General features: G+C 40.6%; 2 protein-coding genes across 2 annotated transcripts; one reads left to right on the top strand and one right to left on the bottom strand.

Annotated features, from left to right (window-relative positions):
- Positions 1 to 36,223: 36,223 nt before the first annotated feature.
- LOC139203121 (fibronectin type III domain-containing protein 7-like) lies at positions 36,224 to 44,577 on the bottom strand. The gene is made up of 14 exons (XM_070832789.1): positions 44,524 to 44,577; positions 44,355 to 44,370; positions 43,916 to 44,176; positions 43,156 to 43,416; positions 41,989 to 42,249; positions 40,583 to 40,846; positions 39,710 to 39,964; positions 39,341 to 39,598; positions 38,419 to 38,673; positions 37,663 to 37,917; positions 37,019 to 37,276; positions 36,629 to 36,658; positions 36,468 to 36,505; positions 36,224 to 36,300 (listed from the first exon to the last, which is right to left on the bottom strand). Exons 1-13 carry the CDS (start codon positions 44,575 to 44,577, stop codon positions 36,474 to 36,476), a joined length of 2,460 nt encoding a protein of 819 aa, XP_070688890.1. The 3' UTR covers positions 36,224 to 36,300; positions 36,468 to 36,473.
- Positions 44,578 to 45,595: 1,018 nt separating this feature from the next.
- Positions 45,596 to 58,190, top strand: stxbp3 (syntaxin binding protein 3). The gene is made up of 19 exons (XM_070832399.1): positions 45,596 to 45,651; positions 47,722 to 47,771; positions 47,913 to 47,994; positions 48,485 to 48,561; positions 48,685 to 48,757; positions 48,887 to 48,987; positions 49,456 to 49,601; positions 50,003 to 50,096; positions 50,376 to 50,500; positions 50,651 to 50,743; positions 50,831 to 50,888; positions 50,998 to 51,063; positions 51,530 to 51,610; positions 52,471 to 52,606; positions 53,082 to 53,188; positions 53,414 to 53,512; positions 55,772 to 55,857; positions 56,400 to 56,548; positions 57,466 to 58,190. The coding sequence occupies exons 1-19, from the start codon at positions 45,606 to 45,608 to the stop codon at positions 57,567 to 57,569; spliced, it is 1,773 nt and encodes a 590-aa protein (XP_070688500.1). The 5' UTR covers positions 45,596 to 45,605; the 3' UTR covers positions 57,570 to 58,190.
- Positions 58,191 to 60,948: the final 2,758 nt, after the last annotated feature.

The raw sequence follows: 60,948 nt of genomic DNA on the forward strand, positions 1-60,948 counted from the left end.
AGTTTTTCATCAATCCATATTCCCAAGTATCAAAATATGTAAGAGAATCTCACAACTCTGGGATGAGATGTTGCTCAACTCACGTGTGCAGAAGGTCACATTAGAGTGTGTCTCAGTCTGGCAGTGATCGCTGATGGTTGTAAGGTGGACGCTGTACGTCTGACCACACTGCAGCTCCGTCAAATCACAGCGATCCTCAGTGGTCTCACATGTTGTCCGGTGACCACCCGTTCCTACGGCAGTCACCATGTACGAGCTCGCTCCGTTGCCCAAGCTCCAGGAGACCTCTGCTGTGTCGTTGTAGCAATCCATTTGAGCTTCCACATTTTCAGCTGCACAGGGAGCTAAAGATAGAAGACACGAAAAGACATGTATGGATGCAGTTACATTAATCACACTTTAAAGCTGCACTGATCTTCACACAGACAAGTACATAACTCCTTAGCATAGCTACTGTTTGATACATTTTATGCACACAGAAGTAATGTTACAGTACCATCTATTTTGGAAAACATGATGTCACAATGTGCATTATAGTGACATTTTCTGTGAAGACACCTTGTAAGCTCTGGTAAATAAGATGGGAAATCATGTTAAAAAAGTGTAGTCTAGTGACAGTAACAGTGCTGATAAAGGAACATTTACAGTTTGATGATTAGCTCTTTTTTAGGCCCAAAATCTAGTTCTTAGAAACTGCCAAATCTAGTGAAAAAGTGGCAACAAATGCAGGTGCAAGGTGTAGCAGAGGAAGAGGAATCAACACACCTGAGACCAACAGGATGGTAGTGGACATGCTACTGTTGAGTGTCTCTCCGATGGCGATGACGCTGGTGTAGTAGACGATTCCACAGTGGAGGCCGTCTACATTACAGAAAGTTTCGGTGGTGTAGCAGGACACTGTATGGCCGTCGCGGCCAGAGAGAATGGCCTCGTAGGCCACAGCAGTAAAACTGGCCTCCCAAGACACAGTTCCCATGTCGTTCTGACACCGTACACCGGTCTGCACGTTGCTGGGCGGGCAAGGCTCTGGGGGAAGAAAAAGAGCAAGAGCAGGTTGAAGAGTTTTGATATTATCTTCTATGCTGCAGTATAATAAAAAAGATACATTATCCACGAATATTCACATTGAATACTTTGAAACATTTTTACCTTTTTACTTTACATATTTACTTCATAAATTTGTGATAACAGGCTTAAAGTGACACATTAAATCTTGATTGTATATACTTATATATGCAACTAACTACTCTTTCCTTATGGATGAATCTGCTCATTTTTGCCTTGATTGACCGACTAATCATTTCAGCTCCAATTCACAAAGTAGTGAAAAATGCTAATTTCAATTTGCCAAGCTGACACTCTCAAAAACCTATAGATATTTAGTTTACTATCAGAGAAAATGACCATATCCTCATTAATGAGATGCTAGAATATTGAAAATTGACCTAAACAACATTTTTAGTCAGTCAATTTCTCAAGTTCTCAAATCCTATAACCCTAATCTCCTAAATACACTGCAGACAACATTAAAGAAAGACCTGAGACAGGCAACGTGTTTTCTCACCTGTCGTAACTGTTACTGTTTCTGTCGAGGTGGCTATGTCTTCGCACACGGCATTGTTCGCTGTGACGTTGACGATGTACTTCTGGCCACACTCCAAGTTGTACATGGCACAGTAGGTGTCGCTGGTGACGCAGGAGACGGTCAGGCCCTCCTCTGTTACCCCTTCAACGGTGTAGTAATCAGCACCAGCAGCCATGTCCCACTGCACCTGGCCGATCGTCAGGCCGTACTGAGCGGTGATGTGCTCGGGGACGCACGGCTCTGGAGGAGAGGAGGGAGATGAATGAATGAGACTACGTTATCTGTGAGTTTTGCGGAAGATTATAAAAAATGTAGTGTTAATGATACTCAAACAAATCACGCAATTCCCTTCCAATGAATTCCTTAAATATTCTTAAAGACAATTACAGTAACAGTAAGAGTGAATGTGCTACGGGTAAACATTTTTGAAGGGATGGATCAATAATCACGGTAAATCTGTAAGATATTTGCTTTACTAAAAAAGTGTAAACTACAGGTGTATACCCAGGAAAAAGGGGGGAAAAAAAATATCAGCAAATTACTCTCACTGAACAGTATGAGCTGAGAGTTTTTCCTCCATTTTTTCACAAGAAAAGTAATATAATTTTTGTTTCTGATTGAATTTTCTAATATACAACATACTTTCTGGTAATAAAATAGCGACACTCAATTTTACAAAATTCTAGTATATTTGTTTTGGGAACATTTTGACGTAATCTCAGTTGCTCACCAGTCACCAGCTGGTCTTCCATGTGAGCGATGCTGCTGCAGGTCTGTCCCACAGCTCGGACAGAGAGAGAGTAGCTCTTGCCACAAAGCAGCCCTTCCATTGCACATTGAGTGGTGTTGGTCTCACAGGTGGCATTGTGGCCTGACGCTGTGGTGGCTGTGACCACGTATGACAAAGCTCCATCGCTTGGCAACCAACCCACCAGGGCCAAGTGCAGGTAGCAGTCAATCAGTGCCTTGATGTGTCTCGGCGCACAGGGGACTGAAAGGACAGGCAAGACAGTTACGGCAGACAATTTTTCATTTATATTTAGGAGATATTAAGCAAGGTTAAATCTTGACTTTAGCAAGTATAAAATGTATTTATGCATTATCGATTAAGATTTTGAAAAGGGCTCACTGTACTAAAACATCACAAAAGACAAAAATAAGATACTTAATGACAGCAGGGAATTTGTAATGTATTTTAAAGCTGACTGCTGTGTAGTTTCTGTCAGTTCAATGAATTCTATCCCATTCAGTTTCCCTGTTGTTCCTTTTAAAATAGTTTTTTATTTGGATACAAGCCTCCCGATTCTAATCACTTGACTGTCTGTCCTACCTGAAGGTGTGTCCACCACAGGAGTGGGCGGGCTGTTGCAGTATCCATCAGAGGAGACCACAGAGACGTGGTATATCTGACTGCAGCCAACTCCCGTAATATTGCAGCTGCCCTCGGTCGTGGCCAGGCAGGTTGTGGTCTGACCCAGCATGTCATGCACTGTGGCCAAGTAGGAGTCGGCTCCTGAGCTCTCAGACCAGGACACAATCAGAGAATTGGCCTCACAGTCCACCTCAAAGGAGATGTTTGCAGGGGTGCATGGCACTGGTTAGAGGAGATAAAGGAGATGCTGTGTAGGGCTTCTTTTATCACCATACAACTTTTTTGATTACTGAGTATGGAATTGATTATGAAATTGAAATTTATTCTGGAGGTCATACCTGTTGTAGAATTAAAGAAATAATTGAACATTATGTGAACACACATTAATTTGTTTTCCTGCCCACATTTAGATGAGAATATTGATACCACTGTCATGTCTGTATGCGAAATATGAAGCTAGAGGCAGCAGTGACTTAGCTTAGCTTAGCATAAAGCAAATTTACCTGACAGCACAAAAAAATATAATGTTAAAAACAACAAGTACTGGATTTACAGGGATTGAACAAACAAGGTATAACAATACTTTACGTTTGCCATACAGACATGCGAGTGGTATCCATCCTGTACTATTGGCAAGACACCAGATGATCATAGTATTTCTGAATTCATGCATGCACACGTAGACAATTCAGAAAGTGTGTACATACCAGTCTTGATAGTCACATTGTCACTCGGTTTGCTCGAGCAGTCTCTCTCCTCTGCCAGCACAGTAGCTGTGTAATGCTGCCCACAGCGCAGACCTGTCAGATCACACTGGTTGTCGAATGAGCTGCACTCGTCCACATGGCCATCAGTACCCACAGCCCTCACTCTGTGAATGTGACCTACTCCCTTGCCGTTGTTCCACGACATGGAGGCCACATTGTCGCTGCAGCTCATATTGGCTCTGAGGTCCTGAGGAACGCATGGCGCTGAGGAAGAAACGTCAATGTAGATATTTGTCTCTATATTTTCTCATTTTCACTGTGTTTATTTCACAAATTCTGCACACTCTACCTGTAGTTCCATTTCTTTGCGATGTTTCTAAAATAGGAGTGTGTATGCATGTGTGTGACATGTGTTGTTAATACCACACCTGTCCTGACGACCTCCCCGTTGCTCTGGGAGCTGTTGCACGTGCGTCCCTCAGCCATGACGAGCACAATGTATATTTCCCCACATGTCAGCTCGGGGATGTCACAGCTGGTGCCCGATGTGGTGCAGCAGGTGGTGCCTTTGTTGATCTGATCCAGCGTGGCCGTGTAGGTCACTGCACCAGGAACGGCGGACCAGGAGATGCTGACCGTGCCATTGTCGCAGCCCACGGATTTCTCTATGTCCTGAGGAGGACAGGGAGCTGGGGAGGCAGAAACTCTGTGAGGTACTATTAAAATTAAACTTCCTGATTATCAACCTTGTATTCATAAACTTTGCGTCTTGTATAACAAAGCAGTGTTAGTACATAAAGGGGCCAAAGTACACGTATTAAAAAGAGGTTAAAAAAAGCATCAAATGTAGCTTCTGTTAGTGTGAAAACTCTCTAGTATAAGAACACATTTCACTTGAAAATCCTCACCTGAGCTACATCACACTGAGATAATATATAATAGATAATACATCCAAGATAATAGATTTAATTTCTAGAATTAAAGCCATTATGCAGCACCTTTCAAGTTTTTCTAATGGTGCTTGCTTTTCTTTTTCTTCTTGATAAACATTTTCTCTCAGGGTCTGGAAGGTTGGAAGCATCTTTTTTGATGCAACCACTCAAGGGCAAGTTTGAAATTCTCAAATTCTTGGTAACTTTAACTTACATCGTCGTAAAAAATGTTCTGAACTGTAATAATTTCAGGAGGTAAGAAGGAATCGTAAAAGTTATTCTGGAGAAAAATGTTCCACTCTTTATTAGTTTTATTTTCAAATATGGCATTGAGATTAAATCTGAACATCATGATTTAATTGATTAATAGACCAAATGATTAAAGAGAGCTGTATCTTAACACAGAGCAGGTTCTGCACCTCCTCTTCCCCCAGCTGTCTTGTATGTAGCTGTTCATATAATGTTTTTCATTCATAATGTTTTTTGGAAACTGAAAGCATAAATTCAGTCTGTGTTATAATAGTTATAAAAGTGACTTCCTGTTTTCTTGGTTTAAAATGCTAAATATAATTTTTCGTGGTTCCATGTATTTTTATTCATTTACCTGTCTCAGTTGTGATGCCGTTGCTGGGGGCACTGGCGCACTGCTGGTCGCGGGCCTTGAGGGTGAAGGTGAGGTTTTGGCTGCACATCAGCGGCGGCAGAGCACAAATCCCGCCTGACGTGGAGAGGCAATCAAATGACTTGACATCACCCTGGCTGTCCGTCGTCATGGCGATGTAGTCCTCAGCCCCAGCAGACTCCTCAAACATCACCCAGGCTGAGTTGGCCAGGCAGTCGATCTCCACGTTGGACAGGCGAGGTACACAGGGGACTGGAGGTAACCAGAAACGGGTCAGAAAATGAGTCATACATAATACTCATGGTCCCAGATTTTACTTGGGTGGCAGATGACCCCAATAAAACCATAGTTTGTCATTTTCACTCCACAGTTTTTGTACAGATTGAAAAAATTACATATTTCCTGTTAGTCAGTGAGCTTTAGAGATGCTGGTTGGTAGATTTTCCATCTGTAGACGGCAGCAGGCTGTTTCCCTGTTTCCTCTCTTTCTGCTAAGATAATCTAAGGGCTGCTAGCTTTACTTTCATATTTGGCACATACAGTGGTATCCAATCTCTAATCTTATGCAAATTAATGTATTTCCCAAAAAGTCAAACTATTACTTTAAGGCAAAAACCATTTGATGAGTTTTAACAGCTACTTCTACTGGAAATGGATGCTACTGTACCTGTGAAAACTTCTTTATTCAGGTAAAACACAAATATAATTGATCCTTGCCTGTTGTGATCATTTCTGTGAGGCTGTCTCTGCCCACACATCCGTTCCTTGATGGTGTGATGGTGACGTTGTACTTTGTCCCACAGTCCAGTGAGCTAAGATCACAGCCGCTGTCTGTGCCGCTGCAGTTGTGCCGGCGACCTGCGGTGTCAGACGCCGACACCGTGTACAAGACTCCCTCCACGCTGTTGTTCCAGGTTACAGATACAACGCCGGTGGCACAGTGGACAGTGGGAAGGAAAGTCGTGAGTGGGCAGGGAGCTGAGAGGAAGAGTGAAGCAGAAGTTGAGGTGAGGATGAAATATGAGACGAACTAATGTCTTATTGAAAGAAAATAGGAAAAACAAGTCATAGAAGTTAAAAAAGACCAATTTTCTATTCGGATAAACTCAAAAATGCACTTTTGTCAAGACGTTTTTTATACATAAAAAGCTGACATATAGGAGATCCAAGGTTTTCACACAGAGGCAACACTGAAATGTCACAGAGAAAAAGACAGACATACTCATCATACTTGTGTTTGTTTGTAATCAGTTGTACTGTGATGATCACCTGCAGCTTTACCTACCTGTAAGGACCTGCTTCGTGGGGCTGTAGGAGCTGTTGCAGGCCTCATCTTGGGCCACCACTGTAACTTTGTAAGTTAGACCGCACTGCATGTTACGCACGACACAGTGATGCTTATCCGTCCTGCATGTGCTGACGTGACCGCTGCTGCTCGTCACGGAGGCGCGGAACTGAAGAACGTAACCTGTCGACTGCCAGGTAACGTTGAGGACACCAGACAGACAGTCGAGGTCGTTCTGTATGTTCTGTGGCACGCACGGAGCTGGAGAGAGAGCAAAGAGTGTTTATCGACTGCTCACTACTCCCAATGTGTGCTTTAACAGTAAACAGCACTTCCAAATGACGTTGGATAAGCCAACCTACCTGTACGAATCTGTTCTACGTTACTCTTGGCTCCAATGCAGTTTTCATCAACACCAGCAACATAGACCTGGTACTGCTGTCCACAGAGCAGGCCAGATATCTGACAGGTGGTGCTGCTGGTGTTACAAGACCACCTGCGGCCCTCCGCAGTCACAGCCACGGCCATGTAGGAGACCGAGCCCTGCGAGGCCTGCCACGACACCGAGATGTTGTTTGATTCGCAGGAAGAGTCAACCCTCATCTGAGTTGGAGGGCAGGGAGCTGGAGGAGGGACAGGAGAACGGTGAGTCAGAATATTATCATAACTATGTAATTATCATTTTACATCTTGGGATACTTTTTAGAGATATTCGAATGGCAGAAGGACTGCTGGCATAAGGAAATGATGATTATATGTTTTACATAATTGTGTTTTCTTAGCTTAAATGCTATACAATAGTTACCTGATATACAAGCAATAGATACCTAGAAGTAGCGGATAGATAATTAGGTCGGAGGATAAATATGATGACTGAAATATGTAGATAAAAGTAACATTGCAGATAAACATTTAAAATAATTAGCCACAAGTCACAGATAAACAGTTGAAGCAGTAGGCCAAAAGTGATGGATAACTGTTTGAAACAAAGCTAAACAAAGCTCAAGAAACAAAAAAGCAAAAAAAAAAAAAGTATAATAATTTATCTATGACAATAATAATTTTGTGGTAAAATTAATGGATAACCTGTTGAATTAGTTGGCTAATAGTTTGCTAATTTAACAAAAGTTACAAAAAATCCTTAGTGAAAATGATGAATAAACAGTGAAAAAGTAATGGGATGAAAGTGTCAGGTACTTAATCGTAATGGATAAACAGCTGAAACAATTACCTAAAAGTAATTGAAAAACAGTTGAATTTTTCTGGTTAAAACAACAGATGAACAGGTCAAATAGTATTATCAGTAATGACTTCAGTAGTTAGCTAAAAGTAATTTACAATCTGCTGCCTAAAAGTAACAATTAATGGATAAACTCTATAAAGTGCATTAAGTTACCTGTGTCGATTCTTTGCCATTCCTCGCCAGGACTTAAGCAGTTCTGTCCCTGCCCACTGACGCTCACCCTGTAGCTCTCCCCACAGCGCAGAGAGCTGATGTTGCAGGAGGTGCCATTGGTGGAGCATGCCTGCTTGTGCACGATGTTAAAAGCCTCGGCCGTAGCGTTGTAATAGAGGATGCCACTGCCGGGCACCCAAGAAGCAACAACCGTGTTGGTGCTGCAGTCCCGGTTGGCCTTCAGGTTGCTGTGAGGACAAGGACCTGGGCAGAGAAGGACGTAGGCAGAGTGAAGTAAATACAGAGACGGGGGCTCATGTGGGTATGCATTGTGTTAAGTACAATTATAATCCCCTTTAAAATTCAAAACAGCTGTTTGGATTTTTGGAAGCATTTTCTCATGAAAAGCCTGCTTGTTAAGTGCAGTTGATTGGATTTTAAATGGGTTTTATTTATAAAATGAATGGCTCTTTAGTACCACCTAGTGGCAGCTGTAACGAACAACAACTATGGCTAATATGTGTTTCTGTACGACCCCCAGTATTTATTTATTTATTTATTGAAGGCCAATAAAACAATGAAACAGCAATAAAATGATACAGAGACAGATTTTGGGGTATTTATCATTTTTGAGCCAGTAAAATATTACTGACTGCACCTTTAAGATACAGTATAGCCCTTCAGTTTTGTACAGTTTAAGAGACCCAAAAAGTGACATCACTGTTAATCAGTTGATTTGCTCTTGATTTATCACCTGTGGTGACGGTGATGGACTCGCTCATCAGACTGACGCAGGTGTCGTGGCGAGCCATCACTGCAATGGTGTAGTCCTGCCCACACGCTAGGCTAGGGAAATCACAGTGGGTGTCAGTGGTGTTGTACTCAGCGTTGTGGCCGAGACTTCCCCAAGCGTAGACAGTATACGACGTGGCACCGTTTGATCCGTCCCATGTGACCACGGTAATGCCAGTGTTGCAGTCCACTCGTGCTGTGAGGTGGGTGGGAACACATGGAGCTGGTGGAGAGAGGCAGAGTTTGACACATGGGAGGGTCACTTTAGGGTCAGTGTTGTTTCTGTCTTCACACTTCAGAGTTTAAAATAAATGTCAAGACATACTGAGAATCTGTAAGAGACATTTCCCTCGTATCTAGCCAAACAGATACGATAACATTTCTTATTAGGACTCACAATTAAGTTAAATTAAGTTAAACAGATTTGCATAGTCAGCACAAAATAATCTGATCAATATTCAAAACTAGTCAGATTTTAAATCTATGTAAAAAATGATCTCCTTTCCCAGACTCCCTGTAAAATCTGACAGTGTGACAGTGAGCCAGCGTGCACAATACCAGGACACTGAAACTGGAGCAGCCAAATGGACTTCAGCCACCATATTTTATTATTAAGATTTGTTTTAACAGTTACCTTCTAAATTGTTCTTGACTGAATCTGGGAAATCAAAATAAAATCAATAGCCATGTGATGCTGACACTTTGTGTTCCTGTACCTGTGTTGAGCCTCGCTGCAACAGCTGGTTGACTGCTGCATGTATCTGTGCGGCCGACCACAGAAATAGCGTAGCTCTCCCCGCAGGTCAGCTGGTTGAAGGTGCAGTTAGAGCTGCTGGAGCTGCAGGTGGTGGTCACTCCGTTTTTGTCCACCGCTGACACCGTCTGGGTCTGGTCGGGCCCTGAGTTTTCCCAGGTCACCGTCGCCATGTGAGTGCTGCACTGCAGATTCACCAACACTCTTTCTGGCTTGCAGGGAGCTGAGGGTGAAGAGGTGGATAAATAAGAAAGGTAAGGTGTAAGAATAATTCAGAAATGATGAGAAAGGATGAGGAGATATGAGTTTTACATAGATCTGAGGGTCTTGTCAGTGTCTAGTTAACTGGAACTAAACTAAAAACTAAAACTAGGTGTGAAAAAGCATTTTAATTAACTGAAAAAAAAAAAAAACTGGAACCAGAAAATTGATATGATGTACTTACAAAACTAACTTAAAATAAAAATGAAAATATAGAGGAAATATCTTTAGTTTAAGTCTTTATCAGTTTAGTCAAATTTGTCAATACAACCAGCATGAGGAGGCGTAGGTGCATCATGGATGTCTTCATCACTGTGGGTGAGCTGCCTTCACAAAGTGTTGTGTTTGTATTGTGATACAGATTCTTAAATCTGCCACTGAAAATATATATAGCCCATATTATAAAAAAAAAAAAAAAAAACTACAACTAATGAGGAAACTAATAAAAACTACACTAAACCTAAACTTTTTTTAAACAATAAAAACTCTGAAATGATCAAACCCACTCTGGAAACCAACTGAATTGAAAACAAAAATGAAAAACAAAATGGAAATAAAAACTAATGAAAAATGAAGAATCTATAATAACGCTGGTCGTCATAGTAACAATTAAATTTAATATACTGTAATTCAACAAAAAAACTTTATTACGTGATTGAACGCTGTAGTCGGAGCCATTGATGGAGCCACAGTCGATCGATGCCGCCGTGACGACGATGCTGTAGGTGAGGCCACATTTTAGGCTCTGGATGTTGCAGCTTGTGGCAGTGGAGTTGCAGGTTGCACGGGTCTTGTCACTGCCAATGGCGATCGCAGTGTAGGAGCCCATGACGCCGAGGCTGTCGTTCCACTGCACGGCAAAGAAGTTGCCATCACAGTTCACGTCTACTTCCACTCTGTCGGGCAGGCAGGGAGCTGTGGAAGGAGGCAAGAGGGGAAGATGCTTGGCTGAGTCATTCATTCATTGGTTTTCAGCTTCACAACAAAAAGAAACAATGAAAGTGAAACTCAGGGAGAAGCAGGTGTCATTTACCTGAGTCAAAAATCAAGGGTGCTCCCGCGCTGCTGTTGCATGTCGCACTGGAGGCAATCACGACCGCTGAGTACTGGTGTCCACAGTCCAGCTTCACTGAGCAGGTTGTTGTGTTAGAAGAGCAGGAAACTACATGGCCGTGGGTGCCAGTCATCGTAGCCGTGTAGGAGATAGCGAGGACACTCGGCGCCCAAGTCAGCATCCCCATGTTGGTACCGCAGTCGGCACTGGCAGTCAGGTTGGTCGGAGGACACGGAGCTGCAAGGAAAGAGATTTAGGAACAAATCATGCTGTGTTCAACGGAGAAAAACACCAACTCAACTGCATTTACACACCAAGCAGGACAGGTGCGTAACCTGTTGTTATCTTAGAGTACATCCAGTCAGATGTAGACAAAAAAAGACTTTCTGTTTATTTTTTTGCCACCCTAGCTGCTGTACTGGAGAGATGGATGACCGCTGAGTGCCAGTTGTGGGAGAATTACTTTTTCTAACTGTAACAGGTCTGAACTGTCAGAGAGAAACCAGGATATATCCAGATATTAACCTGTCTCAGTTTGTATAGGCTCGCTGGGGATGCTGGTGCACTCGGTGTCCTTGGCCGCAACTGTCAGTGCGTACGACTCGCCACACTGCAGCCCGGTGAGCACATGAGACGTCTGGGGTGTGGAGTGGTTGGCACTGGCCCCGCCGTCTTCCTGAGAGTGGACAATGTAGGTAGCACCAAATTCTGGACTAATGTCCCAGCTTACTGTGATGTCATTGTTGCTGCAAGTTGTGACTCCAGTCACGCTGGTCGGTGGGCAGATGACTGAGAACAAGAGACACAACGAGAGAGAAATTTGGTAAATGAACTGCTGTAAATATAGATTTTTGCAAAATAAAATCAATATGTCAATAATAATGACAATAACATGATGAAATGTTGTTAATTACAAACCAATGACAGCACATAAACTTCCCTCTAAACCCTCTTTTTTACTTTCCTTATCTTTTTTACATTTCTTTTTTCGTAAGTATGAAAAGAAACGTGTTAATTACTGTTTCTCAGAGATGTTCCTTGGAATATCTGTGAACTTTTGAAGAGAGGCAGGGCAGCTGTTTGGAAGAAAAAGTGTAACTATTCCTTTAATATCTACATTTACATTCTCTGACCTGACTGGAAGAGAAAAGGCTGGCTTGGCTCGCTGCTGCAGCCCCTCTCTATGGTGACCACCGTGATGACGGCTGTCTCGCCACAGTGGATGTCTGTCAGCGAGCAGCCGGTTCCACTTGAGGTGCAGTTGTATGCATGTCCATCTGCTGCAGAAGTTACCGCTGTGGCCACGTAGAGGTCTGCTCTCAGGGCAGCGTTCCAGGTCACATGGCCAACGTTACCAACACACTGCAGGGCCGCACGAACGTTGGTTGGAGGGCAGGGGCCTCAAGGAAAGAAGAGAAAGGGAGGGTGATTATGAAAAGTTAATGTGCAGTGAGCATGTGGCAAAAACACATTTAATATTTAATACAACTGTGGCATGAACCAAACATGCTAAGTATTGTAAACAACCATGATAGAAGAATTAATCAGGTAATATCTAATATAATAATTCACCTCTAAGACATAAAAAGTGAAATTAGCAATCTACAGCATCTAGTGGCATCTCGAAGAACTGCATCAGCATTCAGTGTGAATAATGAAACCAACGAAAGAAAAGGAGCACAAGGGTCAAGTTGTTTTTCTTCTGTGATAGTCTTTCCCTGACAGAATGACAGTGTTAAAACGTGTATAATATTTTCATATATAATTACATTGGGTATTTTCTTGAAGACAAACCTCATACTCATGTCACATCACAGTGTGTAAAAGTGCATCTTTACGGTTCCACCTCACCTGCAACGTAGCTGTGTGGGTAGCTCTCGAAGCCCTTGCAGCGAGCCGAGAAGGGCGTGACGGTGATCACATAGGTCTGGGCGCAGTGCATGTTTTGTAGGGAACAACTTGTGACGTTGGTGGAGCAGTGTTTGATGTCACCGTTTCTGCCATTCGCCTTCACTTCGTAGGAAACTGCCCCGGGACTGTGCTGCCAGCTGACCATTGCCGTGTTGTTCTCACACACCAGGGAGGCACTGACATTGTCGGGAGAGCAGGGGGCTGATGGACAAACCAGAGGAAGGACACTATTGAGTCTTTATGTGAAAGCACAAATGTTCACTTAAACTTATTCCATTTTTCTAGGAAATGTTGCCCGTCGGGCTTTTCTTCTAGATTATCACTGATAAGGTCTCAGATTCAATTATAGATAATCAATTTGTACAAACTGTATATTATGTGTGATTTCTTACCCTGAAAACAATAAAAAGTATTAACTGTTCAGTGGATTTTCTATGATGATTAATCTGCACATACAGATTATTCATATTTCTAATCACTAATGCATTTTTTCTACTATTACTATGGCGATGTATTACGGTTATTGTAGATGAGAATAACAAATTACAAGCAGGGGAAGAGGGGTAGTATACTGAGAAAAAAACTCAAAAATTTCCAAGACTTAAGTCGTAAATTTACAAGAAAAAAAGGCAGTCAGTATGGAGCAATATGGAATATGGCAGCATCAGATAAAATTACCTGTTGTGAAACTTTAATCTTAGATAACTCTCTCACAAATGTACAACTTTATTCTCAGAGAAAAAAAGATTTTTTTCTCAGAATATCATCCTCAACAATTACCCAAAACTAAAACATGTACACTGAGTACTAAAGTACTGCTCAACAAGATATTTCAAATTAGATCTGCTGTTTAACTGTATTACCATGCAATGATAATGTAACATTGAAACACAGATAGTCTATTAATTTATTTTCAAACCATATGGAAAAAATGGAAACCAAAGGATTCCTCAAATTGTTGAAAAACACATCCAAAACTCTAAAAATTCATTGCTTGCATTCAGACAAGGTTCACTAAAATATCAAGTGTATGCAAACAGTGGTTTGCAATGGTGTAGAGGTGAGAGTAAACCCACAAAAGTTCCATTTACCCTCTTCATGTCCCATCAGCCAGCAATCACTCTCTTACCTGTCTGTATTTGTGCCACACCGGGCACACTGCTGTTGCAGTGGTCAGCCACAGTTATCACGTTCACATCGTACAGGCGACCACAGAGCAGCGAGGGCAGGGAGCAGTGCGTCTCAGTGGTGTTGCAGGACGTCATGTGGTCTCCAGAATGGACGTGAGCGTAGAAACTCTTTCTTCCCAAAGCCTCGTCCCAGGTCAGGAAGGCGATGCCAGTATCACAGATGTATGTGTAGTCCACGTTCTGTGGTGTACAGGGACCTGGGTGAGAGAGGAGTGCAGTCAGTTCCTCAACACCTCATACATGTATACCCGCTGAATGCCTCATGCAACTTCCCGACATCCGGAGGTTGACAAACAATGGTGTGCATATCATTAAACGAGTTCCTATCACACCTTACAACACACAGAACACACAGAAAGACATACTTCAAACATCAATACAAAGCAGAAAAGCCTAACATAGAATACAAACAAAACGTCTCAGTTATAAAAGAAGCTCAAGAGTTACAGTGTGCCAAAAAAGACCCATCTTGGTAAATCAGACACACAAAGATATTCTAAATATTATCATACCTGTGACAATCTCAAAAGTAGAACTGGGCGTGCTCAGACACTGGACTCCTTGTGCAACTACATGGACGGTGTAGGTGTTTCCACACTGCAGCTCATCCAGAACGCAGCTGCTGTTGGAAGAGGAACTGCAGGATGTCGAGTGTCCCAGGCTGGAGAGTGCGTTGACACTGACACTCACGGCGTCCTCGTCCTCAACCCAGGTGACCAAGGCGTGGTTGGAGACACAGTCCAGGGAGTGGTGCTGGACCACTGGAGTGCAGGGGGCTGAGCAGGGGATAGTCTCACATGACAAATGTGTCTTTTGGAGGAATCTTTTGATTCAGTGTACAAAACCACCGCTCCTGCACACTTTCTCTTGCACTACTCATTTCTCGCACAGTTATCTACCTTCTAAGCTGCCTTTCTATTTATTTGTATTTATTTTTATCTTTTAACTATTATATTTAAATGTGGGCATTCATTGCGGACACCAATGAAATAATTTCATTGTACATGGAAACCTGTTTCCTTACTGTGCATATGATACTAAACACTCACACTCCTTGAATGCTTGAATCTTTTTTTCAGGAGATCTCAGAATTATGATGAAAACACTGTTTTCTTTTACTTGCACGAGGACTTTTGTTTTTACCAAGGTCTCCAAATTAAGTACTTTGCACTTTAAATGAAATGTTTAATTTAAAGGGGCATCACAATTAAAGAGGGGATTCCTGCACACTGCTTTTGCATTCACTGTAGTTAATGAGTAGGGTTGTAGCTGCCACTGACACTACACAGAAAGTGCAATTATCATGAACGTTGAACAGAATGAACAAGTAACTGAAAAAAGTGGCACTTGTGACAATAGTATTTTTGCATAGCTTAATTCACTAATAGCTGTCACAGTGTCCAGATGAAGTCAGTGATTATACTGAGAGAGCAACCAGTAACTTCAACACAAGATAAAAAGTCATATATACTTATAATAACTTTAAATTAATCTTTAAATCAGACACTCAATATATTCCAAAAAATCAGTAGCAATTGTTGGCAAGTGAAATTAAACATGAGGGCTCTTCACTCAGCTTGTGTCTTTCCCCACCTGTCGTTACGTTGGTTTTGGCGAGCATGGAGCTGTTGCATTTGCCATCCCCTGCCAATACAGTTACAGTGTAGTCCTCCCCACACCGCAGCTGAGTCAGGTCACAGGAAGTGCCGGTGGAACCACAGGAGTCTACGTGTCCGTTGATCTCAGCAAGGACTGTAAAATTACTGTTATAATTTGCTCCAGCGCTGGGTGTCCAAACCACCGTCACTACACCGGAGGAGCAGTGCATCTCAACGTCATTAATTGTGGGGTCACAGGGGGCTGGAGGAGGGTGGAGAAAATGAGCATCATGACTATATTTGTGATACAGAAAGTATCATTAATTGTTGGCAAGTGCATTTTGACACTATTGGTCTGACTGCATTGTCAGTCATTAAAAATATAGCAAGTACGTTAAAACTTTAACATGCTACAATCTATATCCATCCAGAAATGCAGAAGTCCTGAATAGGAGAAACAAGAAAAGAGGAGTCATGATAACTTTCATGCTGTTTAATTGAAAATGGATGGATGTGCAGCGCAGTCAGATAAAATAAAACATAAATACCACAACTTATTATGTAGTGATGAAAATTAATTAAAATGACTAGAGTGAAAGTTTAATGATAAATAGATAATGAAATAGAAATGTACAAATAGGGGCATTAAGTAAACATCTACAAGAGTAAATTAGTAGAAGATCTTTTAATCATGGAGCAATATTAGTCAACGTATTTGCTACATAAAGGATATGAGTTGTGGTACTCTATATTTTGAAAACTGTTGATAACAAACATAAAAAAACTCCAACAATGTTAGTCCGTCTCTGTATATTTTAGAGCCTACTTAAGCTTTATACTTCCCTCCCCCATACCTGGTTCCTAGAGAAGATATAAATCTTTAAAACAGGTCATAATTATCTAATCTGTTTTTAAAAGTTAAGTCATATCTCAAAATAGCTGGGCTCTGTAGTCGACAGTAAACATTATTCAAACAGGAGTAATTAGTAAAATCGTTGGGGACTAGTTTCAACAGCGGATTAATACACTTCATTGTGCTACTGACAATTTGCAGCAACATTTGGTGTGTGTGGATTGACTCAAAATAAACTACAGTGCCCATGTTCACTGTAATGAAGGAGCACATCACCCAGGGTAACGGTGTGACTCATTGATGTAATTTTAACGGGTATTTGGGTAAAAACGTCTCTCTTTGGCACAGAAGAATAAACAATATAAGGCTACACACAAAATACTTGTTAAAAGGATGAATCACTGTCGGTTCTATGTTTTTTTTTTTCATAGGATTCATTGATGGTAAGAAAAATATCCATTGATGTGCTTCCATATGCCCACAGTATAAGGCTCAGATTTCCCTGAAATAAAAGTGTGTATTTACCAGTTCTCTCCGTTATGATGGCACTCTCAGAGCTGTTACACCTGTCGTTTACGGCCACCACACTGAACATGTACATCTGATCACACTGCAGATCTGGGAAGGGGCAACTTTGACCAAGTGTTTGGCAGGAAGAGGAAAAACCATTCGGTCCCTTCAGTGTGCCGATGTAGGACTCTGCGCCGGCAGCTGCATCCCAAGACGCCAGCAACGTGTTAGTGGAACACTCCACCTCGCCACTGACGTCCACAGGCACACAAGGAACTGAGAGAAGAAGGATGTTGGTGGCAAAGAGGCACATGAGGAGGAAGGAAAAGAACCATTTTACTATCATGTGTGTGTCCTTTAAATATAGCACACTGCTCTGTTGGGTCAACAAACTTACCAGAATTAACTATTTCTGGGACACTGCTGCTTCCTGCACAAGTGCTGCTGATGGCCCTGACCGTTACATTGTACTGCTGCCCACACTGTAAATCAGTCATTGTACAACTCAAATCCTCTGTCATGCAGCGAAGAGTAGTTCCATCTCTGGCCACAGCAGTGGCACTGTAGTTTACTGGCAAAGATGCCTGCGCCCAGCTGATGGTTAGTATGTTGGTGTTGCAGTTCAGGGTGTTGAGCACACTCTGGACAGCACATGGGGCTGATACAGGAGACAGAGAGTGAGAGTTTAAACACACATGTAAAAAAATGACTGATGACAAATTAAAACTGGATACATTTTTTTTTTTTGGCCACTTGTGGGCAGAAGAGCTCCATCACACTCTTGTAGGTGCACAGAACTGAAATATTGTTTATTACCTTAGAAAATAGTCATACATGTAGGTGCATCATGTAATTGCACTATGCTCAGTTAATAAAACAATACTGTCAGGTTTCCAGGTTAGTCAGTTGAGTATATTTTGCTACCTATGAGACTCCAGGAATTGTGGCTTCTCTTGTCTCTTTTAGTTTTCAAACAGCAAAGGAAACAAAAATGGACAAAGGGTGTTTTTTGGTTCATATCCTTAACCACGAAAACAGTAGTTGGCCAAACAATATTGCAGTTGTTTAGCCAGAACAGCTACTAAATAGATCTGTCCTTCATATGGCTTTGTCGTTTATTTTTTGGGTATTTTGTATAAAGGAGGAGGTAGAGGAGGAAACCAAGATGAAGAGGCACTGTTGGACACAGAAGTTAAAGGGACATGTTGAGAAAGATTATATGAGAAAAGGTTTAGGAAGGGAAACAGGATCAAAGCAGAGATGCCGCTCCCTCTCACCTGTTGTTTGGATGACCGGCTCGCTGTCGGGACTCTGGCACTCGCCATCCCAGGCTGACACAGTGAAGTTGTACTCTTTACCACACTGCAGACCAACCAACTGGCAACTGAGGTCCATCCCAGCATCACAGGTCACGGTGTGTCCGTCTGTGCTCACCGCTTTGCCAGTGTAGGACACTGCATTGGGGCTGTGGTTCCATGTTAACATGGCAGAGTTATTGGCACAGTTCAGTGAGACCTTGAGCTGAGTAGGAGGGCAGGGCGCTGCAGAGGAAGCACAGAGAACAGATGGATGGTTTGAGTCGGTGAGAGGATATACATCTTTAAGTTACAAACACTGACTGATTCCTGCTTGTGCTTACCTGTCTGTAGTATCTCCACAGAGCTCTCATTGCTGGTGCAGTTGTCGTCCATGGCAGTCACCCTAATATTGTAAACCTGGCTGCACATTAGGCCCTCCAACCTGCACGACGTGTCAGTAGAAGAGCACACAAAGTCCTGGCCATCTTTATCTGTTGCAGCGGCTCGGTAGGATAGGGCGCCGCGGCTCTCTTTCCAAGTCACTTGCGCAAAATTTTGGCCACAGTTTCTCCTCGCCACCACATCAGTGGGCACACAGGGTGCTGAAGGAAGGAAAACCTCAGATCAGCTCAGTAGATTCTAAGGAATTGTCTTCAAATCAGAGTGCTACACAGCAACCATCCACACATCTGGGAGGAGCAGTTTGTTCTCACTTTACAAATGAAGCTAAGGTGTTGTTTTCTTATAATGATGAAAAAGCATGTGCAAGGTATGAAAATGTACTTACTAGAGTACGAAAAACAAAAAAGGATAAAAACAATTTCCATTTTAATCTTGCTTACATTTCCGTAGACTGACAGTATTTTCTTTATTCTATTCTCCACACTCAAACTCAAGTTTTTAATGATTGATTTCATACAGACTGACGTATCATCTATGTTGAAAGTCTAAAAAAAAAACAGCATTACGCATCCGTCAGTGTGGTCTTACTTTGCCAGACGGGTAATATTGAGGGTCGGCTGACACAGGAGCCATGGACGGACATCACTTTCAGGGTGTAGTCAACTCCACACTCCAGTGTGCTGATTGTCATTGCAGGCTCTGTAGTGTTGTATTGTTGTATTTGCGTGCTGCTGTTTGAGATTACAGTTATGTAGCCGTCTGCGTTACTTGACTGGTTCAAGCCGAGGGTCAGTACTTGTGACCGACAGTCCAAGGCGGAATTCACCTGAGGTCCACAAGGAACTGGACACAAAGAAGAGAGAAAAGTGAGGCCTGGCATCTTAGAAAGGAATTCAATATAATTATATATTTACATTTTAAAAGTCTTCTGTACAGCTGATTAAGATGAGACCAAGATTTGATGCCAGGCTGTAATGCAGATTACATACCAGGAAACAAATAAAAGATAACATGTTCCTACCAGACTCCATTAAGATGGCGTTAGATGATAAGCTGGGGCATATGCCATCGTGGTGGCTGACGGTGACACTGTAGACACGGCCACATTTTAGATTGGGTATCCTGCAGCTGGTGTTAGTGTTGCTGCAGCTGAGAAGGCCTTGATCTTCATCTATAATGGTGGCGGTGTAGGAGTTTATTCTGGGTTGGCCACGCCACGAAATCAGTGCCTCATTGGCTGCACAGTCCAGGGAGGCACTAATCTGACCCGGTGGGCAAGCAGCTGAAATGAGGCAAAGGGACAGTAAACTAGCAGAATGAAATAAAACAGCATTGAAGTTTTAAAGCTACTGACATTTTAAACCTTAATATTGACTGAAACCCTCCCTCAGATGGAAGAATGCATGTCCTTCCTTTTCCCATTTGTTAATTTGTTACGGGCACCCAAGCAGCTTTACGGTAAAATAACCCAGAAGAAGAAAAACGAGCAGCCTCACAGTACCTGTGTCTTTGGTGACCATCGCACTCATGGAGCTGTTGCACAAGAAGTTGGAGGCAATGACGTACGTTGTGTAGTTGGTGCTGCACTTCAAGCCCTCGATCTTACAGGTTAACTGGGTGGTCTTGCAGGTGTGGATGATGCCGTTGCTGTCCATTGCCACGGCGACGTAGAAAATTGCACTGACACTGCCCCAGGTCATTGTGATGGCATCGGCTCCACAGTCCCTCTTTGCTGATACGTTATGAGGAGTGCATGGGACTAGAGGAGAAATGAAAATGAGAGGAAATTCACCTTTAAACAATTTGTCACAGTTGCAGGTGGTCAGAGTGGAGGTTACCAGCTCCTCCGGGTGTTAACACGATAACGCAATCATACCTGATCACGCCTTAAACTTTGATAATAAAACAAAGCCTGCAACCAAAGATTACTTCCAATTACTCCTTCGATTAAACTTTCACGTTGGAGAAGCCCCATGCAAACACTGGGAGAGCAGGCAATGTCTGTGATGGGCTGTTATGATACAGAAACAAACGGTATCATGTTTTTTTTTCTCTACTTCCAAACTATAAGATTATTCAGAGCATATCACTGTAGAAAACTGAATTTACTTGCTGCAGAAACCTTGTGTCCTATGGTGATGCTGTACAATTTTAGGTACTTTACTTGACTACTTGACTATTATGCCACAGAAATATTATCCTTTTACTGTCACAACATTTAATATATTTCATCAATATATTTAGTAATGTGCAAAGTAAAATTAGAAAAAATAAAAGTAACATCACAATATCTTGATTTTAAAAAAGCACGTGGTCATCGTATCAAAAAGAACACATTGCTATAGATTCAAATATCCAACAGTACATGTAATAGTTTAAATTAACTCCACCTTCAAATTGCTGCTTATATGTTTATATATATTAATATAATGCTGTTTTAGTCTTTCCTCTTTCCACGTCTGCCTGGTGGAGAGAAACTCATGTGGCTCAGGTCTTCTTCGCAAACTAAAAGGTCAGATACATCACATGTGATGTTTTCTGTCATTTTTAGTAGCTCTCATCACGCTGATGCCTGTTCATGTCTTCAGTTTGGTTCTAATGAGCCCTAAAACAAGATTGAAACGTTAGATTGGGTCTGACAGGTGTATTAGGAGCCAGAGTCTGCGCAGCTTCAGCTCCGATCACAGTTGCGCAGACTCTGGCTCCAAATGACGTCACCTGCACAAGATGGCAGTGGCCGTATCCGGGATATTTTGGCTTCATTTTTGTACAGTAGGAGGAAGCAGAGATACATTGTCCATCTTTACAGATGGCTGATGTTGTGAAATAAACTAAGAGCCTTTCCTCACCTGTCTCAGCCACAGGACCCAGAGTCCTCGGGCTGGCACATTCGTTGTCAAAAGCGGTGATGTAAATGGTCAAGTACTCTCCACAGTGGACGCCCTCTATAGCGCAGCTGTTGGACATTGAACTGCAGTTGTAGTAGCTGTTGTCTCCCTTGTTGCCATAGGCCTCCACAGTGTAGCTTAGAGCCCCCTCAGCGAGGTCCCACGTGCTGAGCAGCACATCTGAACGGCAGTCATCTGTAGTTTTCACATTCTGGGGAATACAGGGTGCTGGAGACGGATGAAATGAAAGTTATTTATCTATTAACTGAAAATCTTTTTAAGCTAAAATGCTTTAAAATAATACTGTAGTTTTTGTAATGGGACAGACATGCATGTCAGTGTCAATGGTCAACCAGATTTTAAGAGTATCCACCAGAGGGCGCTCACATGAGAGCTCAGTTCAGGCCCCACAGAGCACTGTGATGTTTTAAATTGTATACATATAAATATTGCAACGTTTCGTCATTAATTGTACACGTTCACGTTGTTTTTTTAAAATAATAATACATTTTCACGCTCAGATTGTTTTATTTGAATACTAAAAATTCTTTTAAACAAACCATAAAAAGCCACATTAGAAAAAGGGGCTACGTTTGGTGAACAAAATGGATGCGTGTGTTTATTGATGTTCATGCACTACTGCTGCTGGAGAGATAACGTAGTCATACCTGTGCGGATGCCAACAGTAGAGCTAATCTGGCTTCTGCACTCCCCTAAGATGGAGTACACCGTGAAGTTATAGTGACGTCCACACACTGTGTGTGTGAAATAACAGGAGTTGTCCTCAGTCAGACACTCCTGGACCACTCCCTGGGTACAGAGAAATCACAAGATATCTAAAATGTGCACTGATTCACAAACTCTAGTCATGACGTCTTTAAAGGTATAGTTCAACATTTAGGGAAATATGCTTATTTGCTTTCTTGCTAACAGTTGGATTACAAGATTGATACCATAAAAATATGAAGCTTAGCATAAAGACTGAAAACACCTGGCTTTTGTTCGCTCCTAAAGTGACAAAATCTGCCCACCAGAACCTCATTTTCACAAATCACATTTTATCTTCTTAACATGATGCATTTCAGATGATTAATTCATTTTTTTTATTTCCTTTCTTTGGAAAGAATTTTCTTACAAATACATTTATTTTACCCAGACAATCGTTACCTTATTGTCCACTGCTGTGGACATGTAGTGGTCTGCGTTGTTTGTGTGGTCCCAGGAAAAGATGATGACTTCGCTGAAACAATTTCGCGTCACGTTCGGGTTCTTTGGAGGACAGGGAACTGAAAGGAAAGAGATATTTATACATTTATCTGAACTGTGACAGACAGACAGATAGACAGATAGACAGATAGACAGATAGATAGATAGATAGATAGATAGATAGATAGATAGATAGATAGATAGATAGATAATTTTATAAAGGACAGAGAAAAAAAAACAAGTAAATGAGATTAAATAGCAACATCAAAGGCAAGTGTCTCAAATCCCTTTTCAGGTTAAAACGCCCTGATACTGAAGATTATGCTCCAGTGTTGCTTTTCAGTGTATGAGGTTTCAGGTTTAACACAAACACAAGCTCTTTCTTGGTAGCCTGAACACAACACAATATGATATAGACAGTGCTCCTCAATAGGAGACCCAGTTTTTAAGGTAGACGCCGTGTGAGCTGTAAACAGCTATTCCCAAATGACTCCTGACTGATATGACCTCAGTATTCATTATCCAGAGGTAAAAACATTTTAGTTTACTGAAGGTTTATTATGATAAAATTAGAGCAATTGTGATTGAAACCTGACAAAAAATGTTTTTGTGCCATATTCTGTCAATCAAAATAGGGTAAAAAGTCTTCATCAAAGGCTACATAAAATTGTTTTAAAATGATGCTGCTTCCTTTTGTGTGGGCAGGTTTAATGTCACCACACTGAGTCATTTAACGCTGCCCCCCAAATATTAAATGGCTGTATACTTGACATGCAACAATTACTTGTCATAAAATCACATTCAGCATCATCCAAGTCAAGACAGGCGCACAATGTGGCCCCAAGGGTGGAGAAAATCTCACAGAATAGAGTGATATGTGAGATGAAAGGATTAACTGCCTGCACAAAATAGATGGCAGGGTGGAGCGAAAAAAACACAGAGCCATTCAGTCAAGTGGTCACTGTTTGGTTCTCTTCGGTAAAATAGTTACCAGGGCCAGGTCCTGAGTTTGGTTTTATTGACCTACGTACTGATTTTAAGTCTTTATATATTTATTTTATTAAGTCCTTTAAGCATATTTGCATATCTCACCATTGGCATCAATCAGGTCCATTTTACAGTCACTTTGGTATATTAATTTCTTAACTGAGCAGTTTAATGACCAGACTTAACTGGTCAATAAAAAAATCAAAAGATGTGGTGGGTGTGGGTGAAGTTTCATGGTGCTCCACCAGGCTGATTGATAGGAGGAAAACGTCAGCCAGTATAAAACCTAAAGCAATTTGGTGGATATCCTTCACATGATTATTCAACTGTTATCAGTCCTTCCTAATGACGCTGCGTAGTGAGCATGACGCACCACAAGTCAAAGTTGAATTATCCTCAACTTTCTGCTCTCCAATGATACAGTGGAGCATCAGCCAGTCACGTGTGTTTGTTTCCTATTACAGGAGTAAAAGGTATGTATGTAACATTTCAAAGGCTGTGGTGTGTTATTTAGCTAGTGCACAAAGGCATGAAATAGGGTGGTCACCAAAAAGGTGATGTAAAAATAGGGCATTGGTCGAAAGCATTTTAGCACTAATATGGTCCACAAGCCCGTAGTGATATACCCACTTTCACTGAGCATTTGAGAAACCCTTCAACAGTGACTTGGCATCAATGTAGCTTTATTGCTCACAGAATGAACACAGCATGAGAAATATCTCAGTTTGGGATTTGAAATGACAAATTTATAACAAAAAGCCTCTGTCTGCTGAATAGAAACTGTAGGATTTCATTTTAGAGCTTTTAAGATAGCTGTTGCTTCTTTGAATTCAACCAGTCTTTTAATGTACTTGTCACAAGTTTCTCAACTTTATGGAAGTGCAATACTTGGTTGCTGAAGTTCCCCTTTAAGGGAGCATCATCCAGAGGGTTAGAAGTGTTCTGAACAGTAGCTCCTTTAAGGGCGTTGGCTTAATTAAAAAAGAAACAGAAGTTGGTACACACTTCTCAATCTTTTACCTGATGCCACTACTGTACATACAGTACTTTGGACATGTGATTTGGTGGAATAATATCTGGCAGGATATTTCTGAAGTCCTAAACAAGCAGTTCTGAGTCCATCTTGGCCTCAACCACTGAACATCAGGGCTCTGACTTCTGCTTGTTTGAAAGGAGTTGGATCATTTTGTCTTTTACAATAGCTAAACAGCTACTGCTGAGTCACTGGCAGAAAAACTATCCACTCCCATATGAATAACTGGCTACAACAATGGCCCAGGTGGGTGAGTATGAGGAGTAACACACTCACAAAATGGACTTTGGAGAACATATCAGTGCGTGTGTGTGTGTGTGTAAATATATATATATATATATATACATACACTACTCACAAAAAGTCAGGGATATTCGGCTTTCAGGTGAAATTTCAGGATGAACCTAAAATGCATTCTAACCTTTCCAGGTGAGCTTAATGTGACCTTCTCTAAACCTTTGAATGCACATGTCCAACTGTTCAGTGTTTCAGTACTTTTTGCACAAGTTGCTGTTCTCTAACAAGAAGCTTAACAGCAACATTCACAACAGGTTTGATCCATGAATCCACCAATACATTTCCTGCTTCAGTTAGAATTGGTATTTAAACAGTCCTCCTCATCCTGCTGTTCACATTCTGACATCATGAGACCAAGACGACACCTAACAGTTGATCAGCAGCACCTCAACACTGGAGGCTTCAAACAGGAAGTCCTCAGACGGAGGTGTTCACTGAGCTTAGAGGGTCACAGAGTGTCATCAGGAGGTTGGAACAGTGATACAGAGACTGGAAGAGTCACAGAAAGGAGAGGAGTGGACGTCCTTTGGTCACATCCCAATTTATTGAGACACTGAAAATGTTTTGTTGTGGTATACCCACCACTGTTGTTCGATTTTCTTCAAATAAATTGTTTAAAATGAAGAAATTACCAGTGCATGCTTCTACTTAAATGCCCTACTTTCATGATATAATATCACTGTAGCATTCACTTTTTACATTTTCCATATATTTCACCTGAAAGTCGAATATCCCTAACTTTTTGTGAGTAGTGTATATATATATAAGTGTTTTTATCCAATAGGTCGATTAATAACTCAAGGGATCCTTATTTTTGTCTTTGTGATAACTGTGTCTCACCAGTTTGAAAAGTGGCCCAGGTGGTGGTCGGTATTTTCGTGCAGCTGTCTAACATGGGTGTTACATGCACCCTGTAGGTCTGGTCGCAGCTCAGTCCAGTGAGCTGACAGCTGGTGCTCTGGCTTGTGCATGTCACGTTCATGCCATTTCGATCGATCGCCGTCACCCTGTAGAGCTCGGCCCCAAACACAGTCGACCAGTGCACCATGGCAGTGTGACTGGGGCAGGTGTAGTCCACGGACACTGATGAAACTGGTTTCAGCTCTGCAAGTAATACATTAGGGTATTATTTTTGTTTTATTGTACATGAGACAGCACCTTGGCAAGTAGGAAGTAGTAGACTGTAACTATTTTAAATAAGACACTGTTTTGCCATCATTCATCATTTTTGCCAGTTGATCTATTCAAAACTATCCCATTATCTCTGATAGGTGCAAACTATGCTGTTAAAATCCCAATTTTAATATACTGTAAAAAAGAACATATATAATCACCTTACATTTCTGTTTTTTCTTAGGTTTACGTTTACGTGACCAACAAGTAGGTTGTCAGGGCATCTGAATCCCTTTTTTCCCTAAGGATCATATTCTGCATATCTGAAAGGGACGCCTCAGTGAGAATAGTTGACCTAGATTCTAATCAACAAGTTATTGATGCTGTGTCGACTCACTGTTGGTGGTGTAATTGGAGTTTCTGGGCTCGCTCGGCACCAAGAATTTGCTGAATGAGGACACTGATATCTGATAGGTGGAACATGGGAGGATGCCATGAAAATCCAGCTTGGTGTCGGTGACGTTGAACACAGACGGCAGGATGGTAGGTTCATCAATGTCCCGAATGACGACTCTGTATGCCAGAACGTCCTCCACTGGCATCCACGTTATCCTCGCTGTACCCCGGCCGGTCTGTGTTACTGTGATATTCACTGGAGGCTCCACCACTACAGACAGATGTAACAACTTAATCAATTTCTGATAATGTGTGTAACTTAATTATTCTATTGGACTAGTTTATGATCTCAAGAACCAAAAAGAGTCACTGTCGTCATTAAGTTTATGAATTCATACAGTGCTATTATAGACAATGACAAGTTCACCAACAGTAGAGGGTCAGTTCATATAAATCACCAAAATATATTCTAAATTACTCAAAGCTGTATTGAAACTGAAAGTTTCTGTTGAGGTTTTAAGATATCTGCTTCTGAAACTTGGGTTGTCCCTGAATACAATGGAGTTGAATGGAATTATTATATTGCTTATGCATCTCAAAGAATTCACAAATGAAAAACTCAAAAGCACCTTCCCAGAAGCCCCCTTCACTAATAATCCACATATTACTGTTTATGTAGAAATTATTTCTTCTATGGACATTATTTCCAATGGGAGCTGTCTACTGTGAGGTTTGGATCATCTAAAATAGATTATCTAGAATACAGTCTCTGGATAAGTCAGAGACATTGGATGCATTGGATATGTTGCTGTTGAGCTTGAGATGAAGGCAAAGGTCCCAGAAACGTATCAAACCTTGGACAAAGAAACCCAAAATGAACTGCGTGGCTATATATTGTTCAGTTCACAGGAAAAGACAAATAGCATTTGGCGACTTGGGTGAATTGGCCCTTTAATTAACATGAATTATGTTTACTGGAGTCAGAAACAGAAGCTGAAACCAATCTGGGGCTCATGTTAGAACCAAGAGTGATTGGGACTGACCTGAGGATCTATGGACACAAGATGTTTGATGTGCAAACCATGAAAGCTCTTTGAGGCAAACTTGTGAAGTTGGGATATATTCATGAACTTGAACCACATTTTCAGGAACACTTAAGTAACTTCAGTTTTGCTGTAGTTACTAACCACAGAACACAGTAAAGCATGATACCATGCCTCTACCTGATCTACAGTAGTTGCATGACTACAAGTTGCTTTTCAAGCCATAAAACTTAATGTAATAAAGAAAAACAAACATGGGCACTGAGGATTAATAACACTAAATCATCTGTACAATACATTTTCAAATCTTGGCCATGATCTTCTCTTGGTCTTCAATCATCCACAAATTTTTATGACATGTCTTCAGATGAACTTCTTTAAAAACTTTTCTATGCTCCAGATGGACTGAAATCGATCACTTACTGGTCGTGATGGTCCTCACTTTGCTTCTGATTCCATGGCCGGCCTGGTTAGCTGTGACCACGTAAAAGTCGTAGATGGTGGAGGGATCCAGGTTTTTCACCACTGCGGAGGTTTTGGTGTAGGTGATGTTGAACGTTTCTCCGGTAGTCTGAGATATCACCAGCAGGTAGTAGAAGTCCGTCGAGGGTACTTCAGTCCATTCTAGCTTGACTGAAGAACTCGACATTGGCTGACCAACTACTATCTGCGATGTATCGGGAACTGGGAAGACAGAGCATGGCAAAGAGCATGGTTTAGAGTCCCAAATAACTGCGCTACATCTGTGCGTAATGGCGCAGTCTCACTTGATTTACTATGACTATGATTTACTACAGCTCATGCTATGAGTAATTTTATGTTAAATAACTCTTTAAGAGTTTGTTTTGTTTCCAGGCTATTATTTGCAATATCATATATTCTTGAGAATATGTCGCCTTCACCTGATATGCTGTATAATAATATATGTATGTCATAATTTGGCATGGCGATGCTGCCCAAACAAGAACAAGAATTATTTCACTCACTACCACATTTTAAGAGATGTTACACCTATTCTATGTAGATGTCGCATTAACTGTTTTTTTACTTTACCTGTGGACGCCTCGGATGTGTTCACACACACCATATAGTAGAAATGAAAGACTTTGAGAGTCACACTATAATCAGTTCCTGGTCTTAGACCTTTGACATCCTTCTCTGTCAGGGCCGCTGGCAGGGACACCACAACAGGTGCATACTCTGTAGTGTTTCTCACCCGAAGGTCCAAAAAATAGTTTGTTGCCCCCACATATTTTCTCCATTTCACCAGTATAGATGATGGGCCTGAGGGCTCTGCTGACAAGATTTTGCAGTCTGTAAGAGATGGAAATACATGGCACTGAGAACATGAGCTTGGTTTTTAAAATACACTCACGTTATTGGAGGTTACTGAGCAGTGTGGGTTATAAAATATTGATGATATAATACTTATTTCTGTAGAAAGAGAAAGTTATGCTAACACACAAGGGCTCTGAAACATTTATACAATATTTCTTGGTTTACTAACCTGCTGCACTACAAGGTATCTGTAAATGACAAAAATAATTAAATCAATGACATTCAATCATATTTCATCCTAAAGCATATCTATATTATTGTATTTTACAGCTCTCCACATAAAAAATTGATATTTACCTGCGTTAGAGATACCAATGCTAAAGAAAAGCCTATGGCTCCCAACAATCCCATCTTTGACGTTGAGTGCGGGATTACAATTAGTTTAGTATACAAGAGAGTCAAATACAAAAGGTGTTCTGGATTCTTTTGAGCTTTAGCACAGTGTGGGTGGGAACCAATCAGTATTCCCCAAATGGGGACAGGCTGTCCCACCAACAGCCCCAGGCAATGAGGAGGGAGGGATGGAGGGCAGGAAGGATGGATGAGAGTTTGGTGAATTTACCTAAAGTCATGAATGAAAAGAAGGTCCCTTTTTTCTCTCTCCCTCACACACGCACTGATTCTCACGCATCTGTCTGTTTGCATAACCTCCATCAATGCAATTTGGTCTCATAACTGATCAATCAATGTTGCATTGTGGTAGTAAGTTTCCAGCACCACCGAGGTGTTCCTGTGTTACTCTTATTAATGAAAATGAAATTTTATTTGTAAAAAAAACAAAAAGTGCTTAACTTATTTTCACACTATTCTCAAACAGATCATACTTTAAAATACTTTAGAATACATTTACTTAAGTCCTCAGTAAGTTGTTCACCATTATCTGCTTTACCATAATGTTTTGAGGTCCTGCATCCTTTTTAATGGTTATAAAAACACATGTATTATTGTTTTATCAGCTTGATACTTGAAGATCTTCCCTAGTTTTACAAGAATTTCTCATAAACTAAAGACATGTTTATGGATTTACTTAATGTGATGGGTGTTTATTCAGTACCATCAGTTCAAAATTCAAATAACAAAACGCACATGTCCATATATGTATTTGCATATTTGTATATTAATTATTGTCACTTGTGTTTGTTTTGTTATCTACCTATGCACTCCGGGTATAAATTGCTAACTGGTATAAATACGTCATGTATTTTATACTGATGTTCATTAACATTAATGTGTCAGTCACCTATTTTTGATTAACTGTTATTGGAGTTTTATAACAGTTTGTTCCTGGGAGGTCTAGCTTCCTGTTGGACTCCATTTGACAGCAAACATAAATAATAATGATAGCATAGAATTCATTGGCTCTGAATACTGTTTTGGCAAATAATCAGAATATATATTTGTTCACACATAGCCCAAAATAACACGTATCCCTAAATATTAGTGTGTCGTTTCGCTTCAGATTTCAACAACTAAGGTCATATTATCACTCAGGCAACCAACCAATTTCAGTATGTATGGTATAAAATATACCATTTTCAACAAACTTTGATGAGTTCCACTGATCAATAATGTAACACTTCTGACAACAACAAGAGGGACTCAAGGGAAAAATATGTGGTGTTCCCATTTAGGGAGTCGGTTCAAACTGACCAACATTGATCTTATCGCAGCAATGTCATAACTTCTGTATTCACAGGCAACAGTTTACATGCAGCTTGAACTCACCTACTAACACAGCTCACCCCCCCCCCATAATGGAAACAAGCTATCACTCATAGTGTCAACCCAAGACAGAGCATTTCCTATGTCGTCCTTTGCTTTCGCTTCATCTCTCTGCGTTATTGATTTCTCTCTTTCAGCTCAGAGATGCTTATTTGGTATCTTTCTCTCTTCATCCTCCCCCCATCCGAGTTACTGTATATCTGAAGGGCATACGGCAACCTCACACATGGCCATATTTCTGTGTTAACTGATTTTTTCCATCGCTGTGACAATGCATGAGAACACAGTGAATGACCTGAACCGAAGATATAAAGGCTTGGGAGGGGCCGCCTGAGCAAAGGAGACAAGTGCCACTGAAACCAAAGTCAGAAATGGTGACTTGAATGCACTTGAAAAACACCAAAACTCAAACTGTGACTAAGGTGGATCTTACTTAAATTTTGGCTTCTGGGGGTTTGGTAATGGATTGGGATAAAAACAAAAATCTTAAATGGACTAATCCCTAAACTGGCTTTTATGTAGGCTACATGCTGGGCTGAAAAGGATCTTTTATCACAGGAGAATAAAGGGCTATCACCTCCTAGTTCCTCATAGAGTATTAGAAAAAAAGGAAGCCAACATGAAAGCAGATACGGGCCATAAACCTGCAGGAAACTTAAGCTGCCCCGCTTAAACAATAAAGCAATTTTGAAGCACGGTGAATAAGGGCAAGTGATGTGAACACCTTGATATTTCATTGTATTTTTCATGTGGCTGTGATATTGTCCTGAAGTAGACACTGTTACAGGTCACAGGTGTTGAGCATCTTATGGTGCAACTTCCCACAAATTTCTCAAGTGCTGTCTGAACCTTCTTTTAAAAATGGTATTAAGACAATAAGGTTTGGTTGTTATTTTTTCTCTTGCTGGCTCATTTGAGGCACTACTTGAAGAAAAATCTGAAAACCTGAGAGCCCTAGGGGACCTCCTGAAGGGGATCCAGGGAGTCCCCCAGAAAAATAGGGAATTTTTTCACTATTTCATTAACTAGAAGTTTGCTGATTAAGATAATGTATGCCTATGGATGTCCTTAGGTTTCACAATGCAAATGTACAGTATAGACAGCTTTGGGATACCTTAATCTTATTAGTCAGGGATCCCTTAGAGACTACATCTTATCAAATACAGGTACGGAGCCTAATTTTCAGCCTGAATTTGGGAGTCTCTGACGCCAAAAAGTTTGAGAACTGTGGAGGAAGGTATGCAGTCTGCACCAATTTGGTGTTCTGTACATCGAAGGACATCTAGATGTCTTTGTTAAAAGTGGGTTAAATTTGCTTTACAGCCGAGTAATGCATACATCGGTAGTTGGGGCTTAACCACACATTGAAGTGAGATGTCTGGAAGTCTTTTGATCTGCAAATCACCAAACTGGTTTCCAGTATAGTTACTTCATAAATACTGTGATGGACCCATCAACATTTGGCACCATGTAATAATGCTCCCCTTTTTTAAATAATCACAACACAATTTTTGGTTTAAGAATGTTTATTTTTCCTTTGATTTACATTATGATATTGTTCTCCAATTTGAGTGCACGCATTTTGGCTAACATTTGGTTCTAAGTTTATCGAGCTAGTTTTGAGTTAATACATTTTACCTTCTCTTTGGTTCTCCACATGCTGCTGAGTTCCTGGCAAAAGGGGGAGAAGGAGTTTAAAGCACCATTTTATGCTGGAACGCAGGAAGTGGAAGGTCTCAACTCCCAGTGCTGGGCAGGGGTGCTCTGAGTTGCAGAATTTTCCAGAAAGTAACATGTTGTTGTATTGTATTATGTAGTGTGGATGTTTCTTTGGGTTTTGGGTAGTTTTAGCATATATTTGGTATTATTTGTGTTATATCATTAAATGGCAGTTGGGTTTATTTTGGGGTGTTTAATGGTAAGGAGTGGGAACCCCCCCTCGTTTGCCTGTAGGCTAGCCGATGTGTATATATACACCTCTTTGTGTCATTCACCAGGTCAGGTTTGTTCAGTTTAGATTTCTGTTGCAACATGGGTTTGTTGACCTCGGTTTATTTAAAGGGCCCATAGGTAGACTTTATTGATACTTTTCTATGCTTATGTATTTTAATTGTTTGCAACCTTGATTTTCCTGTTTGATTGTTTAATTTGGCTAAATAAAGCCTTAATGTCTGAAAATGTACTCTTGTGTCCCTGCTTTTACTGCTTGGTCCCTGACAAATACTGTAAATATTTGAAATGATTTGTTATGCAATATGCATGGGAACACGTTGTCTTTCTAAGGTCATACATTTGGTATTGTCTCAGACATACTCAGTGTTTTTGAACATTGCATACAACTAGACTGACTTAGTTTCCAGAGTTCAGGTAAATTAGCTGGAATGGGAGGTGCCATCTGATAAACCTTTTAACTTCCAAGCCCTACCTGAAACCCTACTCGCTTGAGATGAAAGTGTTTGAACTAAAAGTTGAAAATGCAATCCTTTCTAAAGTAATATTCTTAAGAAACACACCAACATTTTCATTCCACTTTGTTGGGAAACTTTGATAAAACATCATTCACATCTCACCATGATGGTTTGAGATCAGATCAGATACTTTCCATAACCCTTCAGGAGACAGTCACTTGTCACAACCATGTTTAAAAAAAAAAAGATTAGAAAAATGGGGCGTTGTCAATGAGAGTACCAAAGTTTGGTTTGAATTGCATCTTTTTCTTTTAATCCAAAACCATTTTATGTTATTTTTAAAAGATTGCTTTCTGAAAAGAAAGGGCATTCATGTGTACATAGGACACCATAGATGTCTGCAGTAGTGGTAAGAAACCTTATATAAACAATCTCACTTAGTAGTTTTTTTCCTGTACTGGGATGTTATGTAAGCTGCTTAGAGATTTGAGTGGGCAGATCTGTGTCTCAAAGAAATGCCACCACTTTGGCTGAGTCATGTTCAGTGTTTCAGCTGTGAATAGCAACTGTTTCCCACCGAGAGCCACCACAGTATCATTTTTGATAACTCACATTGTTCACAGTGTACTGGAGATAATACCAGAACTGTTCCTTTTGTGTTATGAGTGACTTAAGCCAGCTGAAACGTGTTGTGAAAAGGGAGCAGGGCGGCACATGTTTCTGGGATGGGTGCCTTGTGAAGCAGATGGCTGGGTCTATTTCAAAGAGAATTCCACTGAAACAGCTATATTGACGTGACATTTACTGTTAGACATGCAAGTTAGTTAATTTTAAAGGCAAGTACGGTGTTACAGAATTGTGATGGTGATACCGGAAACCAATCTGAACACCAAATCAGAATTTAGAGAGCTCATAGCTTTTCTTGTCACTAGCAAGTAAAATTCAAACGATCTTTGTCTGGATCAAAATATTGCATCAAAGATTGGAGATGTGCCTGAAAAAACAACACAAAGAAACAGTTAGATAAGGCTGGCGAATAAGTAAACAAGATTACTGTCTTTAACAAGCTTTTATTCTAGATTCTTCAAATCATTTTAATTATCTAATCACATATTTGTTTATGATTTATAGTTGACGGTTGCAGACATCAGTACATCTAGTCATTGGGAAGTTTTTTACAGTGTTCCCTCCAGGTTGGCAGGCTTAACTCATTCGCCACAGTAATGAAACTAGGACACAACTTAACAACGAGGTGTCTGAGCATACAGACAAGTTATAAAAGGCTGAAGCACACAGGTAGATCAGAAAGGGTCTTCAGGCCTGTTTTTCTTTATTGCAGAAGAAAAGTGTGTGGAGTGTGGATGGTCTACGAATGTGGCCACTCATTTTTTAATTGAGAAAAAAAGAAATTATTAAATGAGATCTTTGTAACGAACTAAATAAGTTCTCATCATAAACTGTAGGTGTGGTTTTTATAATTGTGCTCTATCATTGTTTTTCATATTACCACTGGGAGATGCATTTTGATTTACCAAACAATTCAAATGATCTTTGTATGAGTCAAAATATTGTCAATCTTTGCTAACAATAGCAAAAGGCTGTGGCTAATTCCAGTTCATATTTATGCAGCTGATGCTAGCTAACGTTAGAGATCACATACATGATCAGTTGAAGCTGCTCTGACTTAATTTTCCCATAAGCGCTTCCAAATGCCCAAGCCACTGGTCAGTGCTCGCCTAGTGGGAGGGGCTGAGAGGGGAGAGGAAAGAGCTGCAGGAGAGCTGTATTTTTCAGTCTGACAATTAATACGTCCACGCTCGTCTCATTTATTGAGGAAGAGAGAAACAAACAAAGAATTATCAGTATTGCCAAAATGAGATTAGACTTTTTTTGTAATCTTCTCATAATCTTTCCATGAACTAGGTTTTCCTTTTCTACTTGCTGCATTGGATTTTCATGCCAAAGAATTACTCAGGGATTATTTCAACAGCGCAGAACAGACTGTAGACAAGATTCTGATTTGTAAGCATACTGAATAATGAGTCCTCTTGTGCCTTGTAAAGCTTAAGCAGTGAAATAAAAAGCGTGAAAAACAAAACACATAAGACAAAAATCATGCTGGGAATACTTTATTAACTGAAATATGCATCAGGTCCAAATAACCTTCAGTGACACATATTCCACAGTTTAACACATCCTGAAAACAAGCAACAGCACACTGTAGACTTTGCATGCTAAACGGTGACACAAGATGACACAGAAATCAGTGTGTGCAACTTCATCATCAGGAGGCTTCCTACTTGGGGCCAGAGCTACAAAATCGATTTTAATTTGGTCAATTATCCAAATAATAACTCTTAGAATTAGGGGCAAAATGTTTGAAATGTTTAAAATGCCTGTTGGCGCACTGTTACTGTTTTGCTAACTGATTTTTTTATCCATCCATCCATTTACTATACTGCTTATCCGTCAGGGTCGCAGGGGGAGCTGGAGCCTATCCCAGCTGACTTCGGGCGAGAGGCAGGGTACACCCTGGACTGGTCGCCAGCCAATCGCAGGGCCACATACAGAGACAGACAACCATTCACACTCACACTCACACCTACGGACAATTTAGAGTTACCAATTAACCTAATGTGCATGTCTTTGGATTGTGGGAGGAAGCCGGAGTACCCGGAGAGAACCCACGCTAGCATGGGGAGAACATGCAAACTCCACACAGAAACACCCCAGGACCTTCTTGCTGTGAGGCAACAGTGCTAACCACAGCACCACCATGCTGCCCCTGATTTTTTTAGCAATTAGGTAATTTAGTTTGAGTTCTCTTTAACCCATAACAGCTTAAGGGTAATATGAATATATAATATAATATGAATTCATCATTACCTGTCACAAGTTTCTCAATGCAACATATACCTTTAGGTCTTGTTCATTGTGGATCAAATGTTTTGTCATGAGAAACCTTTTGACATTTACCAAATCCATGATTTTGCCTCATAATAGATTTTCTGAGCAGCATGCACACATAATGAACTCTTGTTGTTCACTTGCCTTTGTTTTTATCATATTCAAGTGCTTGACTGAGACTGTTGAGGGTACAGTGATGGTTTTTCTTGGCAATGATACATGATCAATACATTTAAACATGAACAAACAAATATTCCTCATTATTCATCATGGTGTCACTTGTGTATCATGGCTGACAGATATGCATGTTTGTTTCTGGTTCACAGTTTTTTTTCTCTTTGGCCATACGCATGGCTTTATTCCGTCGGAGCAGGTTTGATGCAGGAGGAAGAGGAGGATGAAGAAGATAGAGGTGTTTGTTGTATCCGTGGAGAGGTGGACTGTGATGTCAAGACAGATTCACATTCAATTTGCAGGAATTTATTTTTCATCCAGCAGAGGGAGACATCAATATAAACCTACAGGATTTTGACAACAATGACTGCACTCTACTTCAGTACCATATGTACACACACACACATTCGTCAGGTGTAATATGTCTACTTACCATTTACTAGTCCACACTTCTCTTCCCTCTGTAAATCACTAGAAAAACAGGTTGAAGTAATATTAGAAAAATCATATAATTGGAAAAAATCAGGGTGGGTTCAGTGATTTTAACTTAAAATCATCAACTCATAAATTTTGTAACAACAGTGACATACTCACCCATGCCAATATTGTTTCCTGAGCAAGAGACTGAGAGAGTACAGACAAACAAACAGTCAAATTCCGTCAAAATATCGTTATTCATACTCATAATGGTTCAGCTGCATTACTTTTTTTCAGTACTGTAGTTCCTGTTTGTCTAAAATGTTTGTCTTTTCTGCTGTTGTACTATGTTGTAATCCCATGAAAGTTAATAACATTCCTATGAAGAAGTATATAAAATGATGGAAACAGTGGTGAGACCACAAACTCTGTATTAATATTGTAAAACTGCATTATCTATATAGTATGTGAGAGGGTTCACTTTTGGAACTACAAACAACGGTGGAAAAAATTAGTTTCAAAACTAAGTTCAAACAAAGACATTACAGTAAGATCCCACTGTCATACCTGAGTACTGTCTCTGGGGGCAGAACAGGACTTTGCCCTCTGGTGTGAGTGGAGCCACCACTACATGATAGGTGTCCCCACACTGGATGTTGCCAATATCACAGCTGTTCTCCCCAGGGGAGGCAGTGCAGGTGTAGTTGTAGCTGCCGCCCACCATCTCTGTGATGTAGCTGTGGCTGCTGCCGGCGCTGCGCCAGTACACCCGCAGAGAGTTACCGGCCATCCTGTAGAGTCTGACACCTGACGGACAGCAGGCACCTATGAGAGAGAGAGAGAGAGAGAGAGAGAGAGAGAGTCATCAACAAAACAAAACATTATGGCAATTTCAAAGTCAGTAGGAAAACTGCAATCCTGACTGTCTACTGCATAGACAGTGAGTCTTTGTACTATAAGAGTTGGCAGCATTTTGATTTACAGCAACACAAGCTGTTCTGTGATGCAAAGCTCTCTGAAGCAGCATTTAAACCCACTGCAGACTGTGAGGTGAAAAACTCCCTCAGCACGTTAAGACGATGGACAAAATTATTGGTATTGTTTTGTTCTAAGTGTGACGAGTAATACATCAAAGTTTAGCGCTCAAAAACATTTCTAAGGGGGGATACAAATATCTGTCCTTCTCATTGGTAGAAAACATCATCACTCACTGGACGAGAAGCCCTCATAGGAGCAGTTGGAGCTGCGGCCGCTGTGGCTGAACGCCTCCATGGTGACTGTGTAGTTGGTCCCACAGGTGATGCATCCCATCAGGCAGTGGGAGTCCTGGGTGTGGCAGCGGGCGTGACCACGCGGCGATGTCAGAGAGGTGATGAAGGAATGTGCCCCTTTGGCGTGAGACCACGAGACGTTGGTCATGGCCTGAGTCACCTGCTCCACTGCTAGATTCACTGGGCAACAGGGATCTGTAAAAGACGATGACATATATGAATGCAAAGCTACTATTTCTCTCTATTTATGTCCCAAAATCTGTGTTTGTATCTGTGTTTTGGTTTTAAACTGGAAGTTGTTAGAAATTGTTGTGCACAGCAACTACACAGCCAAACAGTCGTACAATGACTTTTGTGGCTCTGGAGAGAGCTTGTTTAGCAAAAATAGCTCAGATCACTGTAGGCTTGAGACAAGCAGAAAGCCTTTATGACAAACTGGAGTTGTAGGGTCAGAAGATTTACGATGCAAGGAGAGTCTAAGGAAATGATCCAGTTGTATTATGGGAAATGTGGGATGCATTGCTTTTGGAGCTTGACTCATACAAGAGGCCAAAAAGCTTTATGGAAGTGCAATACTAAACTAATCTGGAGGCCTAAAGTGTCACTAACAGGCTTTTATCTTGTTTTTTTTCTTCAGTGTGTCACCTGCCTCTACTGTTTAATCGAATGGATCAATCCAAACCTTCGACTTCTCACCTGTTTCCAGAGAGTCCGAGTAGCTGGGTAAACTCTGGCCTGCGGAGCTGGTTGCTATGACGCTGACTTCGTAGGTGGAGCCACAAGGGAGGTCAGTGATGTCACAGCTGTTCCCGTTGGTGGTGCAGGTGTGTCTGCCGTCATCTCCCAACGCACTCACAGTGTAGGTAGCAGCCCTGTTGTTTGCTGTCCAGCTGACACTGGCGCAGGAGGAGTTTTTCGGATCCAGCATGAGGTTCATCGGCATGCAGGGAGCTGATGGGGACAAAGTCAAGATGGGATTAAAAGTTGACTGAGTCTACTGAGTATGTCAGCACCTTTGGGGTTGTGGACCTACAGTTAGTGTTTGAGGAACAACATGAAAATAATGACTGTACTGGTCAATTTTGAGATTGATTGTAAGATGTCTCTCTTACATTCAGTGTAGGTTTATTGGTTTTATGTACAATACTGGAACTGATTTATTGAAAAAGCTGGATGTATATACAATATACATAAAAACATACATAACATACACAAAAAAAACAAGAAAACTCCAAGGTCGCTCTGGTAATGGATTGGTCATTTGAGACCTAGAAACAATCTAATGTGTTTCCACATAAAATCCTTTGTCAGAGAGTCAAACAGTAAATCCAGCAGATGGCGTCATTTGGCTTTCAGTAACTATAAATCCTGCAACATAGTGAATGTTGGAGTATATATATAAAAATGGAGTATAATCTACATTCTCATTTAGGCCTGGGTGTTTAGTAGCCTGCAATTTGTCAATCCAAAAGTTAAGTTTCCTTTGTCTGTCACCTTTTTATAGAGAAATGGGATGTGGTCAATGCCAGACTCAGTTTATGTCAAGGAAGCATTTCTACCCAAGAATTTTTGGACATATGTAATATATATCTATAGGCTATGATTTGAAGGTTTATACCTGTGTCTCTGGTGTGAGCTTTGCATGCACGGTTACATCCGCTGATGTCATTGCAGGGTGTCACCACCACGCTGTAGGAGCTGTCGCAGCTGAGGTCAGAGAGGGCGCACACCGGCGCCGTGTCGTTACACAGGATGACCTCTGAACTGTCTGCAGCCCGAGTCTCGTACAGCTCTGCCCCCCGTGAGGCCGTCCACATGATCTCCAGAGTGTCGGTGCTCACAGCGGAGACAGAAACATCCTCCGGACAGCAGGGCACTGGAAGACACAGGTGATACACAGACATAAACAAATAATGATCACAACCAGGAAGAAGGAAAATCAGTCTCATAACGACTCAGAGCTGCTCAAACCTCAGCTGCTACTCACAGGTGGTATAGTTGAGACTCTCCCCTTGAGGACTGCTGCCAGCCTGGTTGAATGCCAGCACAGACATCAGGTATGTGTAGCCACACTTGCAGTTGTAGGTGCAGTTGTTGCTGGTGGTGTTGCAGGTGTCCTCACTGCCGTCACCTTTCTTGATGAAGGCCACGTAGCTGTCAGCATAGGGCACCGTGTCCCACGTCAGTGTGCAGTTTCCTTCTGTCGACTCCACGTGAGCCAGAGCCTCTGGTGGGCATGGGTCTGACAGCACAGGACAGCAGGGAGTTCAGTCACACTCAGATACTGACACCGCTTACAGAATGGCCCGATGCTGCGTCATTTGGAGCCTTTACTAACGATGAGTTGTGTGTTTTGTCAAATCTGAAATGTACTGGTACATTGAAACTATTAGAAACTGTTCTCTCTCCCTTTCTCTTGCTCTATGTTTGATTAAACATATGTGAAAAACTGCAGTTTAGATTTGGCTCCCTTTATGATGTCATAAGGGGATCTGTTGATCATGTGACCTTCTCCAGCCCTGAAAACCTCCTGAATCCACCTCGCTGTCCGACTTTGTGTTTCACTCACTAACACCAGCTCTTGGTAACACAAAGATGTCAGAGGCGAGAGCAAAGCAGCAGAGTGTTCAGTTCTTTTAAAACGGAGCATTTAAAACGGACCATTTGCTCATGATGGCCAAATACAACCGGAAGTTACCTTGGTAGAATCTATCTATCTAGAAACTACATACAGGTGGACACATTTCTAGTATCTGCTGTCTCTCCCACTTATACAGTCAACATCAGTGTCAGGGAAAAAGTAAAAAAAACAATTTTATGACTGTGTGGATCTGATCCAGATTAAATCTCTGCTACTCACAGGTGATGAACACCACGGGGCTGGATGGGAAGCCGGGCCCAGCCTCATTTGAGGCGGTGACCTGAATAGTGTGTACCTCTCCACAGCTCACTGGGGACAGCGTGCAGGAGCTGGACGTGGAGTTACACGTGAGGTTTTGGTCACTCATCACATGATACTGGATGGATCCATAGACCTCCTGACTGAGTTCCCAGGACACAGAAAGACTGGCCACACTGCTACTCCTCACCAAAGAGATGTTGACAGAAGATGGTGTTGGAGGTCCTGCAACAAGAAAACATAAAGACACACTCAATGATACATTATAGTGCACATAAAAACACATCCACACCCATGAGGACAGACAAAAACATACTTACATGCAGTGTTTGACACCACCATGAATCTAGACACAGGTGTAGAGTCATAGTTATTCATGCACTCTATTTGAATACATTTTTGATGTTTGTTACTTCATTTAAATTTTTATACTGTAGGTCTTTAGATTACTGACAATAAGTCGATAAAATATGATTTATTTCTACCCCACTCAAAGACCCATACTGAGTAGTTTTACTATATTTCATTCTTAGGTGCATTTTACTGGTAATATGTGTTGACCTATTTATAATTCTAGCATTTGCTTTGATGATGTATGTCTCTGTAGAAAAACGACACAGTGAGCACACTCGAACAGCCCAAGAAATGTTATCAGCCAGTCCATGATGCTCCTGGTGCTTCTATTTTCACATAACCACTAGTAGTCGCTAAATTACAATTTTCAGAATCAACACTTTCAGTCAGGTGCCTCAAAGATTATGGGTCACCTCCTCTGATAAAGTGAGAAACAGAAATTGATTCTCCTTTGCAAATATATTATTTTGCTTTATATTGGTGGCATCTCGTAATATTCACTGTCTGGACATCAGAGTTTAGGTCTCTACACCTACCTGCATGAATACATGTATATCTATGTCTGTGATACATCATCTATATTTAGAAAAGTTCCCCTCATACATTAACCTCTTAACATTTAAATAAGAGTTAAAGGAAGTAAAATGACAAGATCTACCAGTGTACTAACTTTAAGGGGTAACTACATGATGACTAGGTTAGTATTTGTAAGTGGGAAAGTGTGTTGTATACCTGTTTTTACAGGTATACAAACACACTTAGAATTTATGAAAACTCAGTGTCACACAAACAGGAGTTGTCTTAGATGTAGCTGTGATAGAGGTTTTATACAATTGTGGGGCTAATCAGTTGTTTTTTTATATTGTCATGCATGATATTTATTATTGTAAAGGCACATGGACCAAGAGTTATGGGAGCTGGTGTGAGTCTTCCTCCTGTTATATGCGGCCTGATGGACACAGCAGTCCACAGATTATAAAAACACACAGAGAAGTGTCTTAGTGCCTCCTTACGTGTCGTCTGGTTGATGTACAAACTGCACTCTCCCCTTCGGCCCTCGATGTCCCAGGCGTAACCCTTGATGAAGTAGAGCGAGCCAGCATCCAGGTCAGAGATGGTCATATTGGTGCTGGAGGTGTTGTACCTCATGCTGGTGTTTGAGCCAAGCTTGTATATGGACAGGGTGTACTGGTCAGCCTGAGCAACTGGGGCCCAGGACACAGTGATGCTGTCATTGCTGGGCGAGGAGGCAGAGAGCTGAGGAGGAGGCAAAACTGTGGAGGAGAAGAAAAACTGGGTTTTTTTTTTTTATGTATGAGATGTTTTGAGGAATGGAGACTGTATTAGCTTAGCATTTACAGGCCAAGAAGAAGCACAACTAATCCATGAAATAGGGAATTCGAATAATTATTGCATGGTATAGAAAAAACCCAACATTATTTGCCTGTGTGGACTTTAGTCCAATGAAACACAAATAATTGTCATTTTGTGGTTAGTGGTGGTGCATTCATGTTTTCTCAGCATGAACTTTTTGTCGTTGAAATGTCAGGATCGTATGAATAAATGCATGCATGTATATTACAGTTACTTTAAATGTAACATTAATTTTGTGAAATAAATCTGAGGAATCCGAGATGAAAAACTTGTAAACAGTAAACGAAATATGGTGAAACTGCTTATGGCATGCTTTTCTGACTCATGTGGATCAGATTTGTCCCCCCGGGTGGGAGTGGAGGTGAGAGGTGACACCTATGTTCTCTGGATAAGGTCAGCTCATTGTGTTTGACATAGAAGGCTCAGGTACAGTTACCACTGATCCAGGAGAGACCCTGAGGGGGCTGATGTATTTATTGGGTAAGACAAACCTGGATTTGCACAAACACTGAAACTGGATTTGACTGAAGATTATGTGTGTATACATTCAGTCACAGTTCTGTATACAGTGGCTCTGTTAAGGGACAATGAGGCAGATCAAGTGACTTCTGCAGGGCATGACGATCAATGAGGAACGTATTCAGTGTTCCTCAATGAACATGTGACTCATTTCTACACATAAACCAGCACTTGGGTGTTTCCACTGAATTCATTTAAGAAGTTTCCCAGCTGTGGACTGTAGAAACCTGAAAGTCTAACATCCTGCACACAAATAATTAAAGATAACATGATAAAAACAACATTACTGGTCTTTGCAGCCACAGGAGGAGACGGCTGGCTGCGGCCTCCGTCGTTTCCTGCCAAGATGCTGAGCGTGTAGTCAGTGTATGGTGTGAGGGACTTAATCTCAGCAGGGGAGGTGGACACCGTGTCTTCTCTGTAGAAACCATTGGCGTTCTGGATTCGTATGATGTAGTGAGTCGACCCGGCACTTAAGGTGAACCCCACAATTAAGGTCCTGCTATCCTTCGGCTTCACTGTGTGTATGGGGCCCACCATCTCAGGTGCTGAAATAGTCACAGTTGGTTCAGATCAGAGACAAGAGGAGTTTACACACTGTAGAAATATACTTCAAACAGGGAGATTTCGCTACTGATTGCCTACAAATTTCAGTGATTAACAACATTTTAATTATTGGGAACATTTGACAGAAAGCGACACATTGAATGTAATAAGAAGAAATGTCCACTTAAATGACATTTTCATCTTAATTAAGGTGGACTAAGGTGGACAACATCTTTACCTTGTAAACCAAATTCAAGTGACAGTGACTCTTCTGTGGTCCTCTGCTGAGTGTGCATTAGCAAGTAACTTGTTATAGTAGACTGTTTTCTATATGAACCATAAAATTATGGCAGCGTAACATATACAATATCAGAATATAGTGTACAATAAAACACAACCCCTGATTTTTGTTTTTGAAACAGAAAATTAAACAATAAAGCACTAAATAGAATATCATGTTATTAAATGGTTTAACAGTACAGATATGGAGGTGTACCTCACCTGTGGATGACTCAAACGTTCCAGTGGCCAGTGATACTGCGGCAGCATTCAAAGCTTCAATTCTGAATATGTATCTGATGTTCGGGGACAGATTGTTGACAGAGCCCAACACAGTGTTTGGACCAAACATGGCAAAAGCAACTTCTGTGTTTGGTGAGCTTTTGAGGAAGACGGTGATCTTGTATGAGCTGGCTCCGGGGTACCTGGTCCATCTGAGAATTGTGCTCTTGGATGATGATGAGAACACGGATAGTTGGATATCTGATAAGTGAGATGAAAGAAGTGGAGACCGTTATAATACTTGTCCATCACCCTGAGACACCGATGATTCTTTTGCACATAAATGAATAATGTAATCAAGGTTCTGTGCCCCTTTAGTGTCATATTTGACAGTGACTAAAAACATCTGAAGAGGAGTAGATGGTAAAACATACAGTACCGGTGGTGGCTGCAGCCTGTAAGTTTAGAGAAAAAGGTTATTAACAATAGTTTTATGTAATTATATAAAACCCATGTTACCACTATAATAACTTATCATAATGTTTGTGCCTACATTTGAAATATCTATTATAAGACCTATTATAACAAATTTAATCCTATTACTGTACCTGTAAGCATATGCCCAGCGAGACACAAATCACCAACCACTTCATAGCGCCCATTCTTGATGTCTGCCTCTTGAAAACACTCCTTTCTCAAACTCTGCAGCTTCTGTTAGATTTGTAAAAATGCTTCACTCTTAACGGTTTGACTTTTTTTTTTTAGACATATCTGGTGTCTGCACTGGGTGAAATACCTGCATCTGGCTCCTCCCACTGGATGCACATGTCCTGTCATAGAGAAGCAGAGAGATGCACCTTGGGGCAGGTACAGGTTGGGTAGCATGACATGGAAACACCTTTGTAGCTATAGGCATGATATTCTATATACAAGGATGTAGCCAACATACAAAAATGTGGCATGTATATGGGATCAGGTGAAGAAATGGGACTCTCCTAGCTAGAGGCCTCAAATGATCCTCTTTTGCATGTGAAATGTATGAAAACACTGAATTTTGGCTTAGGCTAATTTGGTTTCATAAGTGCAGTATCCTATTTCTGCCAGTAAAGGAAAAATAGAGGAAATGTTTGAAATAAAGATACTCAGGAGGGCTATTTTGACTAAGGCTGCAAAACAAATTTTGAGATAGGCCTACGTGAGATAGATTAAACTCAAAACTCTACAATTGTGACTTTATAAATCAGATTTTTAACGTATTATCTCATTCTTGACTTCATACCTCACAAGTCACAACTATGACTTAATCATAATTTTGATTTAAGTGAAAAGATTCATCATCTCGTGCTTTTTTCTTACTAATTTTCTTCCTTCTTAGTTTTTTTTTTTACTTTGTCAAGATTATGAAAAATCTCATAATGGTAACAGAAAAATATTATCTATAAATAAATTGTAATATAAATATTGTATATATTACATAATTAATTAGATTATTTTCTAATATATATGTTTTAATAGTTTTCTCTTTCACTGACGACTAACACGACGCTAAACACGGAAGTTGTTTCCTGTTTTGTTTTTTAAAAAAAACTACAGCCGCGCTCCGTCGCACACTTGGTGACGCAGATGACGTCACAGCCCGAGGACACGGGACCGGAAGAGGCGCAGGCGGAAAAAAAAAAAAAGAAACAAGATGGCAACGGGCTCAGATCACGGGCTGAAAAGAGTAGTTTGGAAAAGTAAGTTCATTTTTAAAACTGGAGAGTGTTTGTTGTACGTGTAAAACAACGTGACACGCTCATAACTTAAAGGGCTGTAAACTATTGAGCTGTTTCTGTCAACTGTTTCCTCCTCTGTGACTTTGCACCTTGGGATGAAAGTGGACGTTTAAGGTTAAGTCTGCTATTTATCGCAACGGAAGTTTACAAACTTAAAAAAACAGGGGGTGAAGTTGATAACACTAGACTACACGTAGCTTGACACTTACCGCCGTTGTTCATAATAAGATAATCTTACTGTCCTCGACTCTTGTTGCCCTCTTTTGGAGAGAATTAGTCAGGGTGAGGGCGAGTTTGTGTCGCCTGCAGCCACACCTCATGTCAGCAGGCTAACTTAACTTTAACACAACACAAATAAGTCCAGCTAACGTGCAATACCACAAAGCTATTGTCAACTTTTCAAGGTGTCTCTAGTCGAAGTCTTCCCCCCCCTCCGACCTGTGTTTCCTGTGTTTGGTTGGGGGGAGTCTCTGATCAGAGGTGGGAGAAGTATTCAGATCCTTTACTGGAGTAAAAACAAACTACTAATATCACATCACAGGTCAAAGCCCTGCATTCAAAACCTTCTGTAAAAGTAACATTATCTAAGTGTTTTCAGCCAAATGTTCTCATTGTATGAAAAGTAAAAGTTGTCATCATGCTGTGAAATGGTCCCTGCCAGTGTTTTCCTGCTATATCTGATGTTTCTAGATGAATATTATTGCAGCATCAAAGTCTGTGTTGCATTTTACTGCTGCAGATGTTTAATGTTGTGCTAATTTTAACTACTTTATATACTGATGGATAGTTTAATCTACTGCAATGCATCATGGTCTATGAGATCATACGTTTGTTGTGCCGCTGTCCTGTGAGAACCATGTACGTCTAAAAAGTCAACTTTTTATCAGAAAAACAGCAAGTTTTCAGCTCTGAGAGGATTTGTTTTTCAGACTTTATTTAGCTTAACAAGTTTCAGCTTATCACAAACATTCAAAATCGCCAAATCTGGAGATTCATGGTTTTCACTGGACAGGACGGGTATGAAATATTGTAATCTGAAGAGTAACTAACGGTGTCAGACAAATGTAGTGAAATAAAAAGCACTCTGAGATGCAGTGGAGTAAAAGTATACAGTTGCATGACATGGGAATACTCCAGTAAAGTACAAGCACTTCAAATCTGTACTTAAGTTCAGAGTAGAAATCGTAGAGTTGACCGACTGGGGTTAAGAGCTTGGGTTGAGGCTAAAGTAAAGCAAAACACATCATTACACTCAGTCAGGTTGTTATGTACCACTACACATCCAATATAACAGCTCATATGAAGTTATAATGTTCAGCACACAAAACACAACATAGTCTCCAAATGACCATAAATTCCACTCAACATCTTTTTAAAACAGTTTAAACAAAAACTGAACATTAGAGCCTTCAAGTCCAAAATCACAAATCACAATTTGCCTCTGGCTGCTTTACAGTCTTTAAAGTCTGGGGCACCCTCTGTCCTTAAACCCCCCCCCAATCTTTCTTGAAATAACATCAGGATTTATTGCAGGGTAACTTTGTGTTAGACTGCAAGTACAATAGATTATAGAGACAGCTGCCTTCATTACATTGATGTCCTCTTTATTTCATCTCAGAAAGTGGAGAATGTAATCAGATTAAAGTCTTTTGTCAAAGTACAAACACAGACATATTCTATTATAAGTCAAAACCTGCTGTGAACTGATTATTCATGATTCTTCCAGTGATTTATTCAGTGGGTGAAATACCATAAAGGGGACTGCCTATCACAAATCTGCAGACCCTAAAATGATAATAAACACAACAGTGAACAAGTCTATACATTAGGCTGTTACCAGCCTAATTGTGTATTTACTTGGCCAGTGATCTTATGTAACTAGTGAACTATTGAAGTTACAGTAACTTGGATTTTCTGATGCAAGTTTTCGGCACCAGAGCCAAGCTGCAGCTCAAATGGGATCAAAACAGTAACTTACTCTGGTTTCAGTCAGAGTTGTTTTTCATGAGTCATGTGTTGTGTCTCTTACAGGAATAAAGGATACAATTATTGCAGACAGCAGAAAATCTGAAGTATGGAAGGTAGGACAAGTCCTGAGAACTAAGACCAAACGGGACTAATTCTACTTATGCACTGTGACTCAAGATAGAAATGTAATGTCTCATTTCGGCAGTGCCGTGTTGTGATACAGAATCTGACCACCGATTCTTTTGACTTCACAGATATTGATTCTGGACCACTTCACCACAAAGCTCCTCTCATCATGCTGCAAAATGTCCGACCTGATGTCAGAGAAAATAACAAGTAGGCTACGCTTTCAAAACAGTGAAGCACTTATTTTTTCATAATTCAGGTTTCATACAAAGACTAGAAAGTTTGGAAAAATGCTTAATTTTAACCAGCATGTTTTCATGGAATATGCTTGAATTCAAATATACTATAAAAATGTTTGATTTTTTGAACATTATCTGGTGGTTCATCTACACAGTTGCTCATGTAATCTAAAAAATGTTAATATCTGAAATGAAATGATTCATCATGAGTCATCTTATTTGTTTGTGGTGTGACAATATACATTAATTGCTGTGGATATAAAGGAATTCTATAAACGTTTAACTAACCATTTAAACATCATTATTGAATTCGAGAGTCTGAAAGTTTTTCATTTACGCGGCTTTAAAGTGCTTCAAAAGTGCTTGAATTTTTCTCTTAAAATGCTGTACGAGCCCTGATAATACTGCTAATAGAGCAAACTGGCTGAAAACTGTATATTCTGTATGTTTTGTTTCTTTAGTTGTGGAGGACCTGTACAAAAGCAGAGAGCCTGTTCCAGAAATGAAGGCCATCTACTTCATGTCACCAACCGCTAAGGTTTGTCTATAACCCTGTAATTATCATATTGCACTTTTGTTCAAGTTTTAATTTTTTAATGTTTATATTATGGGGATGTTTTGTTTTTACCAAACTCATATTTTACATTTTACGTCATTTCAGTGTGTGGAAGCCTTTATTGCTGACTTCAAGCCCAAACCCAAATATAAGGCAGCATATGTTTATTTCACTGACTGTAAGTAACATTTAAATCCCTTCTTTAATCTACAACAAGAGCAAAATGACAGACCAAAAGACTTTTCATCTAATATGATCGAAATGTTCTTCTGATGAGATACAAAGTAAAACCTTTTTGGTCCCACAGATTGTCCGGATGACCTGTTCAACAATATGAAGCTGTACTGTGCAAAATACATACGAGTCTGTAAGGAAATAAACATTTCCTTCATGCCACAAGAGGCACAAGTGAGTGTCTGCAGAGAGGGTTCTTTAGGTTCTTTTGTAATGCTCCATTTCCTCTTTTTTTTAAATCCAGATTCTTTGCTTCTTAACGGAGGCAAACATCCCTTGTTTTAGTGTTGTTCAGTGTCGTGACGTTGCTGGGAGGAAGACAAGTGAATCTTGAATGGGTGTTGGCTGCTTCTAGCTATGATGTAATGATCGCTTGAACTTTTTATTGTCTCAGTGAGCGGGGAACTATAACTGGTTGTTCTCTGTATTTTAAAAACCAAAAATGTCGGCAGATTCTCAGCTGTTTTGTTGAGATTTTATCCATTCACGTTGATATTGAAGCAATTTGTTCAAAAAAGTAAAAAAACAAAAAAAACAGTAGGGACCAAAAATGTCCACATGCTTTTTTGTTAATAGTTGATTTAATAATTTAACAAATCTTACAGGTGTTAAGGTGACACTGGTGTGTTGAATGCCTTTCAGGTGTTCACATGTGATAATCCGGGGGCTTTCCAAAGCATCTACAGTCCCAACAGTCAGGACAAAAAGAAGACACTGGAGACGCTCGCAGACCAGCTTGTCACGCTCTGTGCCACGTTGGACGAGTACCCAGGGGTCAGATACAAGAAGTAAGTCAGACAGGATTTGGTTTCTAACCATTCAAGACTCCTTAGCCCCCAACCAGACCTTTGGGATCTTTATGAGAAAAGCTTGAACCAAGAATATGTTGAATAACAGTGCCATAAGAACATGGAGCTTAACATCACCTCACTATGCTGAAGTGTAGCACAACCTAGTATGAGTTTATTTTTCCCACAATATACATACACAGAATCAGTCAGACCACACAAAACCAATAAAAGGAATACACAACATTTTCTATAAACTGCTCTTTCCAAACATTAGACTGGAGTGATTTAAAACTGTGTAGCAGCTCCTGGGTCACATAATATCGGTATCAGTGCAACCTTGATGTGATTCAGTTTGGCTGTAATTTAACTCGTGGGGGAACAATTTATATTCTAACCAGAGACAGCAACATGGAGAACGCCAAGACCCTTGCAGAGCTGGTGGACGCCAAGCTGGGGAGACACTATGAGCTGGATGATGGTGGCAAGAAAAAGGTGAGTCACCCGCTGAACAAAGGATGTTGACAGAATAAACAAGATCTTTGCTATCGGCGTAAATGGGAGGCGTCAAAGAAAAAAAAAAATTCTCTCCTTTGCCTCAAGCAGATTAATGTTGTCCTTCACCAGATAGGAAAGGTTTGCAGTAGCTGCTCCATAGCAGCTAAGCACAGAAAGCAAAGAAAAAGGGGAAATGACACCAGTGAACAGTAAACACTGTTTTTAAGAAAATGTGCTGTTCTAGTTTTTATCAGTGTATTTCTCCTCTCTCACAAGGGAAAGACTCAGGCCCAGCTGCTGATAGTGGAGAGAGGTTTTGACCCCGTCAGCCCCATCCTGCATGAGCTGACCTACCAGGCCATGGCTTACGACCTGATTGATATCCAGAGCGACACCTACAAGTAATACAAGCTTTTCCTACTGCATCTCTCCGCATTCATTCGCATACACGAGATGCTTACTGCACCACATCACCATTCTCAGACTAGACACGCTATTTTTGAAATGTAGGCAATGCATTTCCATCTTAAACCAGTTGTTTTTGTGGCCAGGTACAAAGATGGCTCAGAGAAGCAGGCCGTGCTGAATGAGGAGGACATGCTCTGGGTGAAACTGAGGCACAAGCACATTGCTGAGGTCTCAGAGTAAGTGTTCAAGATCTCATGGATGGAGGTGTCCCACTCCTGTCCTCTTCACCCTAACCCAGTTTTTTTTTTTTTTTCTTACAACAGACAAATCCCCAAGATGGTAAAGGAAATATCTGCAAGCAAGAAACAGCCAGATGGGAAGGTGCAGTGCTGTGTTTTTTTTTTTTATTGTGAGCTTCCTGGATCTCTGGAGCTGTGTGTCATACATAAGATTCATTCATTGAGAGGACATTTCATTTCTTTTTTTCCAGATCACAATTAGCAATTTGGCCCAAATGATGAAAAAGATGCCTGTGTTCCGTAAACAGCTGACTGAGGTATGCAGCACGCGTATAATTGAGTAACATTTGAAGCGGTATCTCTAAGGCCTGGATGTCTTTTATGTTATGTTTAAATTATCTGTTTCACCTGTGGTTGTGATTTTCAATAGAATTTCTTCCGGGGTCGACCGGGTCTGCATTACGGGAAACACTTGGGCGTCTGCTTTATGGACAAATGTAACAGGCGTATTATTTGCTTCCCAGCAGTAATTATAGAGCGATGTGATCACTATGTTGGGGCAGGGTGTGGTGCCTCCACAGCTTGGTATCATGTGGGGTTGACCTCATCATATTTTTAGCAGCAGAAAGGAAAGTCATAATCTCCGGCTTCTATGATGAATATACTTTTCTTTCATTGAAGAAAAATCATTTTGGAACTGCAGTAATAATACTTATAAACGTTCTGTTCATTTAATACTTAGGAATGTTCTTTTCATAACTTTTCTCTCTGTCTCAACTCTAGAAAACCATTCATCTGCAGTTGGCCGAGGAGTGCATGAAACATTTCTCGAACAATGTGGAGAAACTCTGCAAAGCTGAACAGGTCTGTGTGTGGGCTGTGTGACATCTGTCGTGTGTCGGTGGAACAAGAGCCAAACATTTTTACCACTCAGTCGTGCTTGAACAAGTCGGTGGTTGGGCGGTGGTTTAGTGAGTAGAGATAATACCCACCTCATGACCGCAAGCGTCTGCCCTAATGAAGTGTCCCCTGAGCTCCAGAGTACCCCCCTGTAGCCAAGTTTGACCTCTGACCTCCTCCTAAGGGGTCACTAGATGTGAGTAAAGCAGCATTTCCACCACCCCTGGGCTTTTTTTTTTTTTTTTTCAAGAAACTAAGAGGTTCCTTCAGCTGCATTTCTGAAGATCTGTGAAGAAGTCCCCTCCTCCCGATTCAGAGAGCGAGAGAGCAGTAGTGGTCGAGTGAGCTAGAAAGTGAATGAAGAGAGGGAGCGGTGTCAGTGAGGACAAAACATTAAATCAGAGAGAAAAAAAAACATTTTTTGATTGTTTCATGGCAGTTACATTCTAAAGCACAAATAAACACATTCATACGTCCACACAAAGGTGAGAGATGGAGACATTTAACATGTTCGCTATGTTTTAATACCATTTAAAAGCAGTGGCTGAAATAAAATGCTACAAGTATTAATCCGAAATGTTGAGCGCTGAAAGGCCTGCTCCCAAAGTTTCTGTACTGTTTGATTAACTTAAAAGACCTTAATTTAGAGTTTTCTGGGGAAAGTGTTGTGGTGGAAATGCAGCTTTAGCTGTACTAGTCAGCTTCCAGAAGTTAAATATGTGGAGCTTTATGAATGAATATTAAAAAAAAAAAGTTAAAACAGTCACAATATTCCCAGCCTTAATCAAAGATAAGGAAAAACAGCCCATTTTGTCCCTGCGCAGGACCTCGCGGTGGGATCAGATGTGGACGGGATGAAGGTGAAGGATCCCATGAGGACCCTGCTGCCTGTGCTGCTGCACCCGTACAGCACCCACGACAAGATCAGAGCTGTGCTGCTCTACATCTTCAGCCTCAATGGTATGCCAGTCATCTCCTTTCACTGTCTGTCTATCAGCGCTCTGTGAAGTAGTACGTGTCTATTGTACGCGTTTATTTATGAGGACCTTTCAGCAACAGTATAAGGAAAATAGTGAGTCAGCCAAAATAACAACTGTGGGGTCTTCTCTCAAATAAATTCTCAGGGGACTACTACTATGTCCCAAGATTTCATAGACTTATCCATTATTTTATTTTATTTTTAGTAATCTGCCAGAATGTTTTGCCTGTATTTAACAGACCATATCACAAATATAGCGTACACACTGTTGGTGGTGTCGGGGACGTGGATATCGTTTTCCAGTTTAGAGTAAAAGATAGTAATAGATAATGGACCTAAGACCTAAAGTTTACTTAGTTTACTAAGACCTTCACTGCTAGTTATTTCACTAAGAGGATGTCGTCCCAATAAACTCTCATCAACGTGTGCGCATATGTGCGTTTTGTATGTTAACAGGAACAACAGACGAGAACTTAAGCAAACTCATCCAGCACGTAAAGATCGAAGACGACCGAGAGTTTATCCTGAACTGGAAAGAACTGGGGGTCCCCATCATCACATCGGTATGTGGAGAAGATGGCAAGAGAGGAGAAGTTTGATCAGTTTTCTGCTTTTGATTGCAATCAATGATAAATTGAAATTGAGGATACATTTTAGTCGGTGGCTGGAATTTGAATCGGGTTTCACTCCGTTTCTTTTCTTTTGCTTCTGCGCCTTGTCTTGTTCATCTATTCAGTTGTGTCACTCCACTGAATCACGCTTATTGTGCCTTGTACTTTTGTCTGTAGCCTAGTTTCTTCTCTCGCAAACCCACCAGGCGGGATCGTTCCCAGGAGGAGACGTACAACCTTTCCAGATGGACTCCTGTCATAAAAGATGTGATGGAGGTCAGTCAGAGCACATTACATGTTGTATAATGTTTTCTATTTGCAGCCCTCATTTCTGCACAGTCACATAACATTCACAACTTTAGTCTGTCCACTTTAATACAGGTCTTTGAAAACTCTTGGATTTTTATGTTTTGCTTTGCTTAACAGGAAGTTTAGCAACTCTGGATACTACAGCTGAAACGATCAGTAACTATTTTGAAATCGAATGGCGTCTTGGTTTAGTTTTTGAGACCAGTTCCCTAATTATGAATATTTGCTCCTTTTGCTGTAAATTGAATATCTTTGAGTTTTGAACTGTTGATTGGGGAAAAAAAACAACATTTGGGATACAAGTTTGAACTCTGGGAAATTTTATAGACCAAACGAATAATCGATTAATCAAGAAACTAATCAGCAGATTAATCGATAAATAATCTGCAGTTGCAGCCCTAATAGACACCACAATGAATTAAGCAGCAGAATTCCAGGAAATTCGGTGAAACTGAAGCCGTGTTTTCACTGCAGAAACTTCCCCATAACAAGGAACGTTCAGAGGAACTCTGTGTGTTTCCACCACACGCACCAGGGTCTGAATTAAGTTTGAGGGACATAATTTTACTCCACGTTCATGGAGTGGTACTTTTCTAAAGCGTAGGAAGTTTGGGGGTGGGGCTTGCGGCTTTGAACATTTCCAATTAGTTGCAGTATTTTTTTATTTCAGCTACCTTTTTTAAAGACAGAAAGACTTTTCCTAGAACACAGTATATGCATTCATACAAAAACAACCCCCTCATTCATCTCTCACGAAGCAGTGATGGTACAGTGGATGTCGATGGGATGTAGGATGTAGTTCTGGTCTTACAAAGACTCGATGTCTAGCTTGATCGAGGTCACTGTGCTACCACAGTCCCCCTCTGAATGGCATTTGTGAGAAAAATGATGAACGTTACTGTGAAAGCACCACAAAGGGAGGTTATCAGATTCAGGTCATCTGATAGACGCTGTCACGTAAATGTTCTTGTGTTGTGCTCGATGTTAGACACCATCTTAGCACTTAAAAGGCACAATACTGCACTATTAGTGTGTTGATCTCTAGGGATGATCCCTGTTTCAGCAACATCCGTCTGTACTGATCCTCAAATGCTTTTATTGTTCAGTTAAATGTGTTCCATATAAGCGGTTATTATACTGTATGAAGGTGAGATTATGTTGTGTGTTGAAATATACCTATTTCAACACACAACAGTCTCACCATCACCTGCTGCCTTGTTAAAGTTTGTGCTGTAAAAAGAGGCTTACAGTATTCACAGCACACGTCCCTTGTCATTCTTGGCTTCATGGTTAAGTTTGCTTGTGGCCATTTGTTTTGACTGGTAAGCTGGAAAGTTATTTGAGCTATCAGCTGTAAAAAACATGGAAAAAATAATGTATCAGCCCCGAGGCTGTTACAAATCCTGCTGATGAGTCCAGTTCTCAGAAACTGATCAGGAACTGAGAGTCAGAGTTGCACCAGTGTCCTTTGGTCATAAAATAAGGTTATTTCTTTAAAAAGATAACCTGATGACTGAATCTCTGTTCTGTAATTCACAGAACTGAAATTCAACAAATCCATATGAAATGCAAGAGGAGACTTTTGACAACAAAGAAAACTGAGATTGAGGCTTATTCTTATTCTTAATTCTCATCAGATGGTTGGCCTCATCATAAAAATTCTGCATATGGGATTTACTGTAATTTTACCGTCTAAAAAACAGGTTCAATTGGATTTTTTTTAATCCAAAAAGGGGGAACTCTGATTTATCTGTAACATAAGAAGTTATTCTGTGTCTTCTCATATTCACTTCCCTTTCCTGTTATTACCTAAAGAGCCATTTCTGAGCAGTCTCCACCACTCGAGCACCTGGTTTCCTGTAAACTGTGGTGAACAGCTTGCTCTTGCAGCGGTAAACAGACTGTCTGGCAGCTTGAAATCTGGTTGAAACCAATCTCCTCCTCACAGTGTATTTTTCAGGGAAAGTGCCAAAAACGATGGAACCAGATTGTGTTTCGATCTTCATCTGTGTTTTGACATCCCCTTATGCGTTTAGAAAGACCTTAATGTTGCGACAGGTTCTTGATTTATTGGCATATGAATGTAAATAGGATACCTCACATAAATACAAACAGTAATCAGTACTCAAATCCACAACACTGGCTTGCCAAAGAGATTGCAGCTCAATTGGAACTTCTACATATGGCTATATTATATATAATAATGTAAAAATCTGTTGCATTCAGGATGCCGTGGAGAACAAACTCGACACCAGAGAATGGCCGCACCAGTCCGAGTGTCCTGCTGCCTGGAATGGCTCCGGAGCTGTCAGGTACAGTGGATTCAGTGAATGATCACACTATAACTGGGAGAGCTCTGATCAGACTTTGTTTAAGGTAGAGCCCAAGTATCACCTAAAAGCTCCTGCATGACACACTGTGATACCACATGTTATACAAGATGCTTTACAAGTTAGAAATCTAAAATATTGGTATATATCTTTATACTCTCAATGACTCAAACATTGTATTGGTAGTTCTCTCTTCATACATGACAAAACAACATTTTTTGTGCACAGAAAGTACCAATTTGCTCCTTCAGCCAGATGCGGCTGATAAGTTGGCGCCCCCTAGTGGTGATAAGTGCTACTACTTTCAGCTCCAGCTGTTCAATGTGTAGTTAAGGGATTTATTTAAGTGTCCTGACCCTGAGTTTACAAACGAGAATGATCTGGATCTGTTTTTTGGATCCATCACCCTCTTTCCATCTTCAATGCGAGAATGTTGATATTTCAGATTTTTTTTTCACAGTTTGGACTTGCAGCTCCCACTTTTTCCTGTGATTAATTTTTACTTTCCTCCCTCTGCTTCACAGCGCCCGTCAGAAGCACAAAGCCAGTGCTCAGGACGAGCGCCGGAGTGGCTCACGCCTTATAATCTTTGTCATAGGAGGAATGAGCTTCTCTGAGATGCGTTCTGCCTACGAGGTCACCAAGGCAGTGAAATCCTGCGAGGTTGTAATAGGTGAGCATTGATACAACATGACACAGATCATGGCATTAAATGACCTCTTCTTTGGACATATGAATTATTTGTGCACTTTACATTTTCTGAGGGGTTTGTCAGGAACATCTCTGTAGTTCTTATTAAATCCAGTCGGTGACTCTAAACTAAAATGTGCACTTTACTTTAATCTATTTGTCCTTTTGTCCTGGTAACATCAACTGCAGTGTATTGGTTTTATTTCCAGCTGTTTTACTGCTTAAATCTGGCACAGCTGTGTCGCATCTCAGCTACGATACTTCCTCCGTGGCCTCTCTCGTTAAAGTTTGTGATTCCACCTGAAGCGCCGTTGCACATTTCAGAAGCGGCTCTCAGACTGAGCAGCACAGAGCAGATGAACCGGAGAGGAAGTCAGACATAGAAACAGCATAGAAAATCAAGTATATTTTCAAAATAAAATACCAACTCTCGAGCATATATTCCATCACCACATCAATATTATTTCATGGTCAGCACCAGGTCAGATGTCACATTGTTGGAGGGTTTTAAGGCACAATGGACAACGAGTGGTTCATCTTGGAGGTGGAAGAGCACGTTCTCCTTCACTCATACATACCGTCTGTATGCTAGGCTGTGGGCTATCTGCTAGTCTGCACATCAAAGTAGGAAATACCCACAATAAAAACAAAACGGACAAAATAAGAAACATATCCTGTTTGCTCATGTTAAATGAATGAAAATCAAGGAAAAATGACCAAATCAGGGAACTACTTAGCCTGTTAAAGCGCTCTGCTTCTGACAGACCAAAACCAGAACATGATGCAGACGTGCCCGGTAGCTATTGAGGCGTTACTCCACCTACTGGAGCAAATCAGAACTGTGAAAGCATTTTATGCTCTGACCTGAATTTCCAATCTAATAGTTCTTTATACTTCCAGGGTCTTCTCACATTTTGACCCCGACCAGTCTCCTGGATGACATCAAGGCTCTGAGCAAAGGCCCCATGGAGACTTTTACAATAGAGGAAAGGAGCAACGCCTGAGAAGTGCGGCCCTCCAACTCACACCTCCCTTAACTCCCCCTGCCTCCCTGCACCTGTCATCCCTCAGCACAGTGCACTCAACTCAAATTCCTGAAAGGAAGACCGAAGGGAAATTACCTTATATGTATTTTTATGTTTTAATACTCTTTTCAAACCTTGAGCACATTTTCAGCAGGTATGAGGGCAAATTATCTTTTAACGTCTAAGCTGCTTCTTGACAAACAGAGAATATGGCCTGCTTTTGGCATTTATAGTTTGATAATTATCGTTTCATGATCATATTAAACGTGAATTGACCTCATCCTACTATGAGCATTTTAAGTAGAAGTTGACTAAACTGCCTTTCCATGTTTGCCTTTGTCCATAAAAGAAAATTGTTATGTTTCAGGTTGAAAGGCCTCTGAGAAACGCTCAGAGACAGAATGATGATTAAAAACTAGCGCGAGCTAATGTATATACTGTATGTAAGCACTGAGTCCCTGCTGTGTCGTTCTGACTTTTTCAGTCACTACTTTGTGTAAACACTTGTAATGTAATTTTGAAGTATTTTCCGTTTTTCTTGAATTGAACAACTGACTAATAAATGGATGAAGTGGTTCAAATCATGTCTGAGTTCCAATTACACTTACAGTTACGCCTTGCTGTGGTTTTTAGGCAGCCGTGGGCTCCCACTGCTACTATTACTATTGTTAGATATTATTGATTATAAGTCGTATTTCTCAATATAAGTCATATCATTAATTATTCCAATTGTGTTTTTGCTCTTTCTTTTATTGTGACAAAAGCAAAAGAATGACTTAAAATGACTGACATAATGGACAGACATACAAACAATAACATACAGAAGTTCCAATATATATCTGATGATAGAGAAGAGATTGATTATTGTATTTGTGTGTAATGTGTGTGTGCATGTTTGGATGAGAGGCAGTGAAAACCGTTTTTGTTGATACTGGAGTATGTGGTAACTATGTGGTGTTACCTTAATGTCTCATCATTATCATCACAATAATAACAGCACCAGCAACAGTAAGTAATATGACAATAACAAACTATGTACATTAAACTATAAAGTAGTTGCAATGAATGCAGTGTTTGACATTAGGCTACAGAAGCACAGCAATGAGGGATGGTATTTGAGTTATTGCTGCTGTGCAACTCTCTCTCTTTCTCTTTCCTCTCTCATGTGGACATTTTTGAATCCCTAATTTTGAAATCCTGAATCTCCGTGTCTCTCTTAATCAAAAGGTTTGGTAGATCTGCTCTACATGGAAAGTACCCGGATTTGTTGATTGGATAGGATGACGGTAAAAGACAGTAACTTGATATTTGTGACAAGAAATGACCTTTTATAAACAGAAAATCACATGTTCAATAGACAAGTTCACAAGAGCAGCTGCTGTACAATGGATGTGCGGCACTCATGCCTGCTGAACAGACAATAGGCAAAAGATATTATGATGTTATGATGTTATAGATCAAATCTGCCCCACTTCTCCCACAGGCATTATGCTTTAGTTACACGGCATTTAGATTGTTAACTACATATTCAGGACTGTACACAATGCAGAAAAGTGCACATGCTTCCTGCGCTTTTTGAAAAAGAGAAAACATGAGAGGGGTGTTGAATCTTTCAGTGGCGAGGAGGCTTTGTGAAAAAACACTATACAGTAGATTGGATTTATAGAAAATGAGGAAGGGAGGGAAGTTTGGCTCCAATTTGTTGTGTAACTGAGTAGCAACAAAAGGAAGATGAGGAAGGAATTAAAGGCTTTGTTTAACTTCAAAGACTCTGTCCCACATCCAAACACTGCACAGCGCATTTTCACTGCATATCAGATCTCCCAGCTTGGATGTGCTGTGGGAGGTGTTTTATTGGGTTAAAGAACAGGTCAAGTAAAACTAAAAGCATGATCCTATCACAGCTGATCCCCTCTTTATAATAGTGCTGTTGCAAGATTTAAAGCAGAGATGTGTTAAAAAGGCGTTCATTCGTTTGTAGTTTGACAAACCGGAAACATAGAAGCAGTTCAATCAGCTCAACAAAACTACAAACTACTGGCATTTATGGTAAAGCCAGAGGGCAGGACACAACATCTAGATCTGTGATGATAAACTCACAAACACGATATTTGTGAGGGTATCGTGTTTGTAGGAAGGAGAGCATGTCAGAGCTCATCGATTGTGATTAAAGTAGACAACAGGGCGGCTCTTTTAAATCAGAATCACGTCAAATACATTATTGTGTACACTTTTATTATTTTACTCAGAATCCAGAATTCATTTTGTATTATGAAAATATAAAATGGTCATTAATCCCAGAGGTTGTGTCTCAGGAATATGTTCCTAAATAATATAAACCAATGCTGTGGTGTAGCCTAAAAATGCTAAATACATAAAATCAGATCTATTCATAGGCTACATTTATCTCGTTTATCTATTGCCTGGTTAGAGCTAGCTTTAAATACTAACACATCACTTATGACCTGTGCATTAAATTTGTGATTTACAAAAACTAGCCGTGAGCAGGAGGGTCATTGCAGGCTTTGATTTCAAATTTGAAATTGATTGTAAGTTTATAAGTAACAATTTTTAATAAAAAAACGCTTATCCCTAACAACAATTATTTAATTCAACGTCTACAGCCTCACTTAGTAATGTAGACGGTTTAATCTTGTGCTTGGTCACATGAATAGTAATTAAATGATGTAGGACATATTGAAGGATAATATGTAGATGTTTGTAACACAGCTCTAAAAATGCTCAAATGATAAATGTGATGTTAACTGACGTCATCCTCCACCACTTAAGTGGAGCAACACAGTGGAGCCTGAACCCAGCGTCTGCAGTGTCAGTTACAGGAAAAAGTGTCAGGTGACACACACACTTACACGCACACACACACTCCATTGACTCCATATAGAGGAGCACTTACACTTAACAAGGATAGCCCTGCTCTCTTTCAATGACCTGCCTCCATTTGCATATTTAACTGTCCCACTCTGCCTTCACTCTGTGTCTCCAGATAGGCAAAAACAAAAAAAAATGCATATTGGTTCATTCATGCAGAATCTGACCCTTAACCCTCCATTACTTAAGGTGGAGAAAGAAATCTTAAAAAGTAACTGACTACCTTGAAATAATTAACTAGAATTAAAAATTTAAGGTAACTGAAACAACGTGATTTGAAGGATGTTGGATAGATTTAACCCAAAATCAAGACTACAAGAGTATTAAAATCCTTTAATACTCCACAAATCAACCCATGAATAAATTCCTAATACAGCCATGATATATTGATCCTTACTTTTTAATGATTCATCTTTAACAAATTGAGATTTTTTTTTTTTCTTTTGTAGTATATAATACCCAGATTGTT

Source organism: Pempheris klunzingeri, chromosome 6 (genome assembly GCF_042242105.1).
Source record: "Pempheris klunzingeri isolate RE-2024b chromosome 6, fPemKlu1.hap1, whole genome shotgun sequence".
Taxonomy (NCBI): domain Eukaryota; kingdom Metazoa; phylum Chordata; class Actinopteri; order Acropomatiformes; family Pempheridae; genus Pempheris; species Pempheris klunzingeri.

Bases quoted from the DNA above. Each gene is read 5' to 3' on its own strand.
- LOC139203121 (XM_070832789.1), bottom strand. From the start codon at position 44,577: ATGGGCGCTATGAAGTGGTTGGTGATTTGTGTCTCGCTGGGCATATGC. The intron at 39,599-39,709 runs GTGAGTAGCAGC...TGTGTCTTCCAG, and splicing joins GAGTCTCAACTATACCACCT to TGCCCTGCTGTCCGGAGGAT. The intron at 38,674-39,340 runs GTATAAACCTTC...TGTCCCCATCAG, and splicing joins AGCTCACACCAGAGACACAG to CTCCCTGCATGCCGATGAAC.
- stxbp3 (XM_070832399.1), top strand. From the start codon at position 45,606: ATGGCAACGGGCTCAGATCACGGGCTGAAAAGAGTAGTTTGGAAAA. The intron at 49,602-50,002 runs GTAAGTCAGACA...TATTCTAACCAG, and splicing joins CCAGGGGTCAGATACAAGAA to AGACAGCAACATGGAGAACG. The intron at 50,889-50,997 runs GTGCAGTGCTGT...CTTTTTTTCCAG, and splicing joins AGAAACAGCCAGATGGGAAG to ATCACAATTAGCAATTTGGC.